This window comes from Phyllobates terribilis, unplaced genomic scaffold, assembly GCF_046119375.1.
Source record: "Phyllobates terribilis strain yellow unplaced genomic scaffold, ASM4611937v1 Scaffold_2296__1_contigs__length_145194, whole genome shotgun sequence".
Lineage (NCBI taxonomy): Eukaryota > Metazoa > Chordata > Amphibia > Anura > Dendrobatidae > Phyllobates > Phyllobates terribilis.
In genome coordinates this window covers 43,992-116,080 of record NW_027365054.1, presented here as the reverse complement: position 1 = coordinate 116,080, position 72,089 = coordinate 43,992, and the positions used below count along the sequence as shown (strand labels likewise).

The following is a 72,089-nucleotide window of genomic DNA, read 5'->3' as shown; positions in this document are numbered from 1 at the left end:
CCTGACAGGAGCCCATACATTCTTCTGCCTCCAATACTATATACCTGACAGGAGCCCATACATTCTGCTGGCTCCAATAATATATACCTGACAGGAGCCCATACATTCTGCTGTCTCCAATAATATACACCTGACAGGAGCCCATAGATTCTGCTGTCTCCAATAATATACACCTGACAGGAGCCCATAGATTCTGCTGGCTCCAATACTATATACCTGACAGGAGCCCATACATTCTTCTGCCTCCAATACTATATACCTGACAGGAGCCCATATATTCTGCTGGCTCCAATACTATATACCTGACAGGAGCCCATAGATTCTGCTGCCTCCAATACTATATACCTGACTGGAGCCCATACATTCTGCTGCCTCCATTACTATATACCTGACAGGAGCCCATAGATTCTGCTGCCTCCAATAATATATACCTGGCAGGAGCCCATAGATTCTGCTGCCTCCAATAATATATACCTGACAGGAGCCCATACATTCTGCTGGCTCCAATAATATATACCTGACAGGAGCCCATAGATTCTGCTGCCTCCAATACTATATACCTGACAGGAGCCCATACATTCTTCTGCCTCCAATAATATATACCTGACAGGATCCCATATATTCTGCTGCCTCCAATAATGTATACCTGACAGGAGCCCATAGATTCTGCTGTCTCCAATAATATACACCTGACAGGAGCCCATAGATTCTGCTGGCTCCAATACTATATACCTGACAGGAGCCCATACATTCTTCTGCCTCCAATACTATATACCTGACAGGAGCCCATATATTCTGCTGGCTCCAATACTATATACCTGACAGGAGCCCATACATTCTGCTGCCTCCAATAATATATACCTGACAGGAGCCCATAGATTCTGCTGCCTCCAATAATATATACCTGACAGAAGCCCATACATTCTGCTGGCTCCAAAAATATATACCTGACAGGAGCCCATAGATTCTGCTGCCTCCAATAATATATACCTGACAGGAGCCCATACATTCTGCTGCCTCCAATAATATATACCTGACAGAAGCCCATAGATTCTGCTGCCTCCAATACTATATACCTGACAGGAGCCCATAGATTCTGCTGCCTCCAATACTATATACCTGACAGGAGCCCATAGATTCTGCTGCCTCCAATACTATATACCTGACAGGAGCCCATACATTCTGCTGCCTCCATTACTATATACTTGACAGGAGCCCATACATTCTCCTGCCTCCAATAATATATACCTGACAGGACCCCATAGATTCTGCTGCCTCCAATACTATATACCTGACAGGAGCCCATACATTCTCCTGCCTCCAATAATATATACCTGACAGGACCCCATAGATTCTGCTGCCTCCAATAATATATACCTGACAGGAGCCCATACATTCTCCTGCCTCCAATACTATATACCTGACAGGAGCCCATAGATTCTGCTGCCTCCAATAATATATACCTGACAGGAGCCCATACATTCTCCTGCCTCCAATAATATATGAGAAACACAATAGCCCACATTTAGAGATTCAAAATAGGGTGGTGTGGATAAATAACCACTCACACCCCATATTATGTAGCCAACTTGAACGAAATATAATAAAACAGGAGAAAAGGCAAGTATCTTGGCATACAAAAGTTTATTATAATTTCATGTTAAAAAATTCATATATAGATGGTAAAACAGTAAGATGCAGACAAACAGATCCAAAAAATAATAATCCAGATAATCAAAAAGAATGGAAATAACAGTAGAATAGAGCAGAGTAAGAAAGAATGTGACACTTAATATATGGGGATCACATATACCGTAGTCCTGTACAATAACTCCATTGCTAAGTGCATATCATGTACATGGTATAGGTAACTCACCCCAGAGTATCACACGTGGCTAGGGACAAGTGAGGGCCGGTGTCTGTCAGAGAGGGCAGCCTCGACGCGCGTTTCGCGGGTGCTTTTTCAAGAGGCGTGAATGGCAAGGGTACAAGGACCTTTTTAAATGTATAGCTCCGCCCCCTATAGGCATCACGTGTAGGGTCATGTGATGATTCAGGATGGCCATCAGCGGAGAGGTACAGGCGGCGCATACACTGGGAGAGTCAGCGCCCCCCGGAGTCCCGCCCCGCCCATCATGACGCGGGCGCGACCTGGAAGTGTCAGGAGGACATCCGGTTAACGCGCCGGCGCCATGGAGATGGGCGACGCGAGAGCAGGGGGAGCGAGTCGCCCAGCGCATGAGCACAGTAGAACTCCAAGGACGGTTCCCTATATGACGCTGCAAAGAGATACAGCTCCGTACTGATAGGGGCTGTCATGCAGTGTAAAAATATAGGGGAATATAGACAGGAGTACAGCAGGATAATTGGGGACAAGAAATAAGAAATAATAATAGCAGAAATATATATATATATATAAACATACGAGAAGGGGAATAAAAAAGTGAAGAGGGGGCAAAGAAAGAAAATGGTACAATAAATACACATAAATACGACACATGAAACAAAGACAAATAACAAACACCATGATGCACAGACAGATATATTGTTGCAAATCACTCCAAGAGATATATATATTTAATTAATCGTTGTTAGAAGAGTTCAGATGCATCTGATATCTGGACATCAGGAAAGAAATCCAATAAGATCCTTTAAGAATAAATCACAAAAAAAGAAGAAAATCAGAACGTAATTAAAAAATAAAAGAGGTTAAAAAGACAGAGAACCCAAATAGCCCCAATATATGAACAATGTATATGCAGCAGGGTTCACAGGAGAGCACATCCAAAAATGATAAATAGCAAATATATACCTCACAGGAGCCCATACATTCTGCTGCCTCCAATACTACATACCTGACAGGAGCCCATACATTCTCCTGCCTCCAATACTATATACCTGATAGGAGCCCATACATTCTGCTACCTCCAATACTATATACCTGACAGGAGCCCATACATTCTGCTGCCTCCAATACTACATACCTGACAGGAGCCCATACATTCTCCTGCCTCCAATAATATACACCTGACAGGAGCCCATAGATTCTCCTGCCTCCAATACTATATACCTGACAGGAGCCCATACATTCTCCTGCCTCCAATAATATGTACCTGGTATGAACCCATACATTCTCCTGCCTCCAATACTATATACCTGACAGGAGCCCATACATTCTGCTGCCTCCAATACTACATACCTGACAGGAGCCCATAGATTCTCCTGCCTCCAATACTATATACCTGACAGGAGCCCATACATTCTCCTGCCTCTAATAATATGTACCTGACAGGAGCCCATACATTCTCCTGCCTCCAATAGTATATACCTGACAGGAGCCCATACATTCTGCTGCCTCCAATACTATATACCTGACAGGAGCCCATAGATTCTGCTGCCTCCAATACTATATACCTGATAGGAGCCCATAGATTCTGCTGCCTCCAATAATATATACCTGACAGGAGTAGTAAGAGCACCCACCTCTCGTCAACACGCCCACTTCTGGTTTTTGACAGGTGCCCACCCCTTTTTGGCATCTGTTCCGCCTCCACTTCTGGTCTAAACCCCTCCCCTCTCCATTCTCCGCCCCTGTGTGTGTCAATACCTGTTCCGTCAGTTCCGTCCCCGCCCCCGGAAGCCAACCCTTACCGCCCCTAGGTGTGTCAATATCTGTTACGTCAGTACCGTTCCTGCCCCGGAAGCAGCCCATGTTCAGCCTCTGTTACGTCCCCCATGACAGCCCACATGCCCTTCACACAAGGTTGTAGATTAAAGTGTAAGCGCCATATGTAAGAAAAACATGTCAAGACATGTTTTTGTGAGAAAAGGCAGCCCCAGGATCCCTAGGGTTAATGGTAGCATTCTGTAGTGTTCATAATAATGACGTAATAAAAGTGTTTAAAAAAATATACATTTATTGTAGATTCACTTAGAGGTATACACAAATCAAGAAATGGAAAAAGGTGTAAATAGATCTAAAAATACAACATTATACAAGCAAATCTATAGGTTACAATACATTTCAATGCTAATATTTACAAAGTTAACCATGCGCTCGGCGACAGTGTCTCTGTAAGGTTGTAGGATAATGTGTAAGCTGGGCACATTCCCTATTAACAGCGGCTCGATTCTCTGTAAGGTTGCAGATTAATGTGTAAGCTGGGCACATTCCCCATTAGCTTTGTGTAAACCGAATTGCTAGAAGACGATCATACCCTTCACCCCCAATGTTATAGGTTAAAGTGTAAGCGCCGTATGTAAGAAAAAACATGTCAATACATGTTTTTTGTGAGAAAAGGCAGTTCCAGGGTTAATGTTAACAGGCACAGCAAAATAGATTGAATGATTTATTGAACAAGAAATACTAAGATATAAACATTTACAGTACACATTACAAAAAGGAAATATTGTTATAATAATAATATTGCTATGGATAGGGCATCAATATAAAAGTAGTGGACAACTTCTTTAAGCCACCCCTTTTCTCTCAAAAAATATATAAGTCAATGTATTTGTGAGAAAATTTGGACACCTGTGAATCCATGCTAATAAAGACTTTAAATATCATCATATATTAACTGACAAACATGGATCTATCAAACCAAATTTACATCATAGATACCCATGCTGCTATTAAACAGATCAAAAGATGCTTTAAATGCCTGGGAACTTCTGATGGATCAGAAGTTACATCACAACCTGAAAAAAACGAGGCTCCCATAGACTTGCACTGAAGTGTGACCTTTGGCTCGTTCCAGCAAACACTTGAGCAGCCGTCACAAACCGCCAAACCGCCAGTAGCACCACTACAGCAATAAAATAAAAAAACGCTGGAGGGGAGCTTTAATATTGAAGTCTATGAACAATGGATCCTTTAAATTGCCATCCATTTTATACTTACAGGACCAGTGTCAAATAGAAGATAACAGATGGCTAATTAACAGATCCATTGTCCATAGACGTCAATGTTAAAAAAACAGCTCAAGCCGATATTAGTTTGTTTTGTTTTTTTTTTTTTTAAAAAAAAAAACAAAAAAAAAAACATGACAAAAGCTGTCTCTTTACAACTTTTTTTGCCACCGGATTGCTGCTGGATCTGTTCTAACAGATGACTACTAGACATGTGAACACAGCTTTTGAAGAGCCATGCCACGTGACTTCAGATAAAAAGCCAAACCAGAAACTCCATCTGCAGACACAATTGCGGCGTTTGCCCCCCAAGTGCAAAGCAGAGGCTCAAAGGGGTAAAGTTTCTCACTGAAGAGTGCCAAGCAAGCATAAGGAGGAAACTTTAGTTCATACAACACTCCCTCAGGAATTTATACATTGAAATTACCTCTTAAAAAGTCACATTGCAAGACTCTTTAATAAGGAACGAAATTGACCTTTAGGATTACTAGATTACTACTTCCAAGAGGTGACACTAGGGTTCCTCTTCTCTTAACAGCTTCTGGAGCATTGCATGGCCTAGAAGTTGCCAGTGACAGACAGAAGAGGCCCAGTGCAAGAAAAGTATATGAGCCCTTTGCACTCCAGTAGCTCCTCATAATGCACAATTCCACCTGGTTTGGATGTAGAAATGCCCCCCTCCCTTACATCTGCACAGGTTGCACCAATGATGTCCTATGCAACTTGCCACTCTCCACCTGGAGAAATGTTACCTGCTAGACAATTTAATTTTTTTGTGATGCAAATCTTTAAGAACAAGCCATTTTCAGTTTACTATATTTTTTATACTGTTCAAATTTCACACCGAAGAGCCACTTGAGAATATTCCAGGTTATGTAGATATGTAATGTGTAGGGTTTTTTTCTTTACATGTATGTAATAAAAATGTCTTAATGGGAAAAGTAGTTTTTTTCATTTGTCTGCAGTTGGTACTTTCATGTGCAAAAATAAATTTAACAAAAATAGTTAAGTTATATATACTGCTCAAAAACAAAGGGAACACAAACAGAATATAACTCCAAGTGAATCAAACTTCTGTGAAATCAAACTGTCCACTTAGGAAGCAACACTGATTGACAATCAATTTCACATGCTGTTGTGCAAATGGAATAGACAATAGATGGAAATTATTGGCAATTATCAAGACTTCCTCAAGAAAGGAGTGGTTCTGCAGGGGGGGGGGCACATCTCAGTACCAATGCTTTCTGGCTTATGTTTTGGATGTTGGTTGTGCTTTCACACTCGTGGTAGCATGAGACGGACTCTACAACCCACAGAAGTTGCTCAGATAGTGCTGCTCATCCAGGATGGTACATCAATGCGAGCTGTGGCAAGAAGGTTTGCGGTGTCTGTCAGTGTAGTGTCCAGAGGCTGGAGACGCTACCAGGAGACAGGCCAGTACACCAGGAGACGTGGAGGGGGCCGTAGGAGGGCAACAACCCAGCAGCAGGACCGCTACCTTTGCCTTTGTTCAAGGAGGAACAGGAGGAGCACTGCCAGAGCCCTGCAAAATGACCTCCAGCAGGCCACAAATGTGCACGTGTCTGCACAAACGGTTAGAAACCGACTCCATGAGGGTGGTATGAGGGCCCAACATCCACAGATGGGGGTTATGCTCACAGCCCAACACCATGCAGGACCCTTGGCATTTGCCACAGAACACCAGGATTGGCAAAGTCGCCATTGGCGCCCTGTGCTCTTCACAGATGAAAGCAGGTTCACACTGAGCACATTTGACAGACGTGACAGAGTCTGGAGATGCCGTGGAGAGCGATCTGCTGCCTGCAACATCCTTCAGCATGATCAGTTTGGCAGTGGGTCAGTAATGGTGTGGGGTGGCATTTCTTTGGAGGGCCGCACAGCTCTCCATGTGCTCGCCAGAGGTAGCCTGACTGCCATTAGGTACCAAGATGACATCCTCAGACCCCTTAGGAGACCATATGCTGGTGTGGTTGGCCCTGGGTTCCTCCTAATGCAGGACAATGCCAGACCTCATGTGGCTGGAGTGTGTCAGCAGTTCCTGCAAGATGAAGGCATTGAAGCTATGGACTGGCCCGCCTGTTCCCCAGACCTGAGTCCGATTGAGCACATCTAGGACATCATGTCTCACTCCAGCCACCAACGTCACACGTTGCACCACAGACTGTCCAGGAGTTGGTGGTTGCTTTAACCCCTTTCCAACCCTTGCCGTATTAGTACGCACATTTGCGCACCCCCGGTTCAGTGAGGGCTGCTGCGCTGAGCCCTCACTGAACCGAGCACATGTCAGCTGATTCTTACAGCTGACATGTGCCCGCAACAGCCGCGGGTGGAATCGCGATCCACCCGCGGCTGTTAACATGTTAAATGCCGCTGTCAATCTCCGAAAGCGGCATTTAACGCGCGCTTCCGGGTTGCGCGTCATAAGCCCCGCCCATCGGCGACCCCGATGGGTGGGCATGACAACCTAGGGTCTGCAGCAGACGCCTGTGGTTATCATGATCTCGTCGCTATGAGCGCCACCTAGTGGTCGGCGCTCATAGCACAGGACCATTTCTGCTATATGCAGGGGATCTGCTGGTCCCCTGTATGTAGCAGAGCCTATCAAACAACTGCTGCTTCTAGTCTCCTATGGAGACTATTGAAGCATGCAGTAAGTGAAAAAAAAATATGTTTTTAAAAATATAAAAAAGTTTAAATCACCCCCCTTTCGCCCCATTCAAAATAAAATATATAAAAAAAAAACCCCACATACACATATTTGGTATCGCCGCGTTCAGAATCGCCCCATGTATCAATATAAAAAAAGAATTAATCCGATCGGTAAACGGTGTAACGAGAAAAAAATTCTAAATGCCAGAATTACGTTTTTTGGTCGCCGCAAAATTGCAATAAAATGCAATAACGGGCGATCAAAACATCGGATCTACCCCAAAAAGTTATCAATAAAAAAGTCAGCCCGGCGTGCAAAAAATAAGCCCTCACCCAACCCCGGATCACGAAAAATGGAGACGCTACAGGTCTCGGAAAATGGCGCTATTTTTTTTTCTTAGGTTTTTTTACCAAATTTTGGAATTTTTTTTCACCACTTAAATATAAAATAACCTATACATGTTTGGTGTCTACGAACTCGTAATGACCTGGAGAATAAGAATAGCAGGTCAGTTTTAGCATTCAGTGAACGTGGTAAAAAAAAAAAAGAACGAACAACTGTGCTATTGCACTTTTTTTGCAATTTTACCGCACTTGGAATTTTTTTCCCGTTTTCCCGTACAAGATATGGTAAAACCAGTAATGGCGTTGAAAAGTACAACTTGTCCCACAAAAAATAAGCCCTCACACGACCATATTGTCCAAAAAATAAAAACGCTATGGCTCTGGGAACAAGGGAAGTAAAAAACGAAAAAGTAAAAACGACAAACCCAAGGTTGCGAAGGGGTTAATCCAGGTCTGGGAGGAGATCCCACAGAAGACCATCCGCAACCTCATCAGGATCATGCCCAGGCGTTGTAGGGAGGTCATACAGGCACGTGGAGGCCGCACACAATACTGAGCCTCATTTTGACTTGTTTTAAGGACATTACATCAAAGTTGGATCAGCCTGTAGTGTGTTTTTCCACTTTAATTTTGAGGGTGACTCCAAATCCAGGCCTCCATTGGTTAATAAATTTGATTTACATTGATGATTTTTGTGTGATTTTGTTGTCATCACATTCAACTTTGTACAGAACAAAGTATTCAATGAGAATATTTCATTCATTCAGATCTAGGATGTGTTATTTGAGTGTTCCCTTTATTTTTTTGAGTAGTGTACATAAACACTAGACAATTTGTTCCCCTAAACAATAATTAAAGATATGAAAAATATCCTCAGTTTTTTATTACTATTAATTTTCTTACATTGTAACTGGGGCATTTATAGGAGCCCCATTTACAAGATAAAATAGCACACTACAATGACAAATGTCACTGGCAGAGCCATCAAAGTCTGCTAGGATCCAGGAGCTTTGCTATGCTTGAGACACCTCATGATCATGTGATTGCCGGGTCCTACAGAAGCATCAGCAATCCCATCACACAATGCGATTTAGTCAGTGAAATAGAAGACTGAAGCAGTAATAAACTGCTCCCGTCTTCTCCCCTGGATCCCAGGCAGAGTCTGACAGATGAAGACCCAACACGGCCCTGCTAGATTGCATGAGCAGGAGATTTAACCCTGCCCTGTGAATTTACAGGAGAGCAAGAGCCATAAACTTACACCATTTTGTCTTTCTGGATGTTCTTCTAGACATGAATTGCAAGCTCACTAAGAATATGGTAGATCTGTTGTGTGATGGCTTAAAATGAGTATTGGATATTAGATACAAACTGTAGTACTGAAATAGGCCATGTCTCAGTTGCTTTCCATAAAATTGCATGAAAACAATAAGCCCCTTACTCAAAACTAAACAAACAGTTTAGCAGAAACAAGAATTAAAAGCATGTTTTCTGGGGTTGAGACTGTAATCAGTACTATTACGCGTGATACGATCGCACCCGCACCGCTCCCGGCACATTAACCCCTGCAATGCTGCGATCGAAGTCAATCACAGCATTGCGGAGTTAAGCGCCGATACTCACCCCCTCTCCCAGTGTCCAAGTCCAGTCCCGGATGTCGTCATGACGACCTGATGTAGTCATGACAACATTCGGGTCTCCAGGAGGCAGGATGTTGCTTTGGTCATGCACAGTGCATAACAAAAACAACTTCTCCCTGTGCAGTGCTGACAGGTGTAACGGGTCTGGGAGGCGGAACCTCTGAGCTACTATACAAGGGGGCGGTCCTTGTAAGGGAGCGGGTGGCGACCAAGGTAGACGGGCAGGCAGTCACAGCAGGTGACTGGGACAGTCTCTGAATGAACGGGCAGGAGATCACGGCAACTGACCAGGGCAGTCTCTGGATGAACGGGCAGGAGGTCACGGCAAGTGCCCGGGGCAGTCTCTGCGTAAAGGATTGGTACGACCTGTGGCGGCAGATGATAGACGTGAGCTCCCAGGTGAGCAGGCGAGAGTCTCTGGATAATCGGGTGGTCACAGCATGTGACGACGGAGCCTCCAGGAAGACCAACAGACAGGTAGCAGATGAGAGCTCCCAGGTGAGCGGGCAGGAGTCTCTGGACAGGCGGGTGGTCACAGCACGTGACGGCAGAGCCTCCTGGTAGGCTAGCAGACAGGCAGCAGATGAGCGCTCCCAGGTGAGCGGGCAGGAGTCTCTGGACAGGCGGGTGGTCACAGCACGTGACGGCAGAGCCTCCTGGTAGGCTAGCAGACAGGCAGCAGATGAGCGCTCCCAGGTGAGCGGGCAAGCTGGTCCTTAGACAGACTGACAGGAGTTGGAAGGCATACCGTCGGACCTCAGGCAAGCAGGCAGGTAGAAGATGTGCGCTCCCAGGTGAGCGGGCAAGCTGGTCCTTAGACAGACTGACAGAAGTTGGAAGGCAGACCGTCGGACCTCAGGCAAGCAGGCAGGTAGCAGGATATCAGGCAGGAATTAGACAGCAGACTGGCAGGAATCTGGCAGGTAACTGGCAACGGGACCTGAGGGCTGAAGCAGAGTAGTGAACAGTGCTACAACATTGCTCGGGCACCTCCATTTTGGAGGAGGTGCCTTTTATATGGGAGGTCCTCCGGCAATTGGCCGGGGACTCCTTAGGACGGCGCGCGCGGTCCCTTTAAGAGAGGGGGAGCGCGCGCGCGCGCCCTAAGCACACTGCCGGGGAAGGAGCGCGTGCCGGAAGCAGCGGGGGGAGAAGCGCTGGAGGACGCCGCGCCAGGAGCGGGGAGGTGAGAGGGACGGCGTCTCTGCCTAGAACGGGGCAGAGACGCCGATGCTACAGTACCCCCCCTTTAGGCCCCCTCTTTTTTTGGCCAGAAAGAAATTTCTCAAGGAGAAGCGGGGCGTTGATGTTCTCCCTGGGTTCCCAAGTTCTCTCCTCAGGACCAAACCCCTTCCAATCTACCAGAAAAAAGGTTTTTCCTCTTACCCTCTTGGAGGCCAGAATACTCTCTACCTCAAAGATGTCATCAGCGGAAACCGGAGCAGGAGGGGCACCTGGATTTTTGGAAAAAAAGTTAAAGACAACGGGTTTGAGGAGAGATACGTGGAAGGAGTTGGGGATCCGTAGGGTGGCCGGGAGTTTTAATTTGTAGGCCACAGGGTTAATTTGCCTGAGGACTTCGAAGGGGCCGATGAATCGAGGACCCAACTTGTAGGAGGGTACTTTGAGCCGCACATGTTTGGATGAGAGCCAAACCTTGTCTCCCGGACGGAATTGGGGCGGATCCAGATGTCTCTTATCAGCATATCTCTTCATCCGCTCAGAGGAGAGAAGAAGAGCGGACCTGGTGCTCTCCCAAATAGTAGAAAATTCGCTGACAAGAGACTCCGCAGCAGGGTTGTCCACAGAAACGGAGACAGGAAGTGGAATCCGGGGATGTTGGCCACCGACTATAAAGAACGGGGATTTGGAAGAGGACTCGCTCTCATGGTTGTTATAAGAGAACTCGGCCCATGGTAGGAGATCCACCCAGTCCGAGTGGTGAGCATCAACGAAGTGCCGGAGGTAGCTGGACAAGATCTGATTGATCCGCTCCACTTGACCATTGGACTGAGGGTGGTAAGCGGAGGAGAAATCCAGGGTAATGTCCAGCAGCTTACATGTGGCTCTCCAAAAGCGAGAGGTGAACTGAACCCCACGATCCGACACGATGTGGAGGGGCAGACCATGGAGACGGAAGATGTGGCGGATAAAGTCTTTAGCCAGCTCGGGTGCAGACGGAAGACCAGGCAGGGGAATGAAGTGGGCCATCTTAGAAAAACGGTCAGCGACAACCCAAATGACAGTACAACCGGCAGAAACTGGAAGGTCGGTGATAAAGTCCATAGCGATGTGTTGCCAAGGAGCAGCAGGTACGGGAAGGGGCAGGAGATGGCCGGCAGGTAGATGTCGGGGAACTTTGTTACGGGCACAGGATGAACAGGCCGCGACGAAGTCTACCACGTCCTTACGCAGGGTAGGCCACCAGTAATGCCGGGTAATAAGTTGGAAGGTCTTCTTTTGGCCAGCATGGCCAGCTAGTTTAGAAGAATGTCCCCAGCGAAGAACCCTCTCCCGATCTGGCACAGATACGAACGTCTTACCGGGTGGAAGACGAGTCAGATCCAAGGGGGCCACATTCATCACCTTGGAGGAGTCGATGATGTGCGTAGGTTCCTCCTCTTGATCGGAGGACAGGAAGGACCGGGACAAGGCATCAGCTTTGACGTTCTTGTCCGCCGGACGGAAATGAAGAATGAAGTCGAAGCGGGCAAAAAACAACGACCACCGGGCCTGGCGAGGATTGAGTCTCTAGGCATTTTGGAGATATGCCAGGTTTTTGTGATCCGTGTAGATAATTACCGGGTAGAGAGCCCCTTCAAGCAGATAGCGCCACTCTCCCAGTGCCAATTTGATGGCTAGCAATTCCCGGTCTCCAATGGAGTAGTTGCGCTCCGACGAGGAGAAGATTTTGGAGAAGAAGCAGCACGTTACCATTCTCCCGGTAGAAGACTTCTGAGTGAGCACCGCTCCGGCTCCGGAGGAGGAGGCATCAACCTCCGGGTAGAATTGTTTATTACAGTCCGGACGGTGCAGGACGGGAGCAGAGGCGAAGGCTTTCTTTAGGGAAAGGAAGGCCTCCTCGGCTTCAGGCGACCATGTCCTGGGGTTAGCCCCCTTACGGGTAAGTGCAGATATGGGAGCAGTCCGAGACGAGAAGTGTGGGATGAAAAGACGATAATAATTAGCGAAGCCCAGGAATCGCTGTATCGCCTTCAAACCTTCAGGACGAGGCCATTTTAGAACGGAAGAGAGCTTCTCGGGATCCATTTGCAGACCTGTTTGGGAGATGACATAGCCAAAGAACGGAAGGGAGGTCTGATCGAAGAGGCACTTCTCGTATTTGGCGTAAAGGTGGTTCTGCCGAAGCCTAAGCAGGACCTGACGAACATCCCTCCGGTGTGTGGGGAGATCCGGAGAGAAGACCAAGATATCGTCCAGGTATACCACTACGCAGGAGTACAGGAGGTCACGGAAGATGTCGTTGACTAGTTCCTGAAAGACCGCGGGAGCATTACAGAGACCGAAGGGCATCACAAGGTACTCGTAGTGACCGTCCCGGGTATTGAATGCCGTCTTCCACTCGTCTCCTTGACGGATACGGACCAGATTATACGCTCCTCGTAGATCCAGCTTGGAGAAGATCCTGGCGCCCTTGAGACGGTCAAACAATTCGGAGATGAGTGGCAGGGGATATTTGTTTTTTACCGTGATGAGATTGAGTCCTCTGTAGTCAATACAGGGACGTAGCGAGCCGTCTTTCTTTTTGACAAAGAAGAATCCGGCTCCAGCCGGGGAGGTAGATTTTCGGATAAATCACCTAGCCAGATTCTCTTCAATGTACTCAGACATGGCTCGGGTCTCGGCTGCAGACAACGGGTAGATACGCCCACGGGGAGGAGTGGTGCCAGGTACCAGGTCGATCGGGCAATCGTATGGCCTATGGGGTGGCAACGTCTCAGCTTCCTTCTTACCGAAGACGTCCGCATAGGGCCAGTAGGGAGCCGGGAGACCAGGTAAGTTAGCTGGAGTAGGCTGAGGGCGAAGTGGACGGACCGGGACCAGGCAGGTCCTATGGCAGTCAGGACCCCATCGGAGTACTTCACCGGACCGCCAGTTCAATACGGGTTCATGTGTCTGGAGCCAAGGTAGACCTAGCAACAGGGAGTGAGAAAGTCCGGACAGCACATGGAATGAGATCTCCTCAGAGTGCAGCATTCCCACCTGCAGGGTTATGGGTTCGGTGACGAGCAGGATGGTCTCCGAGAGAAGTCTTCCATCCACGGAGGCGACTGACAATGGTTCAGCCAGGGACTTGGTGGGAATATGGTATCTCTCTACCAGAGACTGGGAGATGAGGTTTCCAGCAGCTCCAGAATCCAGATGGGCGAGTTCAAAGAGACGATTTTCTCCCCAAGCAATAGAGACCGGTAAGGTCAGAGACGGAGAGGGCTTACTTTTGTCTAGGACGACCTCTCCGAGTGGTCCTAGACACTGGCGTTTCCCGGCTTTTCCGGGCAGGAACGGATGAAGTGCTTCATACTGCCACAATAGAAACAGCTTCCCTCGGCTCGGCGAGATTCTTGGCGAGAACCGACCATCTTGGTCTGGTCGACCTGCATAGGCTCAGGAGAGTGTAGCTGAGGAGAGACGGAGGGAGTGACGGGTTTCTGAAAAGTAGGAGCTAGACGTGGAAACCTCCTCTCACGGGTGACCTCTTTGGCACGCTCCTGGAACCGCAGGTCAATCCGGGTGGCAAGAGTTATTAGGTCATCGAGAGTGGTAGGAATGTCCCGACCGGCAAGTTCATCTTTAATACGGCCGGACAGACCCTCCCAGAAGACGGAAACCAGAGCGTCATTATCCCAGGCCAGCTCCGAGGCAAGGGTACGGAACCGTATGGCATATTGGCCCACGGTGAGACTTCCCTGACGGAGGCGTAGCAGAGATGATGCGGATGAGGTCTTCCGTCCGGGTTCGTCGAAGACTTTCCGGAAAGCCCTGAGAAAGGCAGACAAGTCGGACACCAGGGGGTCTCCTCTCTCCCATAGAGGATTTAGCCAGGCCAGGGCCTCTCCGGTGAGATGGGACATGATGAAGGCAATTTTGGCCCGGTCGGAGTTAAACTGGTGAGACAGGAGTTCAAAGTGCAGGGTGCACTGATTTATGAAGCCCCGAGCCTGGGCGGAGTCGCCTCCGAAACGAGGAGGTGCAGAAAGCCGGGGTCCGGGGTAGGATACCATGTTATTAGTGGGCAGTGGAGCTGCCGGATTGCGAGTCATGGCACTGGCGGTGGTTGCAGGCAGAGCAGTCAGAGTGTCCAGGCGAGAATTGACATTCCGCAGGTGACCCAGGATGGACTCCTGTTGGGACCTCTGACGGGACAGTTCATGACACAGGTCCGAGAGCGAGGGAGCTTGGGTGCCACCGGGTTCCATGGCCCGAGCAAACTGTAACGGGTCTGGGAGGCGGAACCTCTGAGCTACTATACAAGGGGGCGGTCCTTGTAAGGGAGCGGGTGGCGACCAAGGTAGACGGGCAGGCAGTCACAGCAGGTGACTGGGACAGTCTCTGAATGAACGGGCAGGAGATCACGGCAAGTGACCGGGGCAGTCTCTGGATGAACGGGCAGGAGGTCACGGCAAGTGCCCGGGGCAGTCTCTGGGTAAAGGATTGGTACGACCTGTGGCGGCAGATGATAGACGTGAGCTCCCAGGTGAGCAGGCGAGAGTCTCTGGATAATCGGGTGGTCACAGCATGTGACGGCGGAGCCTCCAGGAAGACCAACAGACAGGTAGCAGATGAGCGCTCCCAGGTGAGCGGGCAGGAGTCTCTGGACAGGCGGGTGGTCACAGCACGTGACGGCAGAGCCTCCTGGTAGGCTAGCAGACAGGCAGCAGATGAGCGCTCCCAGGTGAGCGGGCAAGCTGGTCCTTAGACAGACTGACAGGAGTTGGAAGGCAGACCGTCGGACCTCAGGCAAGCAGGCAGGTAGAAGATGTGCGCTCCCAGGTGAGCGGGCAAGCTGGTCCTTAGACAGACTGACAGAAGTTGGAAGGCAGACCGTCGGACCTCAGGCAAGCAGGCAGGTAGCAGGATATCAGGCAGGAATTAGACAGCAGACTGGCAGGAATCTGGCAGGTATCAGGCAGGTAACTGGCAACGGGACCTGAGGGCTGAAGCAGAGTAGTGAACAGTGCTACAACATTGCTCGGGCACCTCCATTTTGGAGGAGGTGCCTTTTATATGGGAGGTCCTCCGGCAATTGGCCGGGGACTCCTTAGGACGGCGCGCGCGGTCCCTTTAAGAGAGGGGGAGCGCGCGCGCCCTAAGCACACTGCCGGGGAAGGAGTGCGTGCCGGAAGCAGCGGGGGGAGAAGCGCTGGAGGACGCCGCGCCAGGAACGGGGAGGTGAGAGGGACGGCGTCTCTGCCTAGAACGGGGCAGAGACGCCGATGCTACAACAGGCTGCATAACATAGGGAGCTGCTCCTGCTCTCTATGTTGTACAGCCGATCAGGCTACAAAAAGTGAACGTCCCATATTGGGACAAAATGTAAAAGTAAAAAAAATAAATTGTAAAAATATAAAAAACAAAAAACAATATAATGTACCCATCAATAATTATGAAAAAGAAAAAATAAATAAATAAATGCACACATTTGGTATCGCCGCGTCCGGAACGACCTCACCTATAAAACTGGCTAGTTAACCCCTTTAGTGAACACTGTAAAAAAAAAAAAAAAAAACAACAAGCAAATGCTTTATCTAATTTAAATGGAACAACACACAATAAAAATGACGAATGTAAATAAAAATGGTACCGCTGAAAAAGTCATCTTGTCCCGCAAAAAACAAGCCGCCTTACAGCTCCATCATCCGAAAAAAAAAAAAAAAGTTATAGCTCTCAGAATAAAGCGATGCAAAAAAAAATATTTTTTCTACAAAATAGTTTGTTGAGTAAAAGCGTCAAAACATAAAAAAAAAATATATAAATTCGGTACCGCTGTAAACACACTGACCCGAAGAACAAAGCTACCTTATCAATTTTACCACACGCTGAACAGCATAAAAGAAACAAAAAATCAATTCCGGATTTGCTGGTTTGTTTATTGTGCCTTCCAAAAATCAGAATAGAAAGCGATCAAAAAATGTCACGTGCCCGAAAATGGTACCAATAAAAAGGTCAACTTGTCCCACAAAAAACAAGCCGTCACATGACTGTCGGCCAAAATATGGAAAAATTATAGCTCTCAAAATAGGGCGATGCAAAAAATAGTCTCTGCAAAAAAAGCGTCTTTTAGTGTGTGACAGCTGTCAATCATAAAAACTTGTTATGTATCTGGTATCGCTGTACTGTAATCGCACCAACCCGAAGAATAAAGTCATCTAATCGCTTAGACCACACAAGGAATGGCGTAAAAAATAAACTTTAGGGTTAGGGTCGGGCAAAAAAAAAAAAATGATGACGATATGGAGACCAGTGTTGAGCACAAGTGCTCGCTACTTGAATTTGCATTGGGTGCTCGGTTATGCACTGAGTATCACGGGTGCTCAAGTGACATGCTCGAGTCTCTGCCCCATATGCTTCACGGCCCAAAAAAAAATGTTGCTGGGATCACCTGCCATGCACGAGCGATACCCGTATCTTTTTTTTGGGGGGTGTCTAACAACCGTAAAACATGCAGGGCGGGGACTCGAGCATGTCACTCGAGCACCCGCGATACATGGTGCATACCTGAGTACCCAATGCAAACTCAAGTAGTGAGCACTTGCGCTCAAGACTAATGACAACTTATTCAATTGAATGGCCTAATGTTATCAAATTCTGTTGTACCTCTGGGTTCAAAATGTTCACTTTACCCCTTGATAAAATCCTTGAGGGGTGTAGTTTCCAAAATGGAGTCAATTGTGGGGGTTTTCCACTATTTAGGCACATCAGGGGCTCCCGAAATATGACATGGCATTCGTTCTTGATTCCAGCCAATTTTGCATTCATAAAGTCACAGTGCTCCTTCCCTTCTGAACCCTGACATGCGCCCAAACAGTGTATTTTCCCCACATATGGGGTATTGGCATACTCAGGACAAATTGCACAACTGTTCTTAGGTTCAATTTTCTCCTCTTACCCTTGTGAAAATAAAAAAGTTGGACCTAAAAGATCATTTCTGTGGAAAAAGTTTGATTTTTTTTAATTTTATGGCTCCATGTTATAAACTTCTATGAAGCACCTGGGGGTTCAGGGTGCTCACCACACATCTAGATAAGTTCTCTGAGGGACCTAGTTTCTAAAATGTTGTCACTTGTGGGGTTTTTCCACTGTTCAAGCACATCAGGGGAACATCCGCTAATTATTCTTCCCTTCTGAAGCCTGCCGTACGCCCAAGCAGTGGTTTTCCCCCACATATGGGGTATCAGCTTACTCAGGAGAGATTTCACAACAAGTTACATGGTGCAATTTCTCCTGTTACCCTTATGAAAATGCAAAACTGGGGGCTGAAAACATTTTTTGTGGGAAAAATGTAAAAATTTTATTTTCACGGCTCCAGGTTATAAACTTCTGTGAAGCACCTGGGGGTTCAAAGTGCTCACCACACATCTAGATAAGTTCCCTGAGGGGGTCTAATTTCCAAAATGGTGTCCCTTGTTTAGGCACATCAGAGGCTCTGTAAACGCAACATGGCGTCCGCTAATTATTCAAGCAAATTTTAGATTCAAAAAGTCAAATGGCGCTCCTTCCCTTCTGAAGCCTGCCGTGCGCCCAGTGTTTTTTTCCCCACGTATGGGGTATCTGCGTGCTCAGGGGAAATTGCATAACAAATTTTGTGGGCCATTTTTTCCTGTTACCCCTGCAAAAATATAAAAAAAAATTGGGTCTAAAGTAACATTTTTGTGAAAAAAAGTTAAAAATAGGAATTATTCCTACCGTTAATTACGCTTCCAGGAGTCCATCATAACGGCACGACAGGAGACATACCAAATCAAAAGAAATGGAACATTTAGGGCGGGACTACTGCCTGAAGGACTTTACGGCCATAGGCTAATTGTTGACTGGACAATACATCCAATTTATAATGTTTACTAAATGTGGATATATTGGACCAGGTTGCTGCCTGGCAAATTTGGCCCACTGACGCTCCAGCTTTCTCTGCCCAAGAAGCGGAGATTGCCCGAGTAGAATGAGCTTTAAGGGAAATTGGTGGATCCTTCCCCTCAGATTCATATGCGAGGGCGATAGTCCTTGTCAACCACCTTGCTAGAGTCGGCTTAGAAGCTTTCTTGCCCTTATTCACACCCGAAAATTGCAGAAAAAGGTTTGAGTCTCTCCTCCAGGGGGCTGTGATTTCTATATACCGAACAATTGCCCTCCTGACGTCCAAGGTATGGAAGGATTTTTCCTTTATTTTTGGAGGACTGGCAGAAAGACGGCAGTATTATCTCTTGATTCAGGTTTGAACTGGACACCACCTTAGGGTGAAAGGAGGGATCCAGTTTAAGAACCAATCTGTCCTCCACAATCTTAAGGTATGGGTCCAGAACTGAGAGGGCCTGGATCTCGCCTACCCATTTCGCTGTAGTAACTGCCACAAGAAAGGCTGATTTCATAGAAAGCAGGTCTACTGATGTTTCTTCTAGGGGTTCAAAGGGAGACTTACATAAAGCCCTCAACACCAGGTTCAGATCCCACGGCGGTACTAGACTCCTTATCGTGGGTTTTAAATGAGAAGTTGCTTTTATGAACCTTCATATCCATGGGTCGTCTATTAAGAAGTAGTCCAAAAAAGCACTTAGGGCCGAGATATGAACTTTTAACGTATTTGGCCTCAGACCCTTATCAAACCCCTCTTGGAGGAAATCCAATATCGTTGGAATATTGGGGTGAGACGAATTTCCCACAGACTGACCTGCAAAGCTACAGAACTGTTTCCAAATCCTAGTATAGATGGCTGACGTTACTGGTTTCCTACAGGCTTGTAGAGTTGTAATTACCCGATGGGAAAGGCCCCTAGAGGCTAGGATCCGCCTCTCAGGTTCCAAGCTGTCAATTGGAGGAATTGGATGTTCGGATGTAACAAGGGACCCTGCAATAGAAGATCTCTCCTGGCTGGGAGTCTGAATGGGAGATCCACCGCCATCCGGTGTAGCAGAGGGAACCAGCTCTTTTTGGGCCAGTAGGGCGCTATCAGAATAAGAGCTCCCCTCTCCTGTTGGATTTTCCTTAGTACTCTTGAGATGAGAGGGATTGGAGGAAAGGCGTACACCAGTTTTGTCCCCCATGATTGAGAAAGGGCATCTATTCCTTCTGGGCTGTCGGCTGGGTCCAAGGAAAAAAAGGGCTGCAGCTTCCTGTTTTTTCTTGTTGCGAACAGGTCTATGAACGGGGTGCCCCATCGTTGAATGATTTGATGAAACACCTCCGGATTCAGCTCCCAATCTGAGGGACCAACTTTTGCTCTGCTGAGAAAGTCTGCTACCACATTTTCGGACCCCCTTAGATGAATAGCCGATATTGAAAGGACATTTCTCTCCGCCCAGTAGAAAATTCTTGACGCCAAGGATTGTAACCTTTTCCCTCTTGGACCTCCTTGTCGACGAAGAAAAGCGATGGTGGTGCTGTTGTCTGAGAAATTTTTTACATGATTTCCTCTGAGCAAATGCTGACATCTTTGAAGAGTCTCCCAGACCGCCTTTAGCTCCCTGAAATTTGACGACCTGTGTTGTATCTCTTTGGGCCACATCCCTTGTAGATATCCGTTTCCTATGCTTGCTCCGTATGGATCTGGATTGAAGGAAGAAGGATCCAGTCTACTGCATTTTCTAAGTTTGAAGGGTCTGTCCACCAGGAAAGGGAGTTTTTTAGCTCTCTTGACAGTCTCATTTTCTTGTCCAACCCCGATGGTCGTCTGTTCCAAACTGACAGGATCGACTTCTGTAACGGCCGTGAACGGGCCTGTGCCCATTTCACTCTCTGAATGATTGAGGTCATCAGTCCCAACATCCGCATGGCGTATCTGATTGAGGTGGTCTTCAGTTTCTCGAAGTTGTAAATTTCCAGTTTTATTTTTTCTTTTCTCCTGGGGCAAGGAGGACTTTTGAAGACTGGAATCTAAGAGTACCCCTAGAAATACTTTTGTAGTACTTGGATGGAGGCTTGATTTTTCCCAATTGATGTTCCACCCCAAATATTCCAGGGTTTTGATCGTATGCTCTTGTTGACCGAGAAGAAGAGACTGACTCAGCCACCAACAATATATCGTCCAGGTAAGGGATGATTATAACCCCTTGTGTTCTTAAGAAGGCCGCTACTTCTGTCATAACCTTTGTGAATATTCGGGGGGCCGAGGACAGACCGAAGGTTAGGCAAGTGAATTTAAAGTGGTGTACTGTGTCCTCCTGCTCTAGAGCGAACCTTAGGTATTGCTGGTGATTTGAGTGAATTGGAACATGATAATATGCATCCTTGAGGTCTAGGGTGCACATTACCGATCCCTTCTCTATCAATGGAATGCTGGTTTTTATAGTTTCCATTTTGAACCTTTTGTATTCCACCCACTGGATTAAGGGCTTGAGGTTTATAACCGTACGGCGTTTGCCCGAGGGTTTTAATACCGAGAAGAGGGAGGAATAATGGCCTAAACCCTGCTCTGAAGGGGGGGACCTGTTTCACCACGTGTAGGGATTGAAGGACTAATATATCCTGCCATAGACTTTTGAGATCTACGGGGGAGCGAGGACGAGTGATTTGGAAACGACGAGGGAGGGCATGGGAGAAGTCTATTTTGAAACCTTCCCCTAAGGAACGTAGGATCCATTGATTTTTTGTAATGGACACCCACTTGTCCTAAAAGAAAAGAAGCCTGCCCTCTACTCCAATGACGTCATGGTCTAGCTGGGGCTCCAGAGGCAACCTGATCTGCTCTGTCCTTTCCTCCCTTCCTGTAAGACCATCTCCCCGTCTTACCCTTACCCCTGTAATCACGTTTAGGGGATCGACGGGGTCCACGAAAGGGCCGGTATCTTTTAACCCTATCCTCGGGAAATGCTTTTTTCTTGTCTGATGCTCTTTCTAGGATCTCGTCCAACACTGGACCAAAGACCCAAGCACCCGAAAAGGGAATTGAGCACAGTTTAGTCTTTGAGTGGCTATCCCCCGACCACATCTTTAGCCATATCGCCCATCTAGCTGTATTAGATAATACGCTACATCTAGCTGCGAATCTGACCGATTCGGCCGAGGCATCAGCCATGAATTGCGTTGCCAGCTTTAACATGGGAAGAGAGTCTGATAGCATCTCTACAGGGGAGTCCGACCTAATTTGATCTGACAGCTCGTCCAACCAAAAGGCACATGGATCTTGCCACTGAAGTGGCAGCGATATTTGACTTAATTATGGCTGCTGAGGCCTCCCAACTCCTCTTGAGCATGCTCTCTGCCTTCCTATCCATTGCGTCCTTGAGGCAAGACGAATCCTCAAAGGGGATGGATGTTTTCTTAGCCACTTTCGCTATTGGGACATCTACTTTAGGGATTTCCTCCCAAAGTTTGATATCCTCCGGATTGAAAGGAAGACGGGATTTAAAGTCTCTTGGCACAATGAGTCTTTTCTCCACTTCTTCCCATTCCTCCATAATCATTGATTTTAAATGCTCATTTACAGGGAATACTCTATTTCTCTGAGTTCTCAGACCTGCGAACATTTCATCCTGTTTGGAATGGGAGACCTGAGTGTCCTCCAAGTTCATAGTACGCCTGACGGACTTTAATAGTTCATCCATATGTTCCGTAGAGAAGACATATTTCTTTCGCTCGTGAGGGTAACTGAGAGAAGCGATCCTCATCCTCTTCTAGACTGCTCTGATGCGGAATCCGAATATTCTCCTTCCTCAGACACATCTTCCACCTCCCACCAAGGTCTTTTCTGGCGAGGAGAGGGTTGAACTATTTGGTGTGACGGCTGTGTACGGGAAGGCATGAGGCTCGAGACTGTACTCTGGACCTCCTCACGTATCATAGATCTTATATCCGTCAAAAAGGAAGTTTTTTCTTCCTTTAGGACCTCGGCTATACATTTTTTACACAGCCACTTTTTATACGAGTCCTGAAGCTTCGTGTTACAGTCTACACATCGTCTTGATTTTTTGGAAGAAGATCCAGACCTCTGGGTTCCCCTCTCCTAATCCATAAAAAATATAAAAGGACACCGGAGATTTACTATAAAAATCTGTCCTAGAATACTCTGATTTATCCAGAGAAGGGCCTAAGGCTGTACTCACACTGCCCAGGGACTCTGAAGGGGCTTCTGACCGTGAAGGATTAGCTTCCATGGTGTCAGTGTGTGTGTGGCTGAGGTGTACCCTTTTATAGGGTCTTACCTGATCCAGGTGGTAGCCACGCCCCCAATGATAATCGCTATTCTTAATGCCCTGGAGGCTCACCACTGCCTCCGGGCACCTGTGCGTTCTGGGTGCCGAAGCCCCTCTTCTCAATGCCGGAAGGAGAACTGGCGTGCGCTCCACCCTGGAACGCACGCCGGCCAAAGCGGATGTCCGCTCTTCTGACTCCGCCTCCTGGCCAGAAGTCTCGCACCGCGCTCGGCGTGCGCTCCACCCTGGAACGCACGCCGGCTCCAAAGCGGATGTTTGCCCTGATGACTCCGCCTCCCGCCGGAAGCCATACACCGCGCTCCTCCGTGGAGCGCACGCCGGCCTTTCAGCCGGTGGGATAGCGCAACGCTCAGCTTGTCCGGGGGATACAGCGGCAAGCGGCGGTCTTCTGGCTGAGGGACCCCGCAAAGGGGTATCAGCATGGAGCCTCTGGACCGAAGGAAGGGGAGAGTTCTCAGACCCCCCCAATCCCCCTGGCTCTCACGTAACTTCCATCTTCGGAGAACCTCTCCATAGTGTCCTCTCCTGCTAGGGACAGAAAAAACACTGAGGGTGTGATGGGGGGGGGGGGGGGGGGCTTTTAACCTCTCATGCGTTTCCTGTCCCTAGAGGAACAGAGGACTTAACTCATGTCGTGCTGTTATGATGGACGTACTGGTAAATATTCATTTTTTTCTTCCCCATTCCAAAAATTCCTGTGAAGCACCTGAAGAGTTAATAAACTTCTTGAATGTGGTTTTGAGAATCTTGAGGGGTGCAGTTTTTAGAATTATGTCACTTTTGGGTATTTTCTGTCATAAAAGCCCCTTATAGTCGCTTCAAATGTGATGTGGTCCCTTAAAAAAAAAAATGGTTTTGCAAATTTTGTTTTAAAAATTAGAAATCGCTGGTCAACTTTTAACCCTTATAGCTCCCTAATAAAAAATAAAAAAAATGTTGGTTCCAAAATTGTGCTGATGTAAAGTAGACATGTGGGCAATGTTATTTATTAACTATTTTGTGTGACATCTCTCTGATGTAACGGCATAAAAATTAATTTTGAAAATTGCTAAATTTTCCGAGCTTTTCACAAATAAACGCAAGTGATATCGAAGGAATTTTACCACTATGATGAAGTACAATATGTCACGAAAAAATAAACATTCTCAGAATCAGGGGGATCCGTTGAAGCGTTTGAGTAATTACCTCATAAAGTGACAGTGGTCAGAATTGTAAAAATTTGCCTAGTCATTATCGTGCAAACCACCCTCGGGGGTAAAGGGGTTCTGCCACCATAAAGAATACAGTTAACCAACCAGAAAAGGGAGAAATAAATGGTTTTGTAATTTATAGTGATTCAAAATTATGCTCCATTCAAAAGATACCAAGCTTTCATTTTTTTGAATTCTGCTCTCTGGCGCCCCCTGACTTTATTCCAATATGTCCTGGTAGTGGGTGATCAGCTGGTCGAGTTTGCAGTTCCTGTCATAAGAGCCCCCCCAACTGCAGTGTGCACAATGTATTCTGTCACAAGTCTGACAGTCTGCTGTAAGCACAGTGTCTGTGATTCACCCCCTCCCCCTGCACTCACAGCTCCCCTCCCAGTGAGATGGTTCTTCCTCACATCACAGACTTGTAAGCACAATAGCAGAGACACACCTTCTGCGCTTAGGCTGTGAAGCAGAACCATCTCACCGGGAGGGGAGCTGTGAGTGCAGGGGGAGGGGGTGAATCACACACTGTGCTTACAGCAGACTGTCAGACTTGTGACAGAATACATTGTGCACACTGCGGGTGTGGACTTGGGGGGGGCTCTTATGACAGGCACTGTGCAAACGCGACCAGCTGATCACCCACTACCAAAACGGAATGGAACAACGCCAGGGGGCGCCAGAAAGCAGAATTCAAAAAATAAAAAAGCTTGGTATCTTTTGAATGAAGCATAATTTTGAATCACTAAATAACTAAATTATTTCCACCTTTTCTGGTTGGTTAACTGTATTCTTTATGGTGGCTCGATCCCTTTAAGGATAAGGCAACGACTTGGCATGGCTGACAGGGTTAAGCCGTTTAAAAATTCAATAGGAAAACACTCCCTTTTATCATCTACAACATGACTCCACCGTCAGCTGATTCTTTTCTCGGACTCACCTCAACATTAAGATCTTTATGTAGTAAGATTCTAATAGCTTATCTAAAAGGGAGTTTTTATTTACAATTTAACAGTTTATCTCCACCCTGAAATGAAGAGTCAGTGACATCCGCTTCAGGGGGTGGGCAGTCCCTGCTGTACTCTGCATGTCCCCTCACCTTACAATGCACACCAAGTGCACTCTTGTCGGCTAGTCTCTTCCCATTAGGGCTAGCGAGGGAGCACACTGTGTGCATTGAAAGTACTACACAGTGACAAGGAAGCTCATACAGAGTCAGAATGGACAACCGTCACATGCTCTGTACAGCAGGGAATAACCCTACCCCTGAAACTGATGTCAATGATGACTCCGTGTTTCAGGGTGGAGACAGGGGCTGCGGCAGTGACCAAGCCAAGGCTCCCAGATAACCAGGAGATTCTGGGGATTCTCAAAAAATGTCATCAAAACAAAGTAGGTAAAAAAAAAAGTTAAACTAAAGAGGGAACAGCAGTGACTTCTTAAAGTCAATTAGAAGAGCGATTAGATTAGTACAATAGAAAGACATTTAGGATTAAAATCCTTATTAGTTTCGAACCACTCCTATAATTTATCCTGCAGAAGCCACTAGTGGAAGCCAGAGTGGAGATCCAGACCACAGAACGCATCTTGCCCATCCAAACTGCCAAATTCTTACAGACCTTTGTCAACTCCAATTCAAAGGATGGGAGAACGTTAGCTTTTTTAAGTATTGTTCTGTATGCACGACCAATGCTAATGAAAATAAAACACATTACAATATATCAAGTATTTAATAAAAGATTTTTTAACTTTTTAACATATGGCTGTCAATAGTAATACAAGTCCTCTTCAGTGTGGAAGCTCATAAAGGACAACCTTGTAGTGAGAGCCACACTGTGGGCAGCGATTTACCTGCCCATCATGGGCCCAGAACCAGATAACTTGAGAATTATCTTCTTCACCTGGAAGAAAGAAAATGATAAAAGGTTATGTTTCAGTGCTTGAATTTATTGTACAACTACAAACTGAGTCCTTTAAAATTCACATTGGTGCCAGACTTCATCATGCTGCTGCAATATCCACCATTTTAAAAAATAATGGCATTTTCTCTTAGAACTTTCAACAACAATATACACAACTATCTGAACCTGAACAGGCATTGCTTAGGCGGCTGGAATATATGGACTTCTATAAATAGGTAAAGAGTGATTGCAGGGCCATTGGAATTATACAGTATATTTTTTTGTATTTTATACCAGTTTTCTAGATTCAATCCCTTTGAGCGGATTTCTGTGAGTTTATGGTCTTGTACATTATTCTAGATGTGTGTATGACCAGTATATCTAAACGTGGTAGTACCCCATATGGGGGTGTAAACTGCTATTTGAGCACACGGAGGGATCGGATGGGAAGGAGCGCTACTTGGCTTTTAAAACGCAGACTTTGTTTTAATAGATTGTGGACTCCATTAGCCAAGCCCCTGAAATGCCAGAACACCCCCCCAGTGACCCCATATTGGAAACTCCACTGCCTAAGGAATTCATCTAGGGGTGTAGTGAGTATTTTGAACCCACAGGTGCCTCACAGAATTTTGCGATATGGGGACATGGAACTAACATTTTAGTGGTAGAACTGTACATTTTTTATTAGCTGAAAGTTTGTCATTTACACAAGGGTTATTAGGTGAAACTGGACCCCATAATTTATTGAGCAATTTCTCCCAAATGCAGCAATGCCCCATATGTCATCAGAAGTTACTGTTAGGCCACACGTCAGGGCTGAGAAGGAAGGAGCGCTATTTGGTGCACAAGTTTTGCAGGTGACATTTGCGGAACCCCGAAGGTGTCAATAGAAAAACGCACAAAATGACCCCATTTTAGAAATTGTACCTTTCAATGAATTCATCTACAGCTGCAGTAACTATTTTGGCCCACAGGAGTTTGCTTTGCAACATACACGCCAGGCTTTTTTCCCCTTGAGAATTGCAAATCTGCCACTTAAATGCCCATACATTGTGCCCCCATACAGTGTAGTAGCCCCATATATTGTGCCCAGCTTGAGCTTATGGAGACATACACCCCGTAAATTGTTAAGTGCACTCTCCCAGCTACAATAATGCCAAACATGTGGCCGCTTACTGTGGTTTAGGCATAGGGGGGCTCAGAAGGAGGGGAATTTGGAAGCACAGATTTCACTGGATTTTATTTGATGGGTTGGGATCCGTCGCTTTTCAAGAGTCTTTGTTCTACCAGTAATGTGGGACCCCCTATGTTTCCAGTGACAGATATCCTGCACAAAACTCCACTCAGGTCTAAGTTAGTGTTTTATTGGTAATATTTTGGGGGACATCCCTTGTTTTCAATAGAAGGCTGGGATCATATTATTGTGTTCTACACTAAGCACTTACGCTGGAGTTTCCGTGTAAATCCTACAAAAATGTGATTTAGATGAAACCCCCCAATGCAACCGCTCTCCATAATGAGGCAGGTGGAGACACTTTGGACTCAGTTTGGCATCTGTTCCGGTGGTATCCATCTTGAGACATGCACAGAACAGTGGTCACCCACACTTGTGCGCTAAAAAGACACCTAAACTGATGGGACTTTGGTGGAACACAGACCAGATGGAGTCCAAAGTGACCACCTGCCTCATTATAGCAAGTGGTTCAGTTGGGGGTTCTATCTGAATCACATTTTTTGGGGAATTTACACTGAAACCCAGACGCAAGTGCTCAGTGGAGAGCACAGGATAAATGTGAACCGAGCCTTATTCAGATTATTGGGAATCAGAATGAACAAAAACAGCAGTAAAATAGTTTTTAAATTTTACGCAATTTTCGTGTGGTATAAGTGATAAGACTGCTTTATTATTCTGTTCAATACATTTACAGCGATGTCAGATTTATAAAAAAAAAAATTTTGGTCTACATTCTGAGAGCAACAACTTATCTGGCCAAGAGCTGTACGAGAGCTTATTTTTGCAGGAGGGGTTTGATCCTTTTTTAAGTACCATTTTGGGATACAGAACATTCTTTTGATCACTTTTTACACAGATGCAGGATGAACAAAAAAACAAAGAACAGCAATTCAGTTATTGGTTTTATATATTTTTATGTGGTTCACTGTGTGGTAAAAGCTATTAGTAGTAAGAATGATTTATTGTTTGGTTCAGTATGATTATAAGGATACCAGTTTTAGCTCTTTATGCTTTGCTACTTCTGCACACTAAAAACAATATTTTACAAACATTAATTTGTTTTTGCATCGCCATATTCTAGAAGCTGAAACTTATTTACCACAAGAGCTAGGTGGGGGATTTTTCTTTGTGGGAAAGTTAAGAGTAATTATACTTTATTTAATACATGCATTTTATTTAATCCTTTTACTTTAACCTAGTACCACTGTGGAACATGAACATTTCTCACCAATTCCTGGTCCCATACACTGCAGTACTCACGCAGTACTCACAATACAGTGCATGAGACCTGTTAGATTTTCACTGACTCAGTCTGTTAGACACTGCCATAAAGAGGGTCCAACAGGCCACTGTACCCCGAGGTCATCTGATGACCTCAGGGTGCAATGCAAACTATTGGCACCCACGATTACAATCGCGATGAGCAGATAGTGTTAAAGAGTGAGTATTCTCCCTTTTAACCACTTAGATGCTGCTGTTGTGATTGACTGTGGTATCTGATGGGTTAATTGGCATGGTGTACATATCTGGCACACAGCCCAAAGTGACATGTGCTCATGACAAATCTGTACAGCTTTCAGGGGTTAATCACCCTTTCTATAAGTTTTACACTGAAATGAAACGTGTAGCAAAGAAACTTACATATGCAGCCCACAAGTCTCTGCTTATTGACTGATGGCACAATGTGTGGATTCTCTTTGGTTCCTGCATAGGATTTTGGCTTGAGGACATTAAAAGGATCCTTAAAAAGACAAAATGAGTTGTAAGTGTTATACCACTTACTGGTGCATCTCACTGAATTAGAATATCAAAAAATGTATTTATTTCAGTTCTTCAATACAAAAAGTGAAACTCATTATATAGAGTCATTACAAACAGTGATCTATTTCAAGTGTTGATTTCTGTTAATGTTGATGATTATGGCTTACAGCCAAAGAAATCACAAAACTCATTATCTCAGTAAATTAGAATACTTTATAACAGCTTGAAAAATGTTTCCTCTTGACAATACCCCATAGAGAATCTATGGGGTTAAGGTCAGGCGAGTTTGCTGGCCAATCAAGCATAGTGATACTGTTTGTAAACCAGGTATTGGCACCTGTCCACACTGCCAGAAGTACCAAGTCCTGCAGGAGAATGAAATTTCCATCTCCAAAAATCTTATCAGCAGAGGGAAGCATGAAGTGCAATAAAGTTTCCTGGTAGACGGCTGCGCTGACCTTGGTCTTGATAAAACACAGTGGCCCTACACGAACAGATGACATTGCTCCCCAAACCATCACTGATTGTGGAAACTCCACACTAGACCTCAAGTAGCTTGGATTGTGGCCTCTCCACTCTTCCTTCAGACTCTGGGACCTTGATTTCCAAATGAAATGCAAAATTTACTTTCATCTGAAAACACCACCTTGGACCACTGAGCTACAATCCAGGTCTTTTTCTCCTTGGCTCAGGTAAGACGCTTCTGGCGTTGTCTATTGGTCATGAGTGGCTTGACACAAGGAATGCGACACTTGTAGCCCATGTCCTGGATACGTCTGTGTGTGGTGGCTCTTAAAGCAATGACTCCAGCAGCCGTCCACTCCTTGTGAGTCTCCCCAAAATTTTTGAACGGCCTTTTGTTAATAAGCCTTTCAAGGCTGCGGTTATCCCGATTGCTTGTGCACCTTTTTCTACACACTTTTTTGTTCCACTCAACTTTCCATTAATATGCTTGGATTCAGCACTCTGAACAGCCAGCTTCTTTAGCAATGACCTTTCGTGGCTTATCCTCCTTGTGGATTGTGTCAGTGACTGCCTTCTGGACATCTGTCAAGTCAGCTGTCTTCCCCATGATTGTGGAGCCTACTGAAACAGACTAAGGGACCCTTTTAAACGCTTAGGAAGCTTTTGCAGGTGTTTTTTATTAATTATTCTACTTTACTGAGATAATGAGTTTTGTGTTTTCATTGGCTGTAAGCCATAATCATCAACATTAAAAGAAATAAACACTTGAAATAGATCACTATGTTTGTAATGACTAATATCAGTTTCAGCTTTTGTATTGAAGAACTGAAATAAATTAAATTTTTGATGATATTCTAATTTTGTGAGATGCACCTGTATATGTAAAGAACACAAATGTTTATTTAAAGACACTGAACAAAATAATTTAGCAATGTCTTGTCATGAATCCAGATACACTGAGAGATTCCTGCAAAGGACTCATTATGGACTTTGACCTTAATCCACATTTGTATAAGAGGTCGGTCATTTGCTTTACTTCTCCTGGAAACAAAGGAATAACTGGAACAAGGCCTGAAACTCATGATAGGCACTGCTGTACTTACATGGTTGATCCACTGAAATCAGCACAATATATCCCATGCACAGCTATACAGTACATTGCCTAATCTCAGACCTGCACTATTTACCGTGTGTTGAAGCAAGAACACCATCTTATAAGAAGGTCTGGAAAGAAGCTGTCGTAGGACAAACTTATTATAATACTCCTGCCAGCAGTGATCAATGTAATGGAGGCCAAGTATGTCAACAGCAGGAGAAACCCTTCCTCCCCACTATGATGTCTAAAGTGATGGGTACATGGTTAGCACCCCATTCTGCTTTATGACATCCATATGCACTGAGGACCTGTGGAGAGGGTGCATGAGAAAGAACGTAAAAAAAGTAATCTGGTGGCATTACCCCTTGAGTTGTTGCCACATGACAGATGTTTGGAGTCCTTCACAGTGAGAAACAAGGTAGAACAAAGTTATTAAACGATGCTGCCAAAGTATCATTAAATGGGTTGTCCAGGGCCATTTTATTTTTACTTTGGGAAAAGGAAGCTGGCTGTCAACAGAGCAGAAGAGAAGAAGCTGCTCTGTTGACAAGACGTCCGTGGAAGCCGCTGAATCGCCAGCAGGAGCAGTCTGACCGCTCTGTGCTGGCAGAGACAGACAGTTAGCAACTACCTGCCTGTTAGTTTTTAGGTCATAGTAAAATAAATAAATAATAATAATAAAAAAATTCTTCTCATGCCTATTTGTGGATACGGCCATCATTCCTAGACTACATATCCCATCCTGTTTTATACGCTGGAAAAAGTATCCAGTTTCTCCTAGTTCCCCACTCTGTAATAGGGTCCTGGCTTCAAATCCCACCAAGGACAACATCTGCAAGGAGTTTGTATGTTCTCCCTGTGTTTGCGTGGGTTTCCTCTAATTTACTCCCAAACTTCAAAGACATACTGATAGAGAATTTAGATTATGAGCCCCAATGGGGTCAGTGATAATGTCGGTAAAGTGCTTCGGAATTAAAGGCGCTATATAAGGGATTAAATAAAAAAGCGCGAAGAAATAGGACCTGGGAAGCATGACTACAGAACACAGAAGTGACCAGATGTGTGTTCCCTGTGGCTAGACTGTCTAGCAGGTCACTAATAATGCCCCATATACACCGGGGTGTGACTAGCAGCTACACCAATAAAGTATAGGGGATGTCACCAGGACCCAAACTTTACATCACAAGCACAAGACCTACAGATGCATCTGAAGACGGGGACCCCTCTTCAGCCAGTTTCACTTTGTCCCAGACTCATCAAGTGTCACCAGGTTTCTACTGTAAAACCTGGAATCTCGCTACATTTTTGCACAACTTTTTGTTGCTGAAAGCAAATAGTTTCTTGACACATGTGTGTCCCAGCCAGCTTAGACAACTTTGAGAAGTGGGCAAAGCCAATGTTTGTTCCTCTAAACACACAAGGATATTAAAAGGTTTGTCAAAGACTTGACAACCCCTTTCTTAAAGGCTGTATTACCCGGTATAAAACAAACTCCAGTTTCACACCAGCGTCGTTCCAACAGTGTCAGCAATAGGTCTCCCGGTCCCATATGGAATAATCAGCAGCCGCTAACAGGCTGCTTCGCTCACACTTCCTGGAGATGAACTTTGGACATCAGAGGAAAGTGTGAGAACAGTGGCCCATTAGCAGCAGACTGGCTGCAGCACTCACACGGTATACAAATATCATGGGAGACCAGGGAGACCCAGCACTCACATTGCTAGAATGGCACCCGCACAGGAGGGGAGTTTGTTTCCATTTTACACTGAGGGATATAGTAAGGAGGGTTTGTCCACTACTTGGCACAATACAAGAAAATTGTAAAAAAAACAAAAACAAACAGTAAACACAAGGAGTAAGATATAAGTGTGTGAACATGGCTCAGCCTGGTCCTAGACGCACTCTAATGGAGGGGAGTAGCACTCTAATGGAGGGGAGTAGCACTCTAATGGAGGGGAGTAGCACTCTAATGGAGGGGAGTAGCACTCTAATGGAGGGGAGTAGCACTCTAATGGAGGGGAGTAGCACTCTAATGGAGGGGAGTAGCACTCTAATGGAGGGGAGTAGCACTCTAATGGAGGGGAGTAGCACTCTAATGGAGGGGAGTAGCACTCTAGCGTCCCCAGTTGTACATTTCAGTCTTAATTATCTTCATTAGGTCATATACCTCTCCCTTCTTCAAAGCGTTCAGGACTTTCCTCTCCAGGCCCGTCGCCTACTCCTCATCAGTGGGGATACCTAAACAGAAAAGACACAAAAAGGACAGATCATAGCAAGAATACTACAAAGAAAAAACAAAGTGACCTGAAAGTGGCTGATAACAGAGGACAATAGCCAGCAGAGCTGTGTGACAATTCAGTCTGTACAGAGGGTACAGTAGTGGAAGTGTAACCTGTGCAGGGGCTTGGCAGACCCCGTGCACAAGGTCACAGTCCTGGGTGTCACCTGCTGTCACTGGAGCAGTGAGTACGTGCTGATGGGCGGCGCACATTACTACACTGCTGCAAAGTCACGTACACTGTCCCGTCCTATGCCCTTCACAGGGGACACCGCACACTCCAGCCTCACACCTAGTAATACACAGCAGTCCTCACACCACACACAGGAGGCCACTGTCCACCATGGCTGTCATACCCACCTCCAGCGCTCATGGCTCTGACGCATGGTCGGCTGCGGCACACGGTCCCTGCACTCCGGGGCACAGCGCGACGGACGAGCTGAGAAACCTCCAAGAAGCCATGACTGCTGCACCTCACAGCCGACAGCTGCCACTACAGCGTCCAGGGGGCGGGGCAGTGCGCATTTATACCCGGGACCATACCAAGCGCATAGCGGAGGGGTGCACCGTAACAAGGCAGCGAGCAGAGAGGCCGTGTCATCTCCGTATATGGCCGTAATGTGCTGTACCCGCGGGGTTATTGCTGGTGCTTAATTACCACATGTAAAGGGAGTCAATGACAGGTGGAAACGCCATTTGTTCTCTAGTAGTAGCCGCCCAATAAAAGTGACCTCATCAATGGGAAGAATTGTTTATAAAAAGCAGCAGCTTTGTGATTTACTTGTTTTTAAAAAATCCTTTTCATTCTCAAGGAGAGGAGGAATTTTAGTTTTGTTTACTGCTCGTTGCCTAGGTTACCGGCCACTGCTGTGCTAGGAGTGCAGCGCTTACAAGCTGTTTTCTATAGAGCTTGTACACACTGATTTGAGGCTGCCCGGATTTAGTACCCTGCACTCTCCGGGGCTGCAGCGGTAAAGATGCCTCATGTGTCAGCATCGGAGGGCGCACCATTTGGGTTCAGCAATGCTACATTGCCACATGTCTGACCTGTCAATCAAGCAGGACAGCATCAGCCACCCGGCAACCAGAAGTCGGGAGGATGGGGATCGGGGTGCTGAAGATCAACGTGGAGACAACCTCTTTATTATCTACCTTGAGCGAAGTTCACACACAGTTTTCTACATGGATATTGTGTCAGATCCACTCCAAAATCCACGTAAAAAACTGCTTCAGATACTCTGACTACTCCTCATATTCATTGCTGTGGAATATCCACACGGCTGTTCATATTGTGAATTATTTTGAGAGTTTTTCTGACTAAACATTAAAAACCTCACTGCACAAAATAAAAAATAATAATAATTAACGTCACTTCTGTGAGGCGGATTCTCATGGAATCTTCTCCAAACTCGACACTGTCACAGGCTGCAAAAGACCATAAGGAGAAAATACTTCAATAACGCTTCAAGAAAAGAACCCCAAAACAAACAGAAAAAGCAACGCAAATTCCTCCGGAAAATCTCATTGGATTTTCCGCTTCCAAAAAAGACATAGTTTTGTCATTTCTGTTTATAGCCAAAGCCTGAGAGATACGACGCAGGACAGAGCCCAGTGGTGCCGGGCGGACTATTATAATGGGGTACTATAGTTTTTGCCTGGGGTGCTGCCAGGACTTTTGGTGAAAAGGATTTTCTGAGAATTATTTGTTTACCCCCGAGGCTTCCAGAGGTTAAATGGGTATTCCAGATTTGGAAGACCTCTATTCCCCAGCTGCAGTTTATTTAAAAAACAAGCAAAATGCGCTCTACTCACCCTCCACAGGTCCAGTGGTGACTCTCTGCCGCTGCTCTTGATGTTTGTTATTGTGGGTTTCTGCTGCTGCCCCTTTCTGCACCAACTAAACCTCAGAGCCCAGTGATAGGCTATGTGCCCACGGTGCAGAAATGAAGCTGAAATTTTCCGCAGCATTTCTGCATGTCCTTGGCAGTAAAAACGCATGCTGATTTTACACGCGCTTTTGAAGCATTTTTACTTGCGGATTTGCCATGCGTTTTTCAAATGCATTGTATAGGCAAATCCGCATGCTGAAACGCATAAAGAATGGACATGCTGCGTTTTTTTCCACACCTAAAATCCGAGCAGAAAAAATCCTGAGATGTGCAATGTGCTTCAGCTACATTTCCACACGGAAAAAAAAAACACACAAAAAACGCACCAAATCTGCATCGTGGGCACATAGCCATAGGCTGCAATGGTGAGGAGCTGAGAGCCCTTCATAAGTGGCAGATGCCCAGTATGCGATACAGAGCCGGCATCTTTCTCTGACAGCTTTGGCTGGAGCTAGCTCCGATCGTTGTCGTCAACCATTTAGATGCCTCTTTTCCCTATTTAAAAATTAAGAAAATACAAAGTTGAAATAAAAAAAACATTTACTTAGTATTGTCGTGTCCAAAAAAAGTCTAGTTTATCAAAATATTAAATTATTTAAACTGTATGTAAAATGAGAAAAAATATATCAAAAGTTCAATTATAGCAGGATCCTTCCTTCTTATATACAGGTGCATTTCACAAAATTAGAATATCATCAAAAAGTTAATTCATTTCAGTTCTTCAATACAAAAAGTGAAACTCATTATATAGAGTCATTACAGAATGATCTATTTCAAGTGTTGATTTCTGTTAATGTTGATGATTATGGCTTACAGCCAATGGAAACACAAAAGTCATTATCTCAGAAAACCAATCAGTATCTGGTGTGACCACCATTTGCCTCACGCGGTGCAAACACATCTCCTTCGCTTAGAGTTGATCAGGTTGTTGGTTGTGAAATGTTGGTCCTCTCATCAATGACTGTGCAAAATTGCTGGATATTGGCAGGAACTTGAACACTCTGTCGTGTACGCCGATCCAGAGCTATACTGGCCGTGCAAATCCCACCAAGGACAGCATCTGCAAGGAGTTTGTATGTTCTCCCTGTGTTTGCGTGGGTTTCCTCCGGGTTCTCCGGTTTCCTCCCACACTCCAAAGATATACTGACATCGATGATAATGTATGTAAAGTGCTGTGGAATATGAATATATCAGCAAGGTATAATAAATAAATAAAATTAATGCAATTTTATTGTGCATAAGAAAAAAGCTGCTCATCACTAGCGAATGGTGCGTCCAATCTCCAAGGTCACAGTGCTGGCAACACACTGCAAGAAACTAACTGTAAGTTTAGCCAAAACTCAGTACATTTCTATATGAAAGACACAGCTACCAGGGGTGGATTAAGGGTGGCCAGGGCCCGGGCAGTTCAGATTGTGTGCCCCCCCCATGTGAGGGGTCATGCGGTCCAAGTACAGTAACGTGATCAATGTCATCATCATATACCTGAAACCTATAATATGTAAGTAGGATGTACGTCACTCTTTATAAAAATATGGTGCCAGAATATGATAACACTCCATGTTCTCAAAGAAGAAAAAATCCGGCACTCAGAGTTTCAGAAAAAATTCTGATTCATTAGTAAAGCAATCCAAAAACAGATCAACCATCTATCTGCAGGTCAATAGTGTTCTTCAACCTCACAGATTTCCTTTAAGAGCTTCCCTGCCGCCTGCTTTCTCACTAGATAAGAGCTGTTACCTCTGCAAACAATCTGACTGATCCTCAAGGCTCGGCCTTTTTTTAACTCACTCAGGAACCTTCGCTGAACTTGCACTTTCTCAATACTTCCTATAATCAGTGGAGTAACTTGAAGCTCATGGGCCCCAATGTAAAAGCTCCAACAGGGCCCCCAATTATTGCAAGTCTTTAATAGTATTGGTCTTTTCATACAAACCAAAGGGACTTTTTGGGCCCTCTAGGCTCTAGAGTCCAGATGTGATTGCAACCCCTGCACCTATTGTAGTTATGCCCCTGTCTATAATTGCTGACCCTTCTGCAATAAGCCCCCCTCCTGACAGTGCTTGACCGCGTATGCCATATTGAAGAATTTTATGAAAAAAACACTAGTAAATGCCACAAAACAAAAAAGAAAAGTGACTTGAATAAATCACAAATGATGAATCGGGCCACAGTGTTTGTATTTAATGAATCTCCAGACTCTGCTATAATTCTTTGACAAAAGGGAAACCTCCATCACCTCAGTATTAGCCCCAGTTACTGCAAATGCCCAAAACAGACTCAGGAGCTCATGCAGGCACAATGTCTAACCAATAAATGTCAGACTAAGGGCCAGAAACCAGCACGTTCCGGCATGAGAACGGCCGGTCTTGGTGAATCGCGGCTAAATCTTTACTGGAAGGTTTCCCATGTAAGAGGAATGTGCTGGCTGCAGTGAGGAGGTCATGTGACTGCAGGTGATTGGCAGTTACTGGTCGCTCCTGGCATCTGTAATGTTATCATTTGTATCTCAGGTGACAGTTGGGAGAGAGCGACGGCAGCGACTTGTCTACAAGGAGCATCTGGAGAGTTCTTAGCCTTAGAAGCGCAGTGTTTTGTCATATTTTTCCCTTTCCTTCACATTTGTACCCTCCCCCATTTCCCCTTTTATCATTTTTGCTGGATTGACTGGATTACATCATCCGTTACTGGTCATCATGTGGCAAGTATCATTCTCTGTGCCCCATATACAGTTCACAGAGCACAATACATTCACATTACACAGTGTATACACAGAGATGGGAACAGAACTGCTCACATTATATGATTGGGACGAGCTGTATAACAGATTTATAACTTTAGAGTCTTAAAAGAAACCTCTCTGCAAAAATATAAATCTGCAGATAAAAGCTGTTTTATACAATGTGGGTCATCTAATTGGAAGTGGGGAAAAATGAAGTTGTATTCTCCCTGCAGCCGCTTGTTTCCTGTTCTGGGGCAGCACCGGGCAGTGAGCAGTCAGCGATCACTACACTGTGAGCGAGCTGTAATCTCTCCCTTCTTTCTCATTGACATCCTGCTCTATGGATGTCGGAGCGGTGGATGTGATTACAGAGCACTCAGTGTGTAGAGATCACTGACTCTTCACTGTCCGAGCCCTGATGACTGGAAGGGAGCGGCTGCAGGGAGAGTGTAACTTTATTTTCTCCCTGCAGCCGCTCTTCCAATTAGATTGCTGCACATGTTTAATATAGTATTTATCTACAAATGACTCCTCTGCCTGCAGGCTAATGGCATCTGTCTGCAGACAGGCTCCTTCTATGGCAGGTATACCCCTCATGTTTGATGTTTCTATGGGACCTGACCAGTAAGACAATGTTCACATCATATATAGACATTTGTTAACGTACACATTATTTATGTTTTTATGCTAAAAGGATGCGCCTGACTGGTATATAATAAGTCTATTAAAGTCATCAAATCTTCCTGCCCTCTCCCCTCCCTAGTTTTTTTTTAACCCATTCCCTTTTCTGCTTTCTTTCTCCACCTTTTCCTGTTTATTGAGGGTGGGCTGGAAAAATGATACACAAGTGTTTTAAAATGTACATGTTTCTACAAAGCGATTTTATAACAAATAAAATTACTATTAATAAATTAAAAAATAAAATATCTTAATAGCATTGTAAAATATCTTAAAAAGACAACATCTGCAAGCAGTTTGTATATTCTCCCCGTGGGTGCGTTGATTTCCTCCCACACTTCAAAGACAGACCAATAGAGAGTTTAGATTGTGAGCCCCAATGGGGACAGTGATGATAATATCTGTAAAGCGCTTTGGAATTACTGGCACTATATAAGTGAGTAAAATTAATAAATTGTATACTATTTTTTGCAATGGATAGAAGGGACACAAAAAAACAATAATTAAGTCAATATAGCGAGTCATAAATAAATGTCATAAAAGATTAACTGTATTGATCAAGTAGAAAGGTGTAGTGGACATACAAAAAACAGAAAACATCATAAATAAAAATAGTGTATATGAAAATGTAAAGGAGACTCTGTGCTTAGTAGAAAATCACAAATATAGTATATTGAACGTAACCATCATCAGAAATATATATAAGGAAATATGTATAAAAATACATATATAATATTAATGATGCAATCATAAGATACAGTGTGTATGGTGACTAAATAATGGTCAAGTATACAAGATTGGAGTAAAAGGTAAAGATATTCCCATATATTGCATGGTCAAATAGTCAGCATACACTCAGGATGGATGGGAAAAAATTAGTTTAGCACATACTTGGTTCACAGCAGGAGCTCCCTTGCGATGCGCTGACCAGAACACGCATTTTGACAATGTCTTCATCAGGGGGTGGCATCATTATAGGAAGAGGGAGTATAACAATGCAGCACTAGCAAATAGGAGAGGGACGCGGCGTGTATTGGTGCATGCGCAAACTGGTGACATCCAGGAGCTTGCCAACACTGGTGTCACGTGACCGGCCGTGTCACAAACTGGGTTGAGACGAAGAACCAGATGTGCATGCGTGCTGCCGGGTCGATCTGCAAAAGTAGTCTAGCATTCATAGTTGAGAGAAATGAACACTGTGCATAGTGGGAGCGTAATACTCAAAAAAGGCCACAAGATGGTGCACAGGAGCATTGTATTAACTGTATACAGCACAGTGGAGAGACCACATTATGCGATATTAGAAGGATATTAAGATTGTTTCTTATTTATGGCATATTAATGATAATATCTATAGTGACAAATACAGAAATATACATGGCTCTATATGGGTAAGAGTGCAATATTAGGGGTATGACTAATTGATAACTACAATTAAGGGTGTTCCTGGGTGTGGAATCTATATGTCCATAGTGATATCTACAATTATGCTATAGATCACACCCACTACATATCTTCACCGCCACAGAATTATTGTTGTACTTTCTTCCATTGAGACCAACAGTTGTGCTCAAAAGTTTACATACCATGGCAGAATTTTTCCTTTCTTGGCCTTGTTTCTGAGAATATGAATGAGAACAAAAAACTATTTCTTCACTCATGGTTATTGGTTGGGTGAAGCCATTTATTGTTAGACTACTGTGTTTTCTCTTTCTAAATCTTAATGACAACCAAAAACATCCAAATGACGCTGATCATAAGTTCACATACCCTGGTGATTTTGGCCTGATAACATGCACAGAATTTGACACAAATGGGTTTGAATGGCTACTAAAGGTAACATCCTCACATGTGACTTGTTTGCTTATAATCAGTGTGTGTGCATAAAAGCTGAGTGAGTTTCTGGGATCCAGACAGACCCTTGCATCTTTCATCCAGCCACTGACGTTTCTGGAGTCATGGGGAAAGCATAAGAATTGTCAATGGATCTACGGGAAAAGGTAGTTGAACTGTATAACACAGGAAAGGGATACAAAAAGATATCCAAGGAATTGATAATGCCAGTCAGCAGCGTTCAAATTTTAATTAACAAATGGAAAATCAGGGGCTCTGTAAAAGCGTAGGTAGACGGTCAGGTAGACCAACAAAAATTGCGGCCACAACTGCCAGGAAAATTGTTCAGGATGCAAAGAAAAACCCACAAATAACATCAACTGAAATTCAGCACTCTCTGAAAACTAGCGGTGTGGCTGTTTCAAAATGCACAATAAGGAGGTTCTTGAAGAAGAATAGGCTGCATGGTCGAGTTGCCAGGAGAAAGCCATTACTGCGCAAATGCCACAAAGTATCTGGCCTACAATACGGCAAACAGCACAGCGAGAAGCCTCAAAACTTCTGGAACAAGGTAATTTGGAGTGATGAGACCAAAATTGAACTTTTTGGCCACAACCATAAACGTTACATTTGGAGAGAGGTCAACAAGGCCTATGATGAAAAGAACACCATTCCTACAATAAAGCACAGAGGTGGATCGCTGATGTCTTGGGGATGTGTGAGCTACAAAGGCACAGGAAACTTGGTAAAAGTTGAAGGAAAGATGAATGCAGCACGTTATCAGCAAAAGCTGGAGGCAAATTTGCACTCATCAGCCTGGAAGCTGCGCATGGGACCTACTTGGAAATTCCAACATGACAACGATCCAAAACACAAGGCCAAGTCGACCTGTCATTGTCTACAGCAAAACAAAGTGAAGGTTCTGGAGTGGCCATCTCAGTCTCCTGACCTCAATATCATTGAGCCACTCTGGGGAGATCTCAAGCGCGCAGTTCATGCTAGACAGCCCAGGAATTTACAGGAACTGGAGGCTTTTTACCATCTGAGAAAAAAAAGAACCTCATCAACAACTACCACAAAAGACTTCAAGCTGTCATTGATGTTAGAGGGGGCAATACACGGTATTAAGAACTGGGGTATGTGAACTTTTGATCAGGGTCATTTGGATGTTTTTGGTTGTCATTAAGATTTAAAAAGAAAAATCACAGTAGTTTGACAATAAATGGCTTCACCCAACCAATAATCATGAGTAGAGAAAAAGTTTTTTGTTATCATTCATATTCTCTGAAACAAGGCCAAGAAAGGAAAAATTCTGCCGAGTGATGTAAACTTTTGAGCACTGTATATGGTTTACATTAATGATATTTCATGCATATGTCACTCAGTTATGGGTGTGTGGTTGTCATCCTTTATTAATCATGTGTGTGTATTTTATATGATCGTCTAATAAAGTGTTTAACTTTTTTGCCAAAAATTCCTATTTGTCTGATTGCTATACATTGATTATTTGGAGTGGAATTAAACATTCACCCCCATTTTTGGGCCATAATATGGTGCAGGTGCATTTTTTCCTAAAATGTACCTAGTGAATCTATTGCTATTAATATGTCAGTGAGCGCCATCGCCAAACACTTTTGTGCGATACTCCTGCGCCCTTTAACACCATCTGCATACAGCGCATCTTGTCTCCCTGGTCATATGTTTCCATCCCACATAGACATGTTGCTGAACTCCAGATTGTACTGAAGAAGGCCAGATATAGGTCGAAATGTTAATTTATGCACACAGAGGAACCTGTATAAGAAACACATTATTTTCACATATACTTGGAGTGCCAAATTCATTTTTTATTTTGTTATTCATAGTCCTCCATATAGTATAATGCACCCCCCATAGTCCGTACTGTGCGCTGTGGGGATTCGCTGGTTTCTGAGCCACGACCGGAGGGTAAAAAAAGCATAATTTTATTGATACAAGTCTTAAAACATACAAACATAACACCCCATAAAAAGACAGAATACAAACTACCTATTTAGCTTTGAAGGGTCAACTCCAAGCAGCCAAATTTAAAATAATGGACTAATGCCCAATGTTATCACCATTAAATTACTATGCTGTACAGTTTAGCCCAACTAAAGTGCTATGCTGTAGGTACTATTTCTATAGGTACTATTTCACCTTCCAGCACAAAAGGTCATAGGTAACAAGAGAAGGGGGCCACCTAAATTACTCTGGGGGAAAAAAAAACCTCTATAATCAACGTGTACCCTTTACACTATATCAGGACACATAAATTTTGCCTGAAGTCATGGTGACACCTTATATGGCAGCAAAGGAGGGTACGCATGTGTTATATATACTCATGGCTATGGCCTGGCCAGTGGGCGTGGCCTCACTTCCATACAATTGTATGGAGCGAGGCCACGCCCTCTAGATGACCACAACCACTGTCGTAGCATGGCCTTGCTCTATGCAAGTGTATGGAGCGAGGCCACACCCTCTAGATGACCACAACCACTGTCATAGCACGGCCTTGCTCTATGCAAGTGTATGGAGCGAGGCCACACCCTCTAGATGACCACAACCACTGTCGTAGCACGGACTCGCTCTATGCAAGTGTATGGAGCGAGGCCACACCCTCTAGATGACCACAACCACTGTCGTAGCACGGCCTTGTTCTATGCAAGTGTATGGAGCGAGGCCACACCCTCTAGATGACCACAACCACTGTCATAGCACGGCCTTGCTCTATGCAAGTGTATGGAGCGAGGCCACACCCTCTAGATCAGGGGTCCTCAAACTTTTAAACAGGGGGCCAGTTCACGGTCCCTCAGACCATTGGAGGGCCGGAATATTGTTTTTAAAAAAAACTATAAACACATTCCTATGCACACTGCACATATCTTATATTGTAGTAAAAAAAACAATACAGGAACAAATACAATATTTAAAATGAAGAACAAGTAAAGTTAAATCAACCGGTATTTCAATAGGTAGGTAACTGTACCCAATAGGCAGCATATGTCCTCAATAGGCAGGTAAATATCCCCAATAGGCAGCATAGGTCCCCAATAGGCAGGTAAATATCCCCAATAGGCAGGTAAATATCCCCAATAGGCAGCATTGGTCCTCAATAGGCAGGTAAATATCCCCAATAGGCAGGTAAATATCCCCAATAGGCAGCATAAGTCCTCAATAGGCAGGTAAATATCCCCAATAGGCAGGTAAATATCCCCAATAGGCAGCATAGGTCCTCAATAGGCAGGTAAATATCCCCAATAGGCAGATAAATATCCCCAATAGGCAGCATAGGTCCTCAATAGGCAGGTAAATGTACCCAATAGGCACCATAGGTCCCCAATAGGCAGGTAAATGTACCCAATAGGCAGCATAGGTCCCCAATAGGCAGGTAAATGTCCCCAATAGGCAGGTAAATATCCCCAATAGGCAGGTAAATATCCCCAATAGGCAGCATAGGTCCTCAATGGGCAGGTAAATGTTCCCAATAGGCAGGCTGTTTCCCCCTTATAATGCAATATGCAGGCTGTTCCACCCCTTATAATGCCCCATGCAGGCTGTTCCCCCCTTATAATGCCCCATGCTGGATGCCACCCCCCATATAATGCCCCATGCAGCATGTCACCCCCCCCATATAATGCCCCATGCAGCATGTCACCCCCCCATATTATGCCCCATGCAGCATGTCACCCCCCCATATTATGCTCCATGCAGCATGTCACCTCCCCCCATATTATGCCCCATGCAGGATGTCCCTTTCCCCCCATATTATGCCCCATGCAGGATGTCCCTTTCCCCCCATATAATGCCCCATGCAGGATGTCCCTTTCCCCCCCATATAAAGCCCCATGCAGGATGTCACCCCCCATATAATGCCCCATGCAGGATGTCACCCCCCATATAATGCCCCATGCAGGATGTCACCCCCCATATAATGCCCCATGCAGGATGTCACCCCCCATATAATGCCCCATGCAGGATATCACTCCCCTGTCTTTATAATGCCCCATGCAGCATGTCACACACCCCCGTATAATGCCCCATGTCACCCCCCCATATAATGCCCCATGCAGCATGTCACCCCCCCATATAATGCCCCATGCAGCATGTCACCCCCCCATATAATGCCCCATGCAGCATGTCACCCCCCCATATAATGCCCCATGCAGCATGTCACCCCCCCATATAATGCACCATGCAGCATGTCACCCCCCCATATAATGCCCCATGCAGCATGTCACCCCCCCATATAATGCCACATGCAGCATGTCACCCCCCCCCCCATATAATGCCCCATGCAGGATATCACCCCCCATATGATGCCCCATGCAGGATGTCACCCCCCCCATATTATACCCCTTGCAGGATGTCACCCCTCCATATAATGACCTATGCCTCCATACATAAAAAAAAAAAAATCCAATACTCACCTCACTTCTCACTTGCTACCGCTGCTCTACTCTGGTCTGGACTCCAGCGTCGCGGCGGCGGCAGCCCGCTCTGCGCTGCCTGTGACGACACTCGGGAGGGCGCGGTGTAAAGACGTCACCGCACCCTCTGACCTGAGACGTCACAGGAAGCGCAGAGCAGGAAGACAGCAGATCTGCAGAGGCATGGGGACAGGTAAGTATCCGCCTGCCGGGGCCCTGAGCAAGCGGGGGAGAAGGGTGGGCGCTGACACGGCTCCCCTCTCCTCCGCCCATAGCCCGGCGGGCCGGATAAAAGTCCTCCGCGGGCCGCATGTGGCCCGCGGGCCGTAGTTTTAGGACCCCTGCTCTAGATGACCACAACCACTGTCGTAGCATGGCCTTGCTCTATGCAAGTGTATGGAGCGAGGCCACACCCTCTAGATGACCACAACCACTGTCGTAGCACGGCCTTGCTCTATGCAAGTGTATGGAGCGAGGCCACACCCTCTAGATGACCACAACCTCTGTCATAGCACGGCCTTGCTCTATGCAAGTGTATGGAGCGAGGTGATGCCCACAAGATGGACCCTGGCCAGGAGTATGTATTACACATACAGTACAGACAAAAAAGTTTGGACACACCTTCTCATTTAAAGATTTTTCTGTATTTTCATGACTATGAAAATTGTACATTCACACTGAAGGCATCAAAACTATGAATTAACACATGTAGAATTATATACTTAACAAAAAAGTGTGAAACAACTGAAAATATGTCTTATATTCTAGGTTCTTCAAAATAGCCACCTTTTGCTTTGATGACTGCTTTCCACACTCTTGGCATTCTCTTGATGAGCTTCAAGAGGTAGTCACCGGAAATGGTCTTCCAACAATCTTGAAGGAGTTCCCAGAGATGCTTAGCACTTGTTGGCCCTTTTGCCTTCACTCTGCGGTCCAGCTCACCCCAAACCGTCTCGATTGGGTTCAGGTCTGGTGACTGTAAAGGCCAGATCATTTGGCGTAGCACCCCATCACTCTCCCTCTTGGTCAAATAGCCCTTACACAGCCTAGAGGTGTGTTTGGGGTCATTGTCCTGTTAAAAAATAAATGATGGTCCAACTAAACGCAAACCTGATGGAATAGCATGCCGTTGCAAGATGCTGTGGTAGCCATGCTGGTTCAGTATGCCTTCAATTTTGAATAAATCCCCAACAGTGTCACCAGCAAAGCACCCCCACACCATCACACCTCCTCCTCCATGCTTCACGGTGGGAACCAGGCATGTAGAGTCCATCCGTTCACCTTTTCTGCGTCGCACAAAGACATGGTGGTTGGAACCAAAGATCTCAAATTTGGACTCATCAAACCAAAGCTCAGATTTCCACTGGTCTAATGTACATTCCTTTTGTTCTTTAGCCCAAACAAGTCTCTTCTGCTTGTTGCCTGTCCTTAGCAGTGGTTTCCTAGCAGCTATTTTACCATGAAGGCCTGCTGCACAAAGTCTCCTCTTAACAGTTGTTGTAGAGATGTGTCTGCTGCTAGAACTCTGTGTGGCATTGACCTGGTCTCTAATCTGAGCTGCTGTTAACCTGCGATTTCTGAGGCTGGTGACTCGGATAAACTTATCCTTAGAAGCAGAGGTGACTCTTGGTCTTCCTTTCCTGGGGCGGTCCTCATGTGAGCCAGTTTCTTTGTAGCGCTTGATGGTTTTTGCAACTGCACTTGGGGACAATTTCAAAGTTTGCTCAATTTTTCAGACTGACTGACCTTCATTTCTTAAAGTAATGATGGCCACTCATTTTTCTTTACTTCGCTGCTTTTTTCTTGCCATAATACAATTTCTAACAGTCTATTCAGTAGGACTATCAGCTGTGTATCCACCAGACTTCTGCACAACACAACTGATGGTCCCAACCCCATTTATAAGGGAAGAAATCCCACTTATTAAACCTGACAGGGCAGACCTGGGAAGTGAAAACCATTTCCGGTGACTACCTCTTGAAGCTCATCAAGAGAATGCCAAGAGTGTGCAAAGCAGTCATCAAAGCAAAATGTGGCTACTTTGAAGAACCTAGAATATAAGACATATTTTCAGTTTTTTCACACTTTTTTGTTAAGTATATAATTCTACATGTGTTAATTCATAGTTTTGATGCCTTCAGTGTGAATGTACAATTTTCATAGTCATGAAAATACAGAAAAATCTTTAAATGAGAAGGTGTGTCCAAACTTTTGGTCTGTACTGTATATACCGTCAGGTCCCGGATCAGAAACCAGCGGATCCTCACAGCACACAGTGCGGGCTCTGGGGGAATTCATAAGTCAGCAGTCAAACAGAGTGACTACAGACTTATGGATTTGAACCAGACAACCCCTTTAAATATTTTATATCTTGTGTAGGAGATGAAGCATGAGGAGCCTAAGAATCATTTGATCTTCTGCGTAAGAAATGAAATGGAAAGTGCCCGCTATATTCTCTAATGTATTCACCAGATAATGTGGCTTTATTTGTAAACCTGAGGGGTCTCCTGAAATCAGATTACTGTTTGGTTGAAAATAGGTTTGATGTTAAATATTTTATATTATGCTCCATCCATGAAGTCACTGATATACTTACAGCCATACCTCCCATACAGCCATACCTCCCATACAGCCACACCTCCCATACAGCCACACCTCCCATACAGCCACACCTCCCATACAGCCACACCTCCCATACTGCCATACCTCCCATACCGCCATACCTCCCATACCGCCATACCTCCCATACAGCCATACCTCCCATACCGCCATACCTCCCATACAGCCATACCTTCTATACAGCCATACCTCCCATACAGCCATACCTCCTATACAGCCATACCTCCCATACAGCCATACCTCCCATACAGCCATACCTCCCATACAGCCATACCTCCTATACAGCCATACCTCCCATACAGCCATACCTCCCATACAGCCATACCTCCTATACAGCCATACCTCCCATACAGCCATACCTCCCATACAGCCATACCTCCCATACAGCCATACCTCCCATACAGCCATACCTCCCATACAGCCATACCCCCCATACAGCCATACTTCCCATACAGCCATACCTCCCATACAGCCATACCTCCCTTACAGCCATACCTCCCATACAGCCATACCTCCCATACAGCCATACCTCCCATACAGCCATACCTCCCATACAGCCATACCTCCCTTACAGCCATACCTCCCATACAGCCATACCTCCCATACAGCCATACCTCCCTTACAGCCATACCTCCCATACAGCCATACCTCCCATACAGCCATACCTGCCATACAGCCATACCTCCCATACAGCCATACCACCCATACAGCCATACCTCCCTTACAGCCATACCTCCCATACAGCCACACCTCCCATACAGCCATACCTCCCTTACAGCCATACCTCCCATACAGCCATAACTCCCATACAGCCATACCTCCCATACAGCCATAACTCCCATACAGCCATACCGCCCATACAGCCATACCTCCCATACAGCCACACCTCCCATACAGCCACACCTCCCATACAGCCACACCTCCCATACAGCCATACCTCCCATACAGCCATACCTCCCGTACAGCCATACCTCCCTTACAGCCATACCTCCCATACAGCCATACCTCCCATACAGCCATACCTCCCATACAGCCATACCTCCCATACAGCCATACCTCCCTTACAGCCATACCTCCCGTACAGCCATACCTCCCATACAGCCATACCTCCCTTACAGCCATACCTCCCATACAGCCATACCTCCCATACAGCCATACCTCCCATACAGCCATACCTCCCATACCGCCATACCACCCATACAGCCATACCTCCCATACAGCCATACCTCCCATACAGCCATACCTCCCTTACAGCCATACCTCCCATACAGCCATACCTCCCATACAGCCATACCTCTCATACAGCCATACCTCTCATACAGCCATACCTCCCATACAGCCATACCTCCCATACCGCCATACCTCCCATACAGCCATACCTCCCATACAGCCATACCTCCCTTACAGCCATACCTCCCTTACAGCCATACCTCCCATACAGCCATACCTCCCATACAGCCATACCTGCCATACAGCCATACCTCCCATACAGCCATACCACCCATACAGCCATACCTCCCATACAGCCATACCTCCCATACCGCCATACCTCCCATACAGCCATACCTCCCTTACAGCCATACCTCCCATATAGCCATACCTCCCATACAGCCATAACTCCCATACAGCCATACCTCCCATACAGCCATAACTCCCATACAGCCATACCCCTCATACAGCCATACCCCCATACAGCCACACCTCCCATACAGCCACACCTCCCATACAGCCACACCTCCCATACAGCCACACCTCCCATACAGCCACACCTCCCGTACAGCCATACCTCCCATACAGCCATACCTCCCATACAGCCATACCTCCCTTACAGCCATACCTCCCATACAGCCATACCTCCCATACAGCCATACCTCCCATACAGCCATACCTCCCATACCGCCATACCACCCATACCGCCATACCTCCCTTATAGCCATACCTCCCATACAGCCATACCTCCCATACAGCCATACCTCCCTTACAGCCATACCTCCCATACAGCCATACCTCCCATACAGACATACCTCCCTTACAGCCATACCTCCCATACAGCCATACCTCCCATACAGCCATACCTCCCATACAGCCATACCTCCCATACAGCCATACCTCTCATACAACCATACCTCCCATACAGCCATACCTCCCATACAGCCATACCTCCCATACAGCCATACCTCCCATACAGCCATACCTCCCTTACAGCCATACCTCCCTTACAGCCATACCTCCCATACAGCCATACCTCCCATACAGCCATACCTCTCATACAACCATACCTCCCATACAGCCATACCTCCCATACAGCCATACCTCCCATACAGCCATACCTCCCATACAGCCATACCTCCCTTACAGCCATACCTCCCATACAGCCATACCTCCCATACAGCCATACCTCCCATACAGCCATACCTCCCATACCGCCATACCACCCATAGAGCCATACCTCCCTTACAGCCATACCTCCCATACAGCCATACCTCCCATACAGCCATACCTCCCTTACAGCCATACCTCCCATACAGCCATACCTCCCATACCGCCATACCTCCCATACAGCCATACCTCCCATACAGCCATACCTCCCATACAGCCATACCTCCCATACAGCCATACCTCCTATACAGCCATACCTCCCTTACAGCCATACCTCCCATACAGCCATACCTCCCATACAGCCATACCTCCCATACAGCCATACCTCCCATACAGCCATACCTCCTATACAGCCATACCTCCCATACAGCCATACCTCCCATACAGCCATACCTCCCTTACAGCCATACCTCCCATACAGCCATACCTCCCATACAGCCATACCTCCCATACAGCCATACCTCCCATACAGCCATACCTCCCAACTTTTAAAGAAGAGAAAGAGAGACAAAATTTGCGACGCACACAGTGCACCATGGCAATTTCTAAACCATGCCCTTAACTACACCCATATCCACGCCCCAACCACACCCATTCAGCATTTCCGATCAGATTGTTTTCTACACAATTAAAAACAGAAAAAAAAATATTTCCAAAAAATAATGAATAAAATATAAAAGCTGCACATTACATGATAGGTCAAAATATTGTGCTTTTGGTTAATAGGAGCAATTAGAGAATACAGTCAACTTATTGTTCTGCATGTCTGCTGAACTCTTGAGAAGCGTTCCCCTCACCTCTCTTAACCGTGAGGTCAAATGAAGCCGCAGAATCACCGGCAGGAGCGTCCATGACCACTCTGTCGGCAGAGATCGGTGCTGGGCAGAACAGGCAGGTAGTTAGCAACTTCCTGCCTGCAAATTCTTAGCCCCTTAAGAAAAAATATACAAAAGTCCTGGATAACCCCTTTCATTGCCCCAATTAATCAACAGCACATAATTATTATCTGTGCGATTTTGGCCTTCAAGGAGCGTGGACCTGTCATGTTAGGGCTGTGTTCATATTGTGCTTTTGCCGCTCGTCTGTTGCTCCATCTGGGCTTCTGTCTGAATCCCTGAAATACAGGATAATAGCACAACTCATGAGGGGGCTGTTGACCTTAATGAAGCAGACGGGGTCACTTTGTGCTTTACCTGACCTCACTTTTAACAGTGTCCATCTTACTGAGGCGTGCACAAAAGCATGGTCGATAGCACTTGTGTCCTCCTCAGAAAGGTGGACGCTGCCGAAGCTGAGGCTGGACAGAGCACAAAGTGTCTAACCAAGCACAAAACAAGCTAGCCTTTTTATAAATATAAGGGCTCGCTCACACTGGCGGATAACATGGCCGACTGCTATGCAATGTTTTATCAGATAGCACTCTGCCCAATGTTATACTTTGGGTCGGTGCAGGTCTGCAATTTTTTTCTCATGGTGATTCAGGGCATGCTGCAGGTGGCTCCGATATTCGGATCATGAGCAGCCACACAAGTCTATGGGTTCAAGTGAAACATCAGACTGCACTTGGATGTCACCCGAGTGCAGTCTTATTGCCGTGGACGCTGGCAATGAGAAGATGGAGAAATTACTGTATATTCTCTGTACCTGTGCTGCAATAACACTAGGATCAGAATTTGATCTCAGTGTCAATAGCATAATCAGCTTGATTCTCTCGCATGAGAGAACATACGCATGTGTGAACGCAGCCCTAATGTTGAGGTACACTCTACTGTCTGATATGACATTGGGTGTGGAGACACAACTGAATACTGGCAGTAGAGCTAAAGGAATTGTCCAGTACTCAGACAAACCTTCTTAATTACTATATTCCACCTTGTAAAATAAAAGCAATCCGTACTCCCTTCCAGTGCTGGCATTGTTGGCGCCAGGTGTCATGTGACGTTATGCCACGTGAGCCTTGCAGTCAATCAGCGTCTGCTATTAGACCGCTGCACTCTCACTTTCTTTGCCTGAACCTTGGATAAATTGAAATAGTGAGAGTGCAGCAGCGTGATAGCAGCCACTGATTGGCGTTATGCCTTGTGAGCCCCAAGAAACCTAGCGCCGACGTCACTGGAACTGTATTTTTATTTTACAAGGTGGACTACTTTATTTTAAAAGGGGTTGCCAAAATAGTGACAATCCCTTTAATATATAATAAAATGTATTTTTTTAAAAGCTTATACTTGCCTCCCGTGCTGGCACCGTTCCAGCGGTGTTGGAGGTCCCGTGCTGTTGCTGTGACACGTGACCCTGGCACCCAATCATCGCTGGTGTCACTGTCCCCGCCTTCATACAAATTGAACACGAAGAGGAGGCCAGGGCTGCGGCTGTTTGCTCCCTTCCTCTTCATGTTCAGTCTGTACGAAGGCTGAGACAGAGACGCCAACGCTGATTGGGTGCCGGGGTAATGTGTCACAACAACCGCACGAGAACCCCAAGCACAGGAGGCAAGTAGAAGCTTTCTTATTTTATCAGTGCCAAACATTTAGATCAAGAAGGGGTTGTCCAGGCTTGAGGTTAATATCAGACTTTTGAATCCTCACAGCGCCTGCATTGCACCCTGTGAGGATTCTCCAGTGCCAGTAGCGGACGCCCATGTGACCACAAGTATGTGATTTGCATGCAAGCAGGCACATGCTGAATGGATGAGTGCTGCCTCACTCATTGCAATTGTATTGAGCGAGACTGGACACGTCTAGTTGGAATGTGGCCGGGAGTACACAAACGCTCCCAACACCAGTGTGGGCGCTGTGAGGATTCAAAAGTATGACAGTAACCTCAAGCCTGGACAGCCCCTTTAATAAACTATGGGGAAAAAAAAAAATATATATATATGTAGAGTACAGACCAAAAGTTTGGACACACCTTCTCATTTAAAGATTTTTCTGTATTTTCATTACTTTGAAAATTGTACATTCACACTGAAGGCATCAAAACTATGAATTAACACATGTGGAATTATATACTTAACAAGAAAGTGTGAAACAACTGAAAATATGTCTTATATGCTAGGTTCTTCAAAGTAGCCACCTTTTTCTTTGATGACTGCTTTGCACACTCTTGGCATTCTCTTGATGAGCATCAAGAGGTAGTCACCGGAAATGGTTTTCACTTCACAGGAGTGCCCTCTCAGGTTTAATAAGTGGGATTTCTTGCCTTATAAATGGGGTTGGAACCATCAGTTGTGTTGTGCAGAAGTCTGGTGGATTCACAGCTGATAGTCCTACTGAATAGACTGTTAGAATTTGTATTATGGCAAGAAAAAAGCAGCTAAGTAAAGAAAAACGAGTGCCCATCATTACTTTAAGAAATTAAGGTCAGTCAGTGCGAAAAGTTGGTCAAACTTTGAAAGTGTCCCCAAGTGCAGTTGCAAAAACCATCAAGCGCTACAAAGAAACTGGCTCACATGAGGACCGTCCCAGGAAAGTAAGACCAAGAGTCACCTCTGCTTCTGAGGATAAGTTTATCCGAGTCACCAGCCTCAGAAATCGCAGGTTAACAGCAGCTCAGATTAGAGACCAGGTCAATGCCACACAGAGTTCTAGCAGCAGACACATCTCTACAACAACTGTTAAGAGGAGACTTTGTGCAGCAGACCTTCATGGTAAAATAGCTGCTAGGAAACCACTGCTAAGGACAGGCAACAAACATAAGAGACTTGTTTGGGCTAAAGAACACAAGGAATGGACATTAGACCAGTGGAAATCTGTGCTTTGGTTTGATGAGTTCAAATTTGAGATCTTTGGTTCCAACCACCGTGTCTTCCTGTCTTCAGTTTCTTCCTGAAAATGATTGAAATCACAAATTCTTTGGTATTATTATCTTCATTTAATTTGTCTTCAATGAAAAAACACAAAAAGAATTGTCCTAAAGCCAAATTGGATATAATTCCACACCAAACCTAAAAAAGGGGGTGGACAAAAGTATTGGCACTGTTTGAAAAATCATGTGATGCTTCTCTAATTCGTGTAATTAACAGCACCTGTAACTTACCTGTGGCACCTAACAGGTGTTGGCAATAACTAAATCACACTTGCAGCCAGTTAACATGGATTAAAGTTGACTCAACCTCTGTCCTGTGTCCTTGTGTGTACCACATTGAGCATGGAGAAAAGAAAGAAGACCAAAGAACTGTCTGAGGACTTGAGAAACCAAATTGTGAGGAAGCATGAGCAATCTCAAGGCTACAAGTCCATCTCCAAAGACCTGAATGTTTCTGTGTCTTCTGTGCGCAGTGTCATCAAGAAGTTTAAAGCCCATGGCACTGTGGCTAACCTCCCTAGATGTGGACAGAAAAGAAAAATTGACGAGAGATTTCAACGCAAGATTGTGTGGATGGTGGATAAAGAACCTCGACTAACATCCAAACAAGTTCAAGCTGCCCTGCAGTCCGAGGGTACAACAGTGTCAACCCGTACTATCCGTCGGCGTCTGAATGAAAAGGGACTGTATGGTAGGATACCCAGGAAGACCCTACTTCTTACCCCGAGACATAAAAAAGCCAGGCTGGAGTTTGCCAAAACTTACCTGAGAAAGCCTAAAACGTTTTGGAAGAATGTTCTCTGGTCAGATGAGACAAAAGTAGAGCTTTTTGGGAAAAAGCATCAACATAGAGTGTACAGGAAAAAAAAAGAGGCATTCAAAGAAAAGAACACGGTCCCTACAGTCAAACATGGCGGAAGTTCCCTGATGTTTTGGGGTTGCTTTGCTGCCTCTGGCACTGGACTGCTTGACCGTGTGCATGGCATTATGAAGTCTGAAGACTACCAACAAATTTTGCAGCATAATGTAGGGCCCAGTGTGAGAAAGCTGGGACTCCCTCAGAGGTCATGGGTTTTCCAGCAGGACAATGACCCAAAACACACTTCCAAAAGCACTATAAAATGGTTTGAGAGAAAGCACTGGAGACTTCTAAGGTGGCCAGCCATGAGTCCAGACCTGAATCCCATAGAACACCTGTGGAGAGATCTCAAAATGGCAGTTTGGAGAAGGCACCCTTCAAATATCAGGGACCTGGAGCAGTTTGCCAAAGAAGAATGGTCTACAATTCCAGCAGAGCATTGTAAGAAACTCATTGATGGTTATCGGAAGCGGTTGTTCGCAGTTATTTTGGCTAAAGGTTGTGCAACCAAGTATTAAGCTGAGGGTGCCAATACTTTTGTCTGGCCCATTTTTGGAGTTTTGTGTGAAATGATCAATGATTTGATTTTTTCTTCATTCTCTTTTGTGTTTTTTCCTTGCAAGCAAATTAAATGAAGATAATAATACCAAAGAATTTGTGATTGCCATCATTTTCAGGAAGAAACTGAGTATTATCTGACAGAATTGCAGGGGTGCCAATACTTTTGGCCACCACTGTAATTCCACATGTGATAATTCATAGTTTTGATGCCTTCAGTGTGAATGTACAATTTTCATAGTCATGAAAATACAGAAAAATCTTTAAATGAGAAGGTGTGTCCAAACTGTTGGTCTGTACTGTATATATATATTTATATATATATATACATATACACTGTATATATACACATACATACATACATACATTTTTTTCACAGGATTTGTCAGCAGAAACATCATAAAAAATATCTTTGGTGGTTTTGCATATTTCCCAAGTTACAAGCAGAGCTAAACTGGGTGTGCTAGAACCCAGTAGCTCTGCCAAGCAGGCAACCATGTCATCCCCTAATCTCTCCAAATAACTGACCAAGTGAAAACAAACACCCCCAGCAGCAGCAGCTCCTTGCCGCTTCCTCTGAGTCCCCATGTGTACCTGCTTCTTCACCCCAGTGTCTGCTGCAGGCACACGGGGACCCTGAGGAGCAGACACAAGGGCTGTATCACCACTCATCTCCTCTTGCAGGCGCACAGTTGCTAATTCTAATTACCACAATAAACCTCATTTCAAGGCAGAAACATTACTGTGTCCAACAGTTATTACATATATCAAACTGAAATAGCTGTTGCAAAAACACCAATTTTTATAAAACATTAAGCTTAAGATTAATAGGGGTGCCCAAACTTTTTCATATAACTGTATGTACAACACTATCACGGAGGTTTTTACTCCTCTGAAAGGTGATACTAGATTTATTAGGTGAGTATTTGGATAGAGCACAATCTGCCAAGATGATGGGCCACGATTTTTCTAAACATTTCCTCATCAAGGAGGCTTGTGAAAACTCTTGATTTTACAGTTGTATTACAGTATTAACACTAGACAATCAGACCCCAAGTCCCTCAAAAAGAAAAAAAAATAAAGTAAAAAAAAAATTTAATTTTTTTTAAAGAATTATAAAAAAAATGTAGAAATTGAAAAACATTTGTGATTTTTCAGCTGCAGCAACTCCGTAAAAAATGCGATAAGTGAACAGAACATGATATCTACCCCAAAATAATATCAATAAACACGTCAGCTCGCCAGGCAAAAAACAATCCCTTACACCGCTCCATTCACTGAAAAATTAAACTAAACAGCTCTTGGAAAATGGCAATATCACTTTTTTTTTTACATAAAGAAGAAGAAAGAGAAGCGCACCTTGTGCAGATCAAACAGGACAAGTAAAGACTCAATGGTGGTATTAATCACCAGAGTGAGTTCATCTCAGGCACAACACTGAGCCAGGTAGCATGTATACTCCAGTTGGCCGCTCCTCCACCCACTGGATCCCGCTGGGAATCCAGGGATATAGTCAGGAAATGGCAAAAATCTTTAATATTTGCCTGAAGAAGGGGCTAGAACAACTCTGAAACGCATAGCAAATAATAAACTTTTAAAAAGTCATTACCTTAGTGGTATTGCGTTTTAAAAATCCTTGGCAGCGCTATTTCCAACAAACCAAATCCCCCAGTTTCTGATATTTTTTTTCCAACTTCCAAATTTCATTTCATTAAATAAAAAAATATGTAAGTTTGGTTTTGTTGTAATCGCACTGACCAGGAGAATCAAACTGCTAGGACATTTTACTGCACAATGGATGCCATAAAAACGAAACCCAAAACACTATTGCTGAATTTTCCAGTACATCCCAAGGTAAAATGAAGGCTGTCATTCAAAAGTACAACTCATCCTGCAAAAAATACAACCTCAGATGGCCATGTCAGTGGAAAAATAAAGAAATCTTTTGGCTCTTGGAAGAAAATGAGGAAAACACATAATTGCAAAAATGAAAATTCGCCCTGTTCATAAAGGATTAAACAGAAAACCCACTGGACTGAATAAAGGCCATAACTGGTGTAAAATGCTGGGATCAGAAGAGTAATAAATGCTTCATGTTCAGAAAGTGAACTAAGTCCGTACCTCTGACTTCATGGCGCAGGGGAATATAGATTTGTACAGTCATCCTTTATCTTGTACTTATGTGATCGGGCATCAGATATTGTATTCTCTCTATTATATCCATTTACTCAGCACATTTCTAACCTTATGTTATGATGTCACATTTTCACTTTACACTGGTGGCTCTGGAATATGACATATTCTTACACATTTAAACATATTTTTATCTCTTCCCAGGAACCTGGGATCCACCTCCTTCCATTTAGAGATGGACCTCCAGCCACAGGACGATGGATGGAGTAACGTGACCACCATGATGGCGTCAGCATTGCTGGACTGCTACAAGAATACTGTCAGTGCCAGGCTCTTTCATCCATTAAATTGGCTGTGTAATGTATAAACTTGATTTCTTTATGAAATGTCCTAAAATATGAGTATCTCCTGTTATACTGTAGCCGCCACCACTCCACACTATGGAGCGTATCCTGAGGACCGCTGAGGACCGTGTAAGTGACAGCAACAGATAACACACCGTGACGTATCTATGAATCCAGACGCCCATATTTATCAGGCACAAAACATACATCAGTTTATTTGGCATTATCACTAATCTACACAGAACCAAAACCAAACATATATAGAACCAGAACCCCAGCCTGACCCCAGAATAAGTGGAAGTGCCCCCTTACCTGCCTCAGAATAAGTGGAAGTACCCCCTCACTTAGCCCCAGAATAAGTGGAAGTGCCCCCTCACCTACCCCCAGAATAAGTGGAAGTGCCCCCTCACCTACCCCCAGAATAAGTAGAAGTGCCCCCTCACCTACCCCCAGAATAAGTAAAAGTGCCCCCTCACCTACCCCCAGAATAAGTAAAAGTGCCCCCTCACCTACTCCCAGAATAAATGGAAGTGCCCCCTCACCTACCCCCAGAATAAGTGGAAGTGCCCCCTCACCTACCCCCAGAATAAGTAGAAGTGCCCCCTCACCTACCCCCAGAATAAGTAAAAGTGCCCCCTCACCTACTCCCAGAATAAATGGAAGTGCCCCCTCATCTACCACCAGAATAAGTGATAGTGCCCTCTCTCATACCACCAGAATAAGTGGAAGTACCCCCTCACCTACCCCCCGAATAAGTGGAAGTGCCCCCTCACCTACCCCCAGAATAAGTGGAAGTTCCCCCTCATCTACCCCCAGAATAAGTGGAAGTGCCCCCTCACTTACCCCCAGAATAAGTGGAAGTGCCCCCTCACCTACCCCCAGAATAAGTGGAAGTGCCCCCTCACCTACCCCCAGAATAAGTGGAAGTGCCCCCTCACCTACCCCCAGAATAAGTGGAAGTACCCCCTCTCCTACCCCCAGAATAAGTGGAAGTGCCCCCTCACCTACCCCCAGAATAAGTGGAAGTGCCCCCTCTCCTACCCCCAGAATAAGTGGAAGTGCCCCCTCTCCTACCCCCAGAATAAGTGGAAGTGCCCCCTCACCTACCCCCAGAATAAGTGGAAGTGCCCCCTCTCCTACCCCCAGTATAAGTGGAAGTGTCCCCTCTCCTACCCCCAGAATAAGTGGAAGTGCCCCCTCACCTGCCCCCAGAATAAGTGGAAGTGCCCCCTCACCTACCCCCAGAATAAGTGGAAGTGCCCCCTCACCTACCCCCAGAATAAGTGGAAGTGCCCCCTCTCCTACCCCCAGAATAAGTGGAAGTGCCCCCTCAGCTACCCCCAGAATAAGTGGAAGTGCCCCCTCTCCTACCCCCAGAATAAATGTAAGTGCCCCCTCTCCTACACCAAGAATAAGTGGAAGTGCCCCCTCACCTACCTCCAGAATAAGTGGAAGTGCCCCCTCTCCTACCCCCAGAATAAATGGAAGTGCCTCCTCTCCTACCCCCAGAATAAGTGGAAGTGCCCCCTCTCCTACCCCCAGTATAAGTGGAAGTGTCCCCTCTCCTACCCCCAGAATAAGTGGAAGTGCCCCCTCACCTACCCCCAGAATAAGTGGAAGTGCCCCCTCTCCTACCCCCAGAATAAGTGGAAGTGCCCCCTCACCTACCCCCAGAATAAGTGGAAGTGCCCCCTCTCCTACTCCCAGAATAAGTGGAAGTGCCCCCTCTCCTACCCCCAGAATAAGTGGAAGTGCCCCCTCTCCTACCCCAGCATATATTGCTCATGTCATCTAAGTGATGTCTGATCTTTCTAGCTCTTCAGGAACCTGTTCAGGACAGAGATCACCCTGGAGGAGGTAAGAGCCTCACATCTACATGATAAGACATTCCTCACAGGAGCAGGGGAACATCAGCTCACACTGAGGTCGGGTGCACAGAAGTGTATGCAAATCATCCGGTTACACCCAAAAAAATATGATGATTTTTCATCTGTATTGTCATCTATATGTCCATTTTTATTCACATCCATATGCAATCCATAAGTTCATTCTCACACACATAAGCGGAATTTAATACATAATAAAGATCAAATACAGTTTCCTATCTTTATTATTGTAACATATCTGTGAAATCACATGACATAAGGATGATAACTCGTATGTGATCGATCTGTTACACTCATTGCCCTATAATGGGTGAGGCTGATCCAGAATAGCAATCACAGTAGTGCATGCTGGGACCATCAGTCCGTGAGTAAAAATGTTCAAGTCAACAACCTCGTAGACTTGAACTGGTCCTTGTGCTGTCTGTATGCTATTAGTTTTGCAAGACTAAGTTCACACAAGAATATGCAAAAATATCGTCCGATTTTCATCCTGAAAAGCAGATACTTTTTATCTCAATTTTCTTCCGTGCGGCATCGATATTTATACTTCAGTTTTGAAAATTTACAAGATGAAATCCAGTTTCTTATGTTAAAGAATTGTTTGTATCCATAAAAATCTTACGCTATATGGATGACCCATATGGGATCCAATTTTTTTGCACAGCCATAGACTTGAATAGGCGAGTCTCATCCGACCTATGGAAGAAACTAATGGACGCTGAGATGTTTTACAAGTGGAGATTCAGTCCATGAAAAAAACAATGAAACAAAATAAACGCTCCTATGAACTAGTTGAATCACATTGGTCCTCGTGCCGTCCGTGTGACGTCAGTTTTTTCATGGACAGCACTCAGACCGATAATAAAGTTGTGTGGACTCGGCCTGACGTTCAGGGGCTGTGTCTGTTTTGTCACAGCGCTCTGCTATTTTTGCTGGCAGAAACGATGCAGATCTGAAGAAATCCTTAACCTCAGTAACAAAAGCAGTAATTTTCCAGATCCCACCAATATTTGATGAGGAATTTGGCACAGATACAGAGGGGAAAATAAGTATTTGATACACTGCTGATTTTGTAAGGTTTCCCACCTACAAAAAATGGAGAGGTCTGTAATTTTTATTGTAGGTACACTTCAACTGTGAGAGACAGAATCTTAAAAAATCCAGAAAATCACGTTCTATGATTTTTACATAATTAATTTGCATTTTATTGCATGAAATAAGTATTTTATGAAATAGAAAAACAGAACTTAATATTTGGTACAGAAACCTTTGTTTGCAATTACAAAGGTCAGACGTTTCCTGTAGTTCTTGACCAAGTTTGCAGACACTGCAGCAGGGATTTTGGCCCACTCCTCCATACAGATCTTCTCCAGATCTTTCAGGTTTTAGCTCTGTCGCTGAATAACATTGAGTTTCAGCTCCCTACAAAGATTTTCTATTGGGTTCAGGCCTGGAGACTGGCTAGGCCACTCCAGGACCTTGAAATGCTTCTTACGGAGCCACTGTTTAGTTGCCTGGGCTGTGTATTTCATGTCCTTGTCATGCTGGAAGATCCAGGAATGACCCATCTTCGATGCTCTTACTGAGGGAAGGAGGTTGTGGTCCAAAATTTTGCGATACATGACCCCATCCGTCCTCCCTTCAATCATCAATATGGTGCAGGCGTCCTATACCCTTTGCAAAACTGTCCCAAAGTATGATGTTTCCTCCACCATTCTTCATGATTGGGACAGTGTTATTGGGGTTATAATCATACTTCCTCCTCTAAGCGCGGCGCGTGGAGTTGATATCAAAAAGTTTTATTTTGGTCTCATCTGACCACATGACCTTCTCCCATGCCTCCTCTGGATCATCTAGATGGTCATTGGTGAACTTCAAACAAGTCTAGACAAGTGCTGGCGTGAGCAGAAGGACCTTGTGTGATCTGCAGGATTTTAATCCATGACGGTGTAGTGTGTTACTAACGGTAATGTTTGAGACTGTGGTCCCAGCTCTCTTCAGGTTATTTACCAGGTCCTCCCCTGTAGTTCTGGGCTGATTTCTGACCTTTTTCAGAATCATCTTTACCCCACAAGGCGAAATCTTGCATTGAGCCCTAGACCGAGGAAGATTGACAGTCATCTTGTGTTTCTTCCATTTTCTAATAATTGTGCCAACAGTTGTTGCCTTCTCAACAAGCTGCTTGCCTATTGTCTTATAGCCCGTCCCAGCCTTGTGCAGGTCTAAAATTTAATTTTGCCCCTGGTGTCCTTAGCCAGCTCTTTGGTCATGGCCATGGTGGAGAGGTTGGGGTGTGATTGATTGTGTGGACAGGTGTCTTTTATACACGTAACAAGTTCAAAAATGTTCAATTAATACAGGTAATGAGTGCAGAGTAGGAGGGCTTCTTAAAGAAAAACTAACAGGTCTGTGAGAGCCAGAATTCTTGCTGGTTGGTAGGTGATTAAATACTTATTTTCATGCAATAAAATACAATTCAGTTTTTTGAAAATCATACAATGTGATTTTCTGGTTTTTAATTTTAGATTCTGTCTCTCACAGGTGAAGTGTATCTACGATAAAAATTACAGACCTCTCCATTCTTTGTAAGTGGGAAAACTTGCAAATTCGGCAGTGCATCAAATACTTATTTCCCCACTGTATATGATAATGTATAATGTGCAGTGGGAGGGCAGATACATATAAAGAATGAGACCCGATTTGGCTATTAATAAAAATGTTTGTAACAGAAACCACATGAGTCGAGTTCTTTCAGATCTGTTACCAGAAAACAGATTATTAGTAATTTATGTTTTTATTTCCTCATTGCAATAGATAAGACACTATGGATTACGGATCACCGAACACCACGTAAGTGATATGAGCAATTCATATCATTAAAGTGTATTCCAACTGTACAGCAGAGATATAAGTACACAGGGGAAAATGTATCAAAATGAGTGGTTTACGCACCAGTCGTGATCCAGTGCTGGAGTAAGATGTATCAAATTCATCTTTCATCGCCTATGCCAAATATGTGTATTTTTGATTTTTTTATTGTATTATTTTGAATGGGGCTAAAGGGGGTGATTTGAATTTTTATCTTTTTTTAAACTTTTTTAATATTTCTAAAACCATTTTTTTTACTTTTCATTTGCTTTTATAAACTCCCTAGGAGACTTGAAGCTGCGATCATCTGATTGCTTGTGCTACACATAACAGAGCTGCAGCCCTGCTATGTGTAGCAAAAATGATCATCTGCTATGAGCGCTGGCCACTGAGCGGCGCTCATAGCAGACGGGCAATGACCAACCACAAGGGTCTCCTGCAGACCCCGGTGTCATGCCAACTCATTGGCGCCCCGTGGTCATATGACAGAGGCTCTGATGGGTGGAGCTGATGGGCGCTTATGGCACGGGCATGTTAAATGCCGCTGTCAGCGATTGACAGTGGCATTTAACATATTAACAGCCGCGGTTTGATCGTAATCCCACCCGTGGCTGTTAGGAGCACTTGACAGATGATCAAATCAGCGATCATATGCCTGAAAAGATGCGGGCTCAGCACCAGACCCCGCATCAAAGATTATTCACTTAGGTCACTCCGCTCTGTGTTATGTACAAAAAGTAATGTTCTGAAAAATCTAAATTGCAACATATTAGGCAATTGATGGAAAGGGCACAACATTATATATATATATATTTGTGTGTCTACAATTTATGGTACATGAAGCATAAACCAACTGCATCAAAGCTAGAATATAAAAAAAAATCACAAATACACAGAGAAAAACACCAATAATATCATAGTGCAGATCTGAGAGCGCCCAAACATTCACCCAATACAATTTCTAATTTTATTCTTTTCTTCTATAAGGATCAGGATGCGGAAGGATATGACGACGATGACGGGGTAAGAGCCCCATTGGCACCATAGTCTACACAAGTGCTTCCTTACCTATGGCCCTGCAGGCATCTCTAAGCTATACCTCCTAGTATGCAATAATATCAGGAATTAATAAAATGGTTGAAATTAAAGGGGTTGTTAAGCCCAGGTGTAATTTTCAGCAGAATGCAGAATCCGAACAGTATGTAATGTTCTACTGACATGACCAATTATATGCAAATCACATAGTTTTGGTCACATGACAACTGCTTGATCCGGCACGCGTAGCTGAATCCTGACAGTGTGTTAGGATACAATGCTTTATGAAAATTCCACCAAGGCTACACAAGCCCTTTACAGTATCAAAAAAAAATACAAACAAACTAATTCTTACCTGTTGTATTGCAGCCTATCTACATGAAGCTGGATCAAGGCATCAGGATCCCAGAGGAAGACGTAAGTGATTATACAGCGTGTATCTTCATACTGAACTGAAAGGACATGATTTACATTAGCATCATGTAGAGGAAAAAAACTGGAAATGCCCTTATATTTGGTTATAGTAGTTATATACAGATCCCCATCACTACACATAGTATTTATACCTACACACAGCTGGTTATATATCAGTATCTCCCCCATCTCTCAGCTGATGCACTTCTTAGCCCCTCGGATTATTACACATACAGAACGGCTCCAGGTCACAGGCCCTGATTCATCATTGCCTTTGCGCCTGTTTTTTGACTACTTTTGTGTGTTTAGCTTCTTTTTTATTTTGCATATTATTCGTTATTTTCTTTGAGCCTTTTTTGAAGTCTATTTTTTATGTGCTTCTCTGTTTTTGTTTTCCGCTTTGTGGCGAGAGTCTGGTAATTCCAGATGTTTTATCCTGATTCATCAATTGAAACCTTTTCAAAATTTGCTACAACTTTACTTCAGTCCAACCATTGTTGTATTTTAAGTAAGCCAGTATTGAGTGCAATTTTTAGCGCCAAAAGTGACAAAAAAAAGTTCAAGACAAAGAGAAAACCCATTTTTAACTTTATACCAAATTCATGTATCTTGTTCACCATTCTGACATACTTGACACCAAAAAGGCATTTAGTTTATTATTATTAGTTATTTATTATCTTTATTGTGTTCATAGGAGCAAGAGACAGAGCATATTCCACCAGAAGACGTCACTACGACAGTAGAGGAAGAACCTGTCTCAGGAGAAAGCAGCACAATTACAGAGGAGGAGGAGGAGGGGGAGGAAACAACCTGCTGCGCCTGGCCCTACATTCCATCAAGAAGGATGATGAGAACAGCAAGGGCCAGGATTGCCTCCTTCATAAACAATCTGTTGAGATAAGGCTAAGTATAGGTTAAATATAGGTAAGAAATTATAAGTATATTATTCAAAAAAAATTTAAAAATAAGAAAAAAAGTATAAGTATAGGTAAGCTAGTATAAGCATAGGTAAAAAAAGGATAAATTAATTAAAAAAGGATAAAAATAGATAGAAAAGGATATACATAGGTAGGAAACGATAAGTTTAATTAATCAAATAAGAAGTGGTCTTCAGCACCTAACCATTAAGCAATAGGATTCAGGCGGTGCAGTGCTTTATAAAGTAATTGAGTATCCAATATGCAGAAAAGAAGAAAATGTAGCGCTCACCAACTTCCTTAAGAACAGCCTTTTAATGCAAATAGCAGGACATAGGAGCGGCGTGCAGTGGGTGTGGGGGATCAGAGGACGACGGCCGTTTCGTGTCTTAGCTGACACTTCCACGGGTCCAGAGTGAGGGATGTTGTGTAACTTCTTCCTTTTTAGGGCTGTGCAACAGTACATGTCAATACATACACAATGTAAAAAAATACATTAAAATTCAGTTCTAAAATTTAAATCACAGAAACACTGATAGATCTATTCTATCGTTTAGACCTAATAGGCCCTGGGCTGATGCATTTATGATCCATTTAGCCTCTCTCCTTAATAGATATTTGTTATGGTTCCCACCTTGCGGTGAATATCTTACTTGTTCAAGACCTGCGAATCGCAATATTTTGGGATCTGCTCCATGGCATTCCTTTATATATGTTTGATCAAATTAGGAGAGTCTTTATTAGTATATATAGAACGAAAATGTTCACGGATGCAGATAAGCAAGAGTCGAATGGTTTTACCATTATTATAAAAATGACAGGGACAGAAAATTACATAAATTACATTGTTTGTTGTACAGGAAATAAAATCAGATACTTTATGGCTTTATGGGTAATAGGTCCTATTCTCAGCGGATTTTCAGTTACATGATATTGACAAAAAGAACAATGGCCACATTTAACTTTGCCTCTTAAATTTTGCCTATCCAGCCAGTTGTTATTATTTGCGGACATCCTATGTCTAACTAAAATATCACCCAAATTATGACATCTCCTATAGGAGAATAGTGGTTTTCTTGTTGCCGTCTCCTTTTAATCCTTATCCTCCTCTATTATATGCCAATTCCTTTTGATTGCGGTGTGTATAATGTCATCCATAAAACCCTGTTTAAATGGGAATATAAATCTGCGATTATCTGTGTTAGGTGTTTTGAATTTGTTTTTTTCCCTTGGAGTAATTCTTGTTCATTGATGGCATTCACTTTGTGAAGAGCTGATTCAGAGCTACAGAAGGATATCCTCTTCTTATAAATCGGTGTGTGAGCTCTTTAGCTTGTTTTTAAAAATTCCCTTTGTCATTATTTATCTTCTGCAAATATTGGCTATATGGTAACCCTAATTTGATGTGCTACTGATGTGCACTGTTATAGTGTAACAGGGTACTTGTAGGTTTTTTATATGCCCCTGTGCAGATTTGCCCATTTTCTACTTGTAATTTTACGTCAAGGAATTCCAAAGAATCCCCACCATACATTGATGTAAAACGCATATTCTCAGAATTAATGTAATTTAAGTAATCCACAAACCTAAAAATCCTCTTTTGTACCTGCCAATACTATTAAAAATGTCATCCACATATCTTAAATTGCTTTTATGTATTTCAAATAGGGGTTTCGATTGTGCTTATGTATTTGCTCTCATAATGGGCTAAAAATAAATTTGCAAAAATGCATGCTGAAGGCGTGCCCATCGCTGTACCTGGTTTTTGAACATACCATTTTTCCATAAACTTAAATGCATTGTGTGAAAGCATGAGGTCAAGAGCTTCTGATATAAAATAAATAAAGGTTTGGCTCTTATTCATATTTTTAAGAATATTTTGAATTACCTCTATACCCAATTTTTGGAGGATATTTGTATACAAATTTTTAACATCGATAGAGTTGAGGGTGAAGTCCTCCTGCCATTCAGCATCATTAATGGCTCTTAAGACCTACCCTGTATCCTTTATATACGATGGTATATTTGGTAAAGAGAGGTTTTAAGAGCCAATCCAAATATTTGAAGAGGGGTTCTGTGATCAACCCTACCCCAAACACTATGGGTAGCCTGGGGAACAGTGGAATTCTTGAGAGCCATTAATGATATTGAATGGCAAGAGGACTTCACCCTCACCTCTATCGATGTTGAAAGTTTGCATACAAGAATCCCACAAAAATTATAGAGGAAATTCAAAATATTCTTCAAAATACCAATACGAACCAAACCTATATTAATTTTATATCAGAAACTCTTGATGTCATGCATTTAAGTTGATGGAAAAATGGTATGTTCAAAAAACAGGTACAGCGATGGGCACGCCTACAACATACATTTTTGCAAATTTATTTTTAGCCCATTATGAGAGCAAATAAATAACCACAATCGTAAACTCGATTGTAATACATAAAAACGTATTTAAGATATGTGGATGATATTTTAATAGTATTGGCTGGTAAAAAAGAAGATTTTTTATCTTGTGTTGATTACTTAAATGACACTAATTCTGAGAACGTCATCAATGTATGGCGGGGATTCTTTGGAATTCCTCAACGTAAAATTACAAGTAAAAAAAATCTGCACATGCATATAAAAAACCTACAAATACCCTGTGACACCATACAGTATACATCCACAGCACACCAAATTAGGGTTACCATATAGCCAATATTTACGTCTGCGGAAGATAAATAATGACCAAAGGAATTTTAAAAAACAAGCTAAAGAGCTCACACACCGATTTATAAGAAGAGAGTATCCTTCTGTAGCTGTAAATTCAGCTCTTAACAAAGTGAATGTCATCACTGAACAGGAATTACTCCAAGGGAAAAAACCCAAATTCAAAACTCCTAACACAGAGAATCGCAGATTTGTATTCACATTTAAACCCGCTTCTATGGATGACATTATACACACCGCAATCAAAAGGAATTGGCATATAATAGAAACTGATAAGGATTTAAAGGGGATAGCAATAAAAAAATGACTATAGGAGATGTCATAATTTGGGTGACATTTTAGTTAGAGATAGGATGTCCGCAAATAATAGCAACTGGTTAGATAGGCACAATTTAAGAGGCAATGTTAAATGTGGCCATTGTTCTTTGCCACATTTGGCAAAGTAATGTGATTTATGTAATTTTCTGTCCCTGTCATTATTATATTGATAAAACCATTCGACGCTTGTTTATCTGCATCCGTGAACATTTTCACTTTACTGTATATATACTAATAAAGGCTCCCTTACTTTGATCAAACATATACAGGAATGTCATAGAGCAGATCCCAAAATATTGTGATTCGCAGGTCTTGAACAAGTAAGGCATCCACCGCAAGATGGGGACCATAACAAATATCTATTAAGGAGAGAGGCTAAGTGGATCATAAATGCATCAGCACAGGGCCCATTAGGTCTATTCTATCAGTGTTTCTGTGATTTAATCTTTATAACTGAATTTTAACTTATCTTTTTTACAATGTATATGTATTGAAGTGTACTCTTGCACAGCCCTAAAAAGGAAGCAGTTATACATCATCCCTCACTCTGAACCCGAGGAAATGTCGGCTAAGAAGCGAAACGGCCGTCGTCCTCTGATCCCCCGCACCCACTGCACGAAGCTCCCATGTGCCGCTATTTGCATTAAAAGACTGTTTTTAAGGAAGTTGGTGAGTGCTACATTTTCCTCTATTGATTATATACAACCAAGGTAAATACAGAAAACACTAAGGGCCAATACACATTAAAACCAGAAAAAGTGCACATAGCAGTCGAACCCAGTCGTAAAGACTCACCAAATATTATCAAACAAATGTAGAAATAATGCAAGCTCCTTTACTATAAAAGTAAGGGGCGGGTATATATGATGATAGACTCCCCCACCTGAGTAGATGTACCTAGACACAGCCTATATAATGAAAAAGGCACAGGCGGGTATATAATGAACAACGCCCCACATACATATGTCAGAATCCAAACCCATGTATTACCTCAAGGAGCCACAGGCCGGGACCAAAGCGCTGCACACGTCCCCCGATGCATGTTTCGGTGTGGAGCCTTTCTCAAGGGATACTAAATACTACTACATGCTAGCTATAAATAGGGAAGCACCGCTAATAGCAAGCCAATAGCATCGCGTGCGCCTCCCTCCTCCACCACGCCCATTCTGGAGATTGTATTGTCATGGGTACTATGGGCGTCTGCCCATAGTGCTCCACGCAGTACCAAATATGACGTAAACCACCTCACCCAAAGTTTTGGCTAGTATGCTCGAAAAGTGTAGTGTTCATGCCTGATATGACGCAGAGCGCGTCACTGTAACGAAGATACATGATGGCGTGGACCTCATGATGCCAAAGGCCGGCATGCATTTTGGGACCCTGACACCTCTGCGTACGGGCATCACGCACAAAAATCATCAATGGGATCAGGCCAGGGACACAGATATATATCTCAGGGACAGGGGGAGGAGGAAAAAAATCAAAACAATAAAAAACATACAGTCTCCACATAATACAACATAATATGTTAATTACAACACATTAAGACAATTTTTCACATAAAAACATAATGTTTGATACCCACAGATCACAACTTGCAAGAAAATGAAAACACATACATGAAGCACAATAAAGTACCCATATATAAAGCACATCCCGATATATATTCATATTGCACCTAGAAGGATAATAAAAAAATTAAAAATACCCCAACATGACATAACTGGCAACCAATCACACCATATAAATAGACGTTATCCCATCGTAACCATATTATATTATAATTCATGTATAATCCTAATCACATTGCCACATGTGTCATATGGATTCACGATACATTACCCTCAAAAATATATCCATAGGCTGGATCACCTACCCACAAAGAATAACTATTACTACAGCTACAATTACTTTAACATAGGAGATTGTCCCTTATAGATCCATCCACGACACAGAATTCTTGAATAGTCAAGGATCAATTGTAGCAGGAGAGATCCAAAGCCGATAGATGTGTATCAGAACAGATGTAGCCCATTTCCTGCAATATTCACCATATGGTGGAAGCAGATATCATCATGGAGACTATATTCATAAAGGTGTTCCATCCACAGCAGGTAAGTGTAATATAATTAGCATAAGACCTAAAACAATATATGACAACAAGAAGAAATTAAAATCATATAAAAATATATACCATAAAATGTGTAAACCCAGATGACAAATAGGTAAAACAGCAAGCCACGGATCACAAAAATAGGACAAACTAAGGTTTTTGTTAAGCCCAGAAATATGCAATGTTTTCAGGATCCAAATCCATCAGGATTCCAATTGCTCGAAACGTTGTAATATGGGACCTCCACGTATGTTTGCCTCAATAGCTTCAATGTCTCTAACCCTCAAAAGCCTTGCATTGCTTTGATGATAGAGTTTAAAATGGTGCGGGATGGTCTTCAACATGGATGCGTCCGTGTGCGGCCATTATACCCAAAACATGCTCACAAACTCTTACTTTGAACTCGCCAATTCAAAGTAAGAGTTTGTGAACATGTTTTGGGTATAATTGCTGCAGCTGACCACACGGATGCATCCATGTTGAAGACCATCCTGCACCATTTTAAACTCTATCATCAAAGCAATGCGAGTCTTTTGAGGGTTAGAGGCATTGATGCAATTGAGGCGAAGATACATGGAGGCCCCATTTCACAATGTTTCGAGCAATTGGAATCCTGATGGATTTGGATCCTGAAAACATTGCATATTTCTAGACTTAACAAAAACCTTAGTTTGTCCTATTTTTGTGATTCGTGGCTTGCTGTTTTACCTATTTGTCATCTGGGTTTACACATTTTATGGTATATATTTTTATATGATTTTAATTCCTTCTTGTTTTCATATATTGTTTTAGGTCTTATGCTAATTATACTACACTTAATTGCTGTGGATGGAACACCTTTATGAACATAGTCTCCATGATGATATCTGCTTCCACCATATGGTGAATATTGCAAGAAATGGGCTACATCTGTTCTGATACACATCTATCGGCTTTGGATCGCTCCTGCTACAATTGATCCTTGACGATTCAAGAATTCTGTGTCATGGATGGATCTATACGGGACAATCTCGTATGTTTTAGTAATTGTAGCTGTAGTAATAGTTATTCTTTGTGGGTAGGTGATCCAGCCTATGGATATATTTTTGAGGATAATGTATCGTGAATCCCCCTATATGACATATAAGGCAATCTGACTAGGATTATACATGAATTATAATATAATATGGTTGTGATGGGATACCGTCTATTTATATGGTGTGATTGGTTGCCAGTTATGTCATGTTGGGGTATTTTTGATTCTTTTATTATCCTTCTAGGTGCAATATGAATATATATCGGGATGTGCTTTATATGTGGGTACTTTATTGTGCTGCATGTATGTGTTCATTGGCTTTGTATTATTTCTATGCGTTTTCCTTTTCTTGCAAGTTGTGATCTGTGGGTATCAGACATTATGGTTTTATCTGATACATTATCTTAATGTGTTGTAATTAACATATTATGTTGTATTATATGGAGACTGTATGTTTATTATTGTTTTATTTTTTTCCTCCTTCCCCTGTCCCTGAGATATATGTGTGTCCCTGGCCTGATTCTATTGATGATTTCTGTGTGCGGTGCTTGTACGCAGAGGTGTCACGGTCCTGATATGCATGCCGGCCTTTGGCATCATGAGGTCCTCGTCTGTGAGTGACTTTGATGCCGACATCGTCATGTATCTTGGTTACAGTGACGCGCTCTGCGTCATATCAGGCATGCGCACTACACTTCTCGGGCATACTAGCCGGAACTTGGGTGAGACAGTTTACGTCATATAAGGTAGTGCATGTAGCACTATGGGTAGACGCCCGTAGTACCTATGACAATACAATCTCCTGAATGGGCGTGGTGGTAGAGGAGGCGCACGCGATACTATTGGTGTGCTATTAGCGGTGTTCCTTGTTTATAGCTGGCATGTGGTAATATTTAGTATCCCTTGAGAAACACCGAAACGTGCGTCAGGGGACATTTGCAGGGTGGTGGTCCCGGTCTGTGGCTCCTTGAGGTAATACATAGGTTTGGATTCGGACTCTCATTCAACATATGTATGTGGGGGGTTGTTCATGATATATTATATAGGCTGTTTCTAGGTACATCTACACAGGTGGGGGAGTCTATCATCATATATACCCGCCTCTTTTATAGTTTAGAAGCTTACATTATTTCTACATTTGTTTAATAATATTTGGTGAGTTTTTATGACTGGGTTCACTGCTATGTGCACTTTTTCTGGTTTAAAAATGTGTATTGGCCCTTAGTGTTTTCTCTATCTACCTTGGTTGTAAATAATTAATAAGGTATTTTCTACATATTGGATAAGTATATTTAAAATTTAGTAAAAATAAGAAAAAAAGAATAAAGTATAGGTAAGTAAGGATAAGTATACAGAATTTTTTTTTAAAAAAAAGATAAGTATAGATAGAAAAGAATAAATATAGGTAAAGTAGGATAGATTTAGTTAAATGTAGGTAAGAAAGGATTATATTTAAAATTCAATAAAAAAGCAAAAAATTTATAATTATAGGTAATAAAGGATAAGTATAGCTAAATATAGAAAAAAATAATAAGCATAAGTAAGAAAGAAAAAGTATTGGTAAGTATTGGTAAGCAGGTATAAATATACGTAAATATAAAAAGAAAGGATAAGTTTAAGTAAGGATAAGTGTAGGAAAGATAGGTTAAGTATAGGTATGAAA

The 72,089-nt window shown here is 44.0% G+C and overlaps 1 pseudogene; it reads right to left on the bottom strand.

The window, feature by feature from the left end:
* Positions 1–25,852: 25,852 nt before the first annotated feature.
* Positions 25,853–33,628, bottom strand: LOC141245904 (cytochrome c oxidase subunit 5B, mitochondrial-like; annotated as a pseudogene).
* Between the last annotated feature and the right edge of the window lie 38,461 nt (positions 33,629–72,089).